This window comes from Saccopteryx bilineata, chromosome 6, assembly GCF_036850765.1.
Source record: "Saccopteryx bilineata isolate mSacBil1 chromosome 6, mSacBil1_pri_phased_curated, whole genome shotgun sequence".
Lineage (NCBI taxonomy): Eukaryota > Metazoa > Chordata > Mammalia > Chiroptera > Emballonuridae > Saccopteryx > Saccopteryx bilineata.
Window position 1 is genome coordinate 8,392,108 of NC_089495.1, and position 72,089 is coordinate 8,464,196.

Consider the following 72,089-nt stretch of genomic DNA (forward strand, 5'->3'; position numbering starts at 1 on the left):
ATATATTGTAAAAGTATTTATTTAAAATTGCATAGATGGAGGTACTAATATTAAATGTCATCCAGGAACTACTGCTTCTCGGAAGCAATGAGAAGCATTGATACATGCTAATGTATGCATTCCCACGTGAATGCGTTACTCTAGTCCTGTGTGCCCCCTGCGAAGGGTGTGATACAGAGAATGAGAGGCTCCCCTATTGTTGGAAGCCCATTACCTCCAACAATGGCGCCCAGAGGCACTGCCTCCAAGCATCCCAGCCTGCAGCTCCAGTGCAGACAGCCTTCCCAAGTTCTCACCAAGACCCCCAATTCTCAGTGCGGCTCCCTCCTGCTCCCTCAGTTTGCAAGAGAAAGGGGAGGGTCTCAAGGGGTCCCCTGCTGACTGTTTCCTCACCTCACACCCAACCATCAGCTGGCAATGGTGTCGGGAGAAGGACAGTCCCACCCGCTCTCCCCCTCCTCCCCTCCAGATCTCAAATGTGCCTCTTAGAATCTAGAACTGGAGTCATCCGCTTCTCCTCACAAAGGTGGAAGCAACTTGAGAAAGAACTCTGAATGTTTAAAAACATTACTCATTCCTCAGAACATTCCCATGAGTAAGAAACCGATGACCTGCAATTTCAGATGAGGAAACTTCAGCATGAAGCCCTTTTCAATAAGGTAGCTTGGCTCCAAAGTCTATGGCCTTAACTACCTTCCAATAAATAGGCATATTGTGTGTGTGTGTGTGTGTGTGTGTGTGTATCTGTCAGCATTTCAGCCAAAACATACCTGACAGGTATCAACTCCTTTTCAAGGCAGGAATTCATGATATTTAACAGGGTAAGTCTATCCATTTAACAAGTGAAATTAAAGTTTGTGTTATGAAAACCTCTCCCTCAGGTTTCTGACTGACTATATAGTATATCTACGTTGAAATGATTTTATGCCGTTGTGTGGCAGCTCAGATAAGCTCATTGTCGCTGAAAGTAAATGTTAATGTTGTTCAATCGATAGAATTTGTTCATAAATATTCTAATATGTGCATTGCATAAACCTTTCAGTATGAAGCTCATTGATCCATGGATAGTCATGTAAAGACAGCATTTTGACACCGAGGCATATTCTGAGTGCAATTAGAAAAACAAATGTCCATGTCTACAGGACTGCAATGATGAAGGAGGTGACATCTGAACTGGCCAGTGAAGAGAGCAAGGTTTTATGGCAAATGCCTTCACAGTTTTCCAAATGAAAGAAAATTATTGCATTCTTCTAGAGATATTGGTATCAAAACAAAAACATAATTTATATAATTAGGACATTTGAGCAATTGGGTAACATTTCATTTATTTTAACATTTCATATTCTATACAGAGATTTTTTTTTTTCTGAAGCTGGAAACGGGGAGAGAAAGTCAGTCAGACTCCCGCATGTGCCCCACAGGGATCCACCTGGCACGCCCACCAGGGGTCGATGCTCTGCCCACCAGGGGGCGATGCTCTGCCCCTCCGGGGCGTCGCTCTGTCGCGACTAGAGCCACTCTAGCACCTGGGGCAGAGGCCAAGGAGCCATCCTCAGCGCCCGGGCCATCTTTGCTCCAATGGAGTCTTGCTGCAGGAGGGGAAGAGAGAGACAGAGAGGAAGGAGAGGGGAAGGGTGGAGAAGCAGATGGGCGCTTCTCCTGTGTGCCCTGGCTGGGAATCGAACCCGGGACTCCTGCACGCCATGCCGATGCTCTACCACTGAGCCAACCGGCCAGGGCTTATACAGAGATTTAAATAACACAACAAATTGTATTCACCTACAAGCAATCTGTTGCCAAAATGCCTTTCCAAACGCATCAAGTTTGACCAGTCAGCTTATAAGAACAATTTGGAAATCATGCCTCTAATTAACTAGCTTCCAGGAAATTTCAAAATATGTTAAGAGTCAGCTGACTTGTCAGGTCCATATGGTTACTTTCTGAATGAGATCATCGGGTTATTTTCTGGCAAGGAGCAGATCTGTAAGGAGCTCACAGTTGTGTTTGAATGTTGGAACTGAATCAATTACTTCTCTTTATTATACTTCTAGTTTACAGTGATAAAATTATTTTTTCAGTCATTGGGTTTGGGATATCTAAGAAGCACCCTCCTCTTTTCTCTCTCATCTAATCATGTGCAGAGAGCCTGTGACAAGATGGCAGAAATACAAAGAAAATGTCTGGGAATAATAGTTCTATAATAAAGTGACCCTGGCTATCTTCCAAGGGACATTAGTGTATAGAGGGAAATAATTATTTCTTGCGAGTAAAGCTCAGGGCTCAAACAGTTTTGAATATATTTCCATATGATTCACACTTGGAAATTTATCATTTATATTTGCCTAACATGATAAGAAATCTTGCTCCAGAAGAATTGTTTAAGGTATGTTTAATCTTCATACCCAGACTGGATTAGAGCAAGACCTCTACTTTATTGTACTGCTTATTTTATCCATACTTTATTTAATCCATAATAATTTCTTAAATAGTTTCAATACAACTTCTTTATTTTGCTTTCTTGGAGACATCATTCTTTGATTTTTTGTTATTGATTTTGTTTTGTTTAATTCCACTGTGTTGAATTAAATTATTAGTGACTTCATCTATGAAATTTTGAGGCTTATTTGTGATCCAATACACAAATAATTTACAAAATATTTTATGTATACTTAAAAGTGATATTAATTCTTTGCTGAAAGCTGGAAAGGGATATTCCCTAAACCCTCATACCCATAAGGGATATTTTACAAGACCCCTGTGGATGCCTGAAACTGAACTCTATATATACTATGTTTTTCTTATGCATACATACCTATGATAAAGTTTAATTTATAATTTAAGTACAGGAAGAGATTAATGGTGCTAAGTAATAACAAAATAAAATTATTATATGATAATGTAATAAAATTTATATAAATGTGGTCTCTCTCTCTCTCTCCAGTATCCTGTTATACTGTACTCACTCTCCTCTTCTTGTGTTGACATGAGACTAGACAATGCTTATATAATGAATGAGTGAGGTGAATGTCGCAGGCATTGTAACAAACATTAGGCTACATTTAGGGTGCTTTGAACAGAGCAGTGTGATACTACAAGAGTCAATCTGATCATCAAGACGGTTGCTCAGTGACTACCAGGTGGGGGAAATCTACAGTGTGGCAATACCAGACAAATGGATGATCCAACTCCTGAGTGGGATGGCATCAGATTTCTTCACGCTACAAAGAATGCAGCAATTTAAAATGATGAATTGTTCTGGAATTTTCCACTTAATATTTTTGGACTGTGGTTGATCACTGGTAAGTAAAACTGTCAAAAACAAAACCACAGATAAGGAGGAACTACTGTACATCTGTCAATTTCCTCTGTCTTTTTTGTGTGTTTTTTTGTGGGAGTGACACAAAGAGAGAGAGAGAGAGAGAGACAAGAAGGGAGAGAGATGAGAAGCATCAGTTTTTCATTGCAGCACCTTAGTTGTTCATTGATTGCTTTGTTATATGTGCCTTGACCAGGGGGCTCCAGCAGAGCAAGTGACCTCTTGCTCAAGCCAGCGACCTTGTGGTCAAGCCAGTGGCTTTTGAGCTCAAGTCAGCAATCATGGGGTCATGACCTCATGTGCAGGCTGGTGACCCCACACACAAGCAGATGAGCTTGGATTCAAGCCAGTGACCTGGGGTTTCAAACCTGGGTCTTCAGCATCCCAGGTCGAAGCTTTATCTACTGTGCCACTGCCCTGATTAGGTTCCTCTGCCTTTTTTAGTTGCTTTGATTTTGTTTGCTTTAGTTAGCTTGAGTTGAGTTTTTGTCACTCAGGTTATCAAAAGAGCTTTGAAAAGACAATAGGAAAATTTGTAGTAATTTTTACGCTAAACACAAGTTCTTTAACCCTGACTTTCCATTAGAGTACTCATTTCTGACAACATCTTTGATGCATACATAAATATATATATGTTTTATATTTCTTCCTAGAAGATTGTCTCAGTGTATGTTTTTCCAGGACTTACATGTCATAATTGTCATAACTGAAAGGAAACTGATAGATTCTGTGCCTTTTTAAAATGACATTATGTTTCTTCAACTAGTCAGTAATGAATACTTCATTATCTGTTTATATTTTATTTTGCAGTTAAATTTGAGGCCAGACTAACTTACCTACCTTGTATATAATGTATTTTTAGCAGTAAGTCTTTAGAAATATTTTTTATCATTCTGCTTCAAAATTTCCCAAGTTTACTTTATTAGATAGATAATTTCTATACATATTGCCTTATCCTTAAATTTAACTTTTAAGTTATGCAAATAATAAGAAACAGGAAAAGTATGGAAGAGTTACAGGAGAAAGATTCACATTAAATCTCACTTAAATACTTACTTCAATTTGATGATGTTAAGTAATTAGTCATAGTGGGGTTTTTTTTAAGATTTTATTTATTCGTTTTAGAGAAGGGGGGAGAGAGAGAGAGAGAGAGAGAAGGAGGGAGGAACAGGAAGCATCAATTCCCATATGTGCCTTGACTGGGCAAGCCCAAGGTTTCGAACCGGTGACCTCAGCATTCCAGGTCGATGCTTTATCCACTGCGCCACCACAGGTCAGGCCATAGTGGGTTTTGATCAGATGTAAGGACAGTCCTGTTGTGACTTATCCATTAAATAAAATTAACTTTGTCTTATTAATAAGTGTTTGACAGGTTTTTTTAATACTTAATTTCTTTTCTTTAATTAAACATGTACCTCTGAGCATATGACTTTAAATAAATCAATACTGCCAATTTAATATTTCTAATTATAAAACATTTTGCAAAAAGTCAATACTCATCATGGCATCTGTATCTTCTAAAATACTATGAAACTAGTAGATTCATAGATTTTTCTGGTCACCATTATTCATGATTTGCCTCGGGACATGATTATACATATTTTTCTCTGCATGTAGAGGAATTCTACACGGTAGATTAGAGAATGAATCACCAATTATAGAGATGTATTAATTTAATTAAAACTAGTTAAACCTACTGAATACCACAGTGAGGTTTTTACATATAAAATAAAAACATAGTTCCCACTCTTGTGGATCTTACAATTTGGTGAAAATTAAAAATTTTTCCAAAGCAAATAAACTTAAAATTACATTGAGCATAAATCCTACACTTGTAATCATATTAGGCACAAAATTTATTTGCTTTTTAAAAGTTCCTCAATACGCTTCTCTCTCTCTCTAGTGCCACCCTGTTTCTCATTTTTCTTCTTCTCTTATGGATTACCCTACAGTCCTCATATCATCACTCCACTTCTGTACGTAGAAGGAGGCTGCATCAGGAGAGTTTCCGAGCACGATGACAAAGCCTGAAGGCAGAGAGGTGCAAAGAGTCCCTTTGACTCATGGGAAAAAATATAAAAGATTTACAGAAGTCACCCATCCTTTTTTCTTTCCCCAGAACTATCCCAGGTTTAGTTTTCAACCAGAAATCTTCCTGAAGAAGACTCAGTTTCTGAGAAAGTATGTTTCCTGAGAGTCCAGCTGTGTCTCTTCCTGGTTCTCTCTGAAATATGGGCCAACTCTGGAACTTGTTGTCCTTAATTTCTTTGCATTTTCCCGTGGAGATAAATCAGCAAATATATCGCTGCGAGAGATGTCGGAGAGCTTACTGCCTATGTTTTCTTCTAAGATGCTTACGGTTTCACGACTTACATTTAAGTCTTTTATCCATTTTGAGTTTATTTTTGGGAATGGTGTAAGTTGGTGGTCTAGTTTCATTTTTTTTTTGCAGGTAGCTGTCCAATTTTCCCAACACCATTTGTTAAAGAGACAGTCAGAAGCTGTGGTACATATACACAATGGAATATTATGGGGCCATGAAAAAGAAGGAAATCTTACTTTTTGTAACAACATGGATGGACCTGGAAACTATTATGTTAAGTGAAATAAGCCAGGCAGAGAAATAGAAATATATTTCATATGACCTCACTCATCTGAGGAATCTGATGAACAATGTGAACTGAGGAACGGAATAGAGGCAGAGGCGGGATCAAAGGGACCGGAAGGAAAGCAGACAGAGAGAAAGGGGATGAGAGAATGGGATCAGAGAAGGGAAAGAGATTGGTGAAATTATATACACAGAACACAGCATTATAGAGAGCACAAAAGCAAATCCTGGAGGGAAGGGGGAGGATGTTGGGGAGAGGGGCCAAGGGGGATGTTGAGGGAATCACGGGGGGGGGGGGGAAGGTGTATGCGGTTGGACACTTGAACCTATGTAAATACAATAAATTAAAATCAATAAAAATTTTTCTTTGCATTTTCCCTTTCTGTTCATTTCTGTGTATTGTTCAGTCTCACAACACCGGCAGGGAAACTCACAAATAAAATTTTAATTCTTGCCTGAGAATCTGTGGTTTGTGGACACGGGCTCAGTCACATATTCCACAGCTGTTTGCTAGAAATCTTCTGGCCTGACAACCCCACGCTGTCCCCTGACCCTCTGCCCTTGGAAACTAGGTTGTGGACACAGTTCACTTCTCTATGCTAGGACACCTGAGGTTCTCCCTTGCCTCAGGCGCAGAGCAAACGTCACTCCTTGCCCGCGGATGCTCTTTTTTCCTCCACCTGCGCGCCTGGCTTCTTGTCCTCCTGTCTTTCCAGGAAAGCTTTGACACACATATAAATTAGATCTTCCACTCCACTCGTCTTTGTAATGGGGGGTGGCAATACTGAGGGACTCTTAGAAGGCATGCATAATTTGTATCTAATAATATGGTTAAAAATGTGGGGTTTTGCTCAATGCAATGGTAATATACTGAATAATATTGAAAGTGTTATTTTTCTAGGCTTAGATGTCCAAATGTGACTCTGGATAACAAGGCTGAGATGCAGAAGTGCAGGAAAACATCTAGTAGAAAAAGGTCTGAAATAGCGCCCTTGCACAATAACGGTAGGAGACTCGAGATTTGGCCGTGGGTGAGGAAAAGTGGATCACTCGGAAAGGTATTTTGAAGGCAGTATCAGTGAAACATGCTCATGCTTGTGGGATGTAGGATGAAGAAAATTGAAGACTGATTCTCAGGATTCTAGCATGAAAACTAGGAAATTTAGATGTCATCTCTTGAAGTGAAGAAGAAGAGTTGGGTGTGGGATTTGAAAAGAGATTATTCATATGACTTCCTCATATTTATTTCCCCTTTTTTGTTCTTAAAAAAAAAAAAAAAAAGGTCTTTTGGGAGATGACGTCAGAGTAATGGCGGAGTAGGAAGCGATACCGATAAATCTCCCCCAAAACTCAACAAGATCTTCAACCAGAAACAGAAAAACCTATACTTGGAGCCTCCAGATGCTTCACAATACACCCGAAGGTATGGTCGAGTGAAAAATTGGCTAAATATATAACCAAATCCTGAAGGAAATAGGGAGTAAGAAATGCTCCGCCTTCCTCACTAACCTAAACAGGGCGGCTTTCTCTGGTAACTGTGAATATAGAAACTGAGGCGGGCAAAGGGGGTGAATACATCCAGGCCGCGCACAAAAGGCCGAACCAGGCTGTGGCACAGAGATCCTAGCGGAGGAAAATCTGTTCCTGTGGCAAGCCGGGCAATACAAGCTAACACTCGCGCCAAACCCAAACAAAGAAAGACAAGCGGGGCAGCCATTTTACCCGTTCTCCTGGTTGGTGCGCAGTTAGTGGGCGAGAGATCTCTTCCTAAGCCCCAGAAGTGGGTGTCCGTGTTGCCCCACAGAGAGGCAGGGTCAGAGGCCTTTCTGTGGGCCGAAAGCAGAATCTCTGGGCAGCCCCAGCGCCCTGGGAAAGTCGCGCACGGGAGGGAGCGAGAACTAATTCCAACGGTGGAAATTTTCCGTGCTGGTGAGGGTTTCACTCAGGGAAACGCGGCCGGCCTCATATCCTGGTGTGCGCGCGCAGATACGTAGTGAGCGATTCCTCCGAGTGCCTCGGCAGTGCGCGCCCGTGTTATCGCACAGAGGGGCAGAGTCAGGGGCCTTTGTGTGGGCAAAAGCGGAATCTCGGGCCGCCCCAGCGCCTTGCAAAAGCCGCGCACGGGGACGGAGCGAGAGCGAATTCCAGCGCTGCAAATTTCCATGCGGTTGGGGGTTTCACTCAGAGCGTGAGACTGCTGGCCGGATATCCTGGTCTGCACGCGCAGATAGTGAATGAGAGTTTCCTCCAAGCACCCCGGAAGTGGGTGCCCGCCTGTGTTACCGGACAGAGTGGCAGAGCCAGAGGTCTTTGAGTGGGCAGAAAGCCCGCCTGATTATGCTAGCAGCTCTGACTGACTGAGCCTTACCCAGAGCCCTGTGCTGAGTGGGAATAGAGTGGGGAGTTGCCAGCTCTTTGAACCTCTTACTATCCAGGCAGAGGCAGCAACAACCCCATAGCTGGATTATCAGGCTACTAATTGAGGAAGGAAAGGCTAGGAGAAAGGCTCCAGGAACACGGACTCTCTCACTGTCGGAGCCTATGAATGCTAATGAGCCTTGACTCCCAACGAGACTAAAGCACAATACATGACATTGCCATAGAGACTTATCAACTGCAAACCTCTACCTGAGCATGCCAAAGGGTCAGAACCTGGGGTACAGAGTCACCGACCAGGAAGAGGGAGAGAAAAGAAAAAACAAGAAGATAACCTCTCAAAATCAAGAATAATCTGCAGACTTTATAACCTATCCCATTTTATTATATTTGTTCGTTTGTTTCTCTTATCTTCATTCTTGAGACTTTTTTTCCTCCTCCAATTTGGCCGATTAACTCTCTGCCGGTCTTACTCTCTCCTCTCCTTGAACTACACTACCCATAAGTGTTACATCTCCCATTATCTTTTTTCTCCTCTTCCTTTCTCTCTATGAGGGTTGCACTCCAAAACCCTTAACTCTCTCTCTCTCCTTTCTTTTTTCTTCTTTTACTGGTTCCCTCTTTTTTTCTCTCTCTCTCTTTCTTTTCTCCCTCTATATTAGTTTCTTCCTTTCTCCTTTACATCTCCTCTCATTCAAACATCAATAACAAACAAATTATCTTATCTGGGACTCAAACTTATGTTTGTGGCATTTTGGGGGTTTTTACTTCACCTTTTTAACTCACTAGCAGTGCTCCCATCCCTGGCTCTCCATTTTACCTAGTTCTTGTTCCACTAAATACAATAGTATTTTTTTAATTTGTCCCCCCATTTTTCTGTTCTCCTCTTATTCCTCTCATCATAACTCTTAGACAACCAACACCTAAAAGCAAATCATTTTATTCTTGACCCAAATTTTTTCCTTATTTGCTTTTTGTGGGTCCATACCGCCCCCCTTTTTCTTTTTTTTTTTTTTTTCTTTTTTTTTTTTTGCCCCTTTATTACTTTTCCCCAATTCAGGACCTCCATCACAGGCATTATTTGTTATAATTCACAGTTCACCACAAGATTTTCTCAAGAAAAAGGGGAGAGGAGAGGAAAAAAGGAGGGGGGGAATAATTTCCTTTTTTTAAAAATTATTATTTTATTTTTCTTTATTTCATTATTAATTTTTTTAAAAAAAACAACTCTTTTTGATTTTTTATTTTTTTTAACTTTTTATTCTTTATTAAATCTCATTAATACTATCAACAAAACCACCCTCAGATGCCATTAAGGAAGAGAAAATCGAATATCATGGATACAAAAGAAAGAGAGGTAACACAGCTAGATGAGGAAAAATCTATGGAGAAAAAATTTAATATATTGGAAACCTTGGAGCTAAATGACAGAGAATTCAAGATAGAAATCCTAAAAATCCTCCAAGATATACAAGAAAACACAGAAAGGCAATGTAGGGAGCTCAGAAAACAACTCAATGAACACAAAGAATATATGTCCAAGGAAATTGAAACTATAAAAACAAATCAAACAGAGATGAAAAACTCAATTCACGAGCTGAAAAACGAAGTAACAAGCTTAGCTAATAGAACAGGTCAGATAGAAGAGAGGATTAGTGAAATAGAAGACAAGCAACTTGAGGCACAACAGAGAAAAGAAGAAAGAGACTCAAAAATTAAAAAAAATGAGATAGCCCTACAAGAATTATCTGACTCCATCAAAAAGAATAACATAAGAATAATAGGTATATCAGAGGGAGAAGAGAGAGAAAATGGAATGGAGAACATACTCAAACAAATAATAGATGAGAACTTCCCAAGCCTGTGGAAAGAACTAAAGCCTCAAATTCAAGAAGCAAACAGAACACCGGGTTTTCTTAACCCCAACAAACCTACTCCAAGGCATATCATAATGAAATTGACACAAACCAACAGCAAAGAAAAAATTCTCAAGGCAGCCAGGGAAAAGAAGAATACAACATATAAAGGAAGGCCCATTAGATTATCATCAGATTTCTCAGCAGAAACTCTACAAGCTAGAAGAGAGTGGACCCCAATATTTAAAGTCCTGAAAGAGAGAAACTTTCAGCCACGAATACTATACCCATCAAAGCTATCCTTCAAATATGAAGGAGAAATAAAAACATTCACAGATACAGAAAAGATGAGGGAATTTATCATCAAAAAAACCCCACTCCAGAAATTACTAAAGGGGGTTCTCCAAGCAGATACAAAGAACAAAAAAAAAAACAGAGCCACAAGTAAAAGCTCCAAGAAGAACACAATAAAACCAAATTTAAACTGTGACAACAACAAAAAGAAAGAGGGGGAGAAGATGGAGATTAACAGTAGCAAAGGACGATGGAGTGCAAAAGTACTAACAAAATAGTTTGCTACAATGAACAGGGTAGGGACCCTTTTCATTACTCAAAGGTAACCACCATTGAAAAAACCACCACAGAAGCACATGAGATAAAGGAGATAGCAACAGAGGAAAGATGTATGGAATACAACCAAATAAAAACAAAATATAGAAAAATGAAAGAGAAGGATCAAACAAGACACAAAACTAACAGAAAGCAAGATATAAAATGGCAATAGGGAACTCACAAGTATCAATAATTACACTAAATGTAAATGGATTAAACTCACCAATAAAAAGGCACAGAGTAGCAGAATGGATTAAAAAAGAAAATCCAACTGTATGCTGCCTACAGGAAACTCATCTAAGTAACAAGGATAAAAACAAATTCAAAGTGAAAGGCTGGAAAACAATACTCCAAGCAAATAACATCCAAAAAAAAGCAGGTGTAGCAATACTCATATCGGATAATGCTGACTACAAGACAGGAAAAGTACTCAGAGATAAAAATGGCCATTTCATAATGTCTAAGGGGACACTGAATCAAGAAGACATAACAATTCTTAATATATATGCACCAAACCAAGGAGCACCAAAATATATAAGACAGCTACTTATTGACCTTAAAACAAAAACTGACAAAAATACAATCATACTTGGAGACCTCAATACACCGCTGACGGCTCTAGATCGGTCATCCAAACAGAGAATCAACAAAGACATAGTGGCCTTAAACAAAACACTAGAGCACCTGGATATGATAGACATCTACAGGACATTTCATCCCAAAGTGACTGAGTATACATTTTTCTCCAGTATACATGGATCATTCTCAAGAATTGACCATATGTTGGGCCACAAAAACAACATCAGCAAATTCAGAAAAATTGAAGTTGTACCAAGCATATTTTCTGATCATAAAGCCTTGAAACTAGAATTCAACTGCAAAAAAGAGGAAAAAAATCCCACAAAAATGTGGAAACTAAACAACATACTTTTAAAAAATGAATGGGTCAAAGAAGAAATAAGTGCAGAGATCAAAAGATTTATAAAGACTAATGAAAATGACAATACGACATATCAGAATCTATGGGATGCAGCAAAAGCAGTGATAAGAGGGAAGTTCATATCACTTCAGGCATATATGAACAAACAAGAGAGAGCCCAAGTGAACCACTTAACTTCCCACCTTAAGGAACAAGAAAAAGAAGAACAAAGACAACCCAAAAGCAGCCGAAGAAAGGAGATAATAAAAATCAGAGCAGAAATAAATGAATTAGAGAACAGAAAAACTATAGAAAAAATTAATAGAACAAGGAGCTGGTTCTTTGAAAAGATCAATAAAATTGACAAACCCTTGGCAAGACTTACCAAGGAAAAAAGAGAAAGAACTCATATAAACAAAATCCAAAATGAAAGAGGAGAAATCACCACGGACACCGTAGATATACAAAGAATTATTGTAGAATACTATGAAAAACTTTATGCCACTAAATTCAACAACCTAGAAGAAATGGATAAATTCCTAGAAAAATACAACCTTCCTAGACTGAGTCAAGAAGAAGCAGAAAGCCTAAACAGACCTATCAGTAGAGAAGAAATAGAAAAAACCATTAAAAACCTTCCAAAAATAAAAGTCCAGGCCCTGACGGCTATACCAGCGAATTTTATCAAACGTTCAAAGAAGACTTGGTTCCTATTCTACTCAAAGTCTTCCAAAAAACTGAAGAAGAAGCAATACTTCCAAACACATTTTATGAGGCCAACATAACCCTCATACCAAAACCAGGCAAGGATGGCACAAAAAAAGAAAACTACAGACCAATATCTCTAATGAATACAGATGCTAAAATACTAAACAAAATACTAGCAAATCGAATACAACAACATATTAAAAAAATAATACATCATGATCAAGTGGGATTCATCCCAGAATCTCAAGGATGGTTCAACATACGTAAAACGGTTAACGTAATACACCATATCAACAAAACAAAGAACAAAAACCACATGATCTTATCAATAGATGCAGAAAAGGCTTTTGATAAAATACAACACAATTTTATGTTTAAGACTCTCAACAAAATGGGTATAGAAGGAAAATATCTCAACATGATAAAGGCCATATATGATAAACCATCAGCTAACATCATGTTAAATGGCACTAAACTGAAGGCTTTCCCCCTTAAATCAGGAACAAGACAGGGTTGTCCACTCTCTCCACTCTTATTTAATGTGGTACTAGAAGTTCTCGCCACAGCAATCAGACAAGACAAAGAAATAAAAGGCATCCATATCGGAAAAGAAGAAGTAAAGGTATCACTTTTTGCAGATGATATGATCCTATACATCGAAAACCCCAAAGAATCCACAGAAAGACTACTAGAAACAATAAGCCAATACAGTAAGGTCGCAGGATACAAAATTAACATTCAGAAGTCAATAGCCTTTCTATATGCCAACAATGAAACAACTGAGAAGGAACTCAAAAGAATAATCCCTTTCATGATTGCAACAAAAAAAATAAAATACTTAGGAATAAACATAACAAAGAATGTAAAGGACTTATATAATGAAAACTATAAACCATTGTTAAGGGAAATTGAAAAAGATATAATGAGATGGAAGAATATACCTTGTTCTTGGCTAGGAAGAATAAATATAATCAAGATGGCTATATTACCCAAAGCAATATACAAATTCAATGCAATTCCCATCAAACTTCCAATGACGTTTTTTAAAGAAATAGAGCAAAAAATCATCAGATTTATACGGAACTATAAAAAACCCCGAATAGCCAAAACAATCCTAAAGAAAAAGAATGAAGCTGGGGGCATTACAATACCTGACTTCAAACTCTATTATAGGGCCACGACAATCAAAACAGCATGGTATTGGCAGAAAAATAGACACTCAGACCAATGGAACAGAATAGAAAGTCCAGAAATAAAACCACATATATATAGTCAAATAATTTTTGATAAAGAGGCCAAGAACACACAATGGAGAAAAGAAAGCCTCTTCAATAAATGGTGCTGGGAAAACTGGAAAGCCACATGCAAAAGAATGAAACTGGACTACAGTCTCTCCCCCTGTACAAAAATTAACTCAAAATGGATCAAAGATCTAAACATAAGACCTGAAACAATTAAGTACATAGAAGAAGACATAGGTACTCAACTCATGGACCTGGGTTTTAAAGAGCATTTTATGAATTTGACTCCAATGGCAAGAGTAGTGAAGGCAAAAATTAATGAATGGGACTACATCAGACTAAGAAGTTTTTGCTCAGTAAGAGAAACTGATAACAAAATAAACAGAAAGCCAACTAAATGGGAAATGATATTTTCAAACAACAGCTCAGATAAGGGCCTAATATCCAAAATATACAAAGAACTCATAAAACTCAACAACAAACAAACAAACAATTCCATAAAAAAATGGGAAGAGGATATGAACAGACACTTCTCCCAAGAAGAAATACAAATGGCCAACAGATATATGAAAAGATGCTCATCTTCTTTAGCTATTAGAGAAATGCAAATCAAAACAGCAATAAGATACCACCTCACACCTGTTCGATTAGCTATTATTAGCAAGACAGGTAATAGCAAATGTTGGAGAGGCTGTGGAGAAAAAGGAACCCTCATACACTGTTGGTGGGAATGTAAAGTAGTACAACCATTATGGAAGAAAGTATGGTGGTTCCTCAAAAGACTGAAAATAGAACTACCTTATGACCCAGCAATCCCTCTACTGGGTATATACCCCCAAAACTCAGAAACATTGATACGTAAAGACACATGCAGCCCCATGTTTATTGCAGCATTGTTCACAGTGGCCAGGACATGGAAACAACCAAAAAGCCCGTCAATAGATGACTGGATAAAGAAGATGTGGCACATATACACTATGGAATACTACTCAGCCATAAGAAATGATGACATCGGAACATTTACAGCAAAATGGTGGGATCTTGATAACATGATACGAAGTGAAATAAGTAAATCAGAAAAAACCAGGAACTGCATTATTCCATACGTAGGTGGGACATAAAAGTGAAACTAAGAGACATTGATAAGAGTGTGGTGGTTACGGGGGGAGGGGGGAATGGGGGAGGGAAAGGGGGAGGGGGAGGGGCACAAAGAAAACAAGATAGAAGGTGACAGAGGACAATCTGACTTTGGGTGACGGGTATGCATCATAATTGAATGACAAGATACCCTGGACTTGTTATCTTTGAATATATGTATCCTGATTTATTGATGTCACCCCATTAAAAAAATAAAATTATTTAAAAAAAAAAAAAAAAAAAAAGATAGAGAGAGAATTGGCTTGAAATGGCCTGAAACCTCAAATCTGATTTCTAATTTCCAGGAATATTGCATAATTTCTAAAACCATGGAATGATCAGAATGCTGCTGTTTCAGTGGTAACAATGCAGACATTAACTCTGTACGGTTTTAATGAGGGGACTTGAAAAGTTCACATGTATTTAAGCTTAATTTAACTGTGGCCGGCTGTGTGCTGAGCAGTCTACCCATATTATCTTGTTTAATCTTAACAATAACTTGAGATATGTATTATTATTATCCACATTTTATAGTTAGTCACACACAAGATGAAGTAAACTTCCTAAAATACCTTTAGTTATACGGTGATGCTAGGATTTACAACACATTCTGAACCCAGAACTAGAAAACATTAGCAGTATGTTGTGTAGTTTTACATGTCATCCCAGAGTTACACCGTGTTTACCAGACTTGGATGACAATTTTGTCCCGCCACACAACAGATGGCACATCTCAAATGAGTGACTCAGTTGAGTCATACGGTTCTTTAATGTTCTCATCTCAAAAAGGAAATCATTACACCTACTTCATACTCTGCTTTGAGATTTAAATGAGAAAGTAGCTAATGAAAGTAATTGTTAATCATTGAAATTCTTTTCTCTTTTTCCAGTGTCCGGTCTGAATATCTCAATGATATTCTTTTTCAATTTGTTAAAGACATTTTGTTTGTGATGAACTCAACAGTCTGGCTAGATTAGTTAAAGCAAATCTCGGTCCCTAGAAAAATAATTTTACACATAGAATATTAAGTTCTGTGTTTTGGAAAGCAAAACAAAACAAAACAAAAAAAACATTTGGCATATTTACAGTTTAGATAAGGAGTGAGTTTCAGCATAAAATGCATTATGCAGCCTAGGTAATTTTATTCTGATCAACATAACTTAGTGAGAAGAGTGTTTGATGCATCATACCTGTCTCCCTAAGTAAGACAAAATGTGTTAAGCAAAGTAATTTTAATACTCAAGCCTAGGATCCGGTTGAAGGGGAAAACAATCAATTAGAGAAAAGCCTCATGTGATGTAACAAGCTGAGGACAAAACAAATAAACAAACCAATTACAGAACTGCCTTCATTCTGACAGAGAAGTGATGGGGACCTAGGTGAGTGGGACAAAGGGAAGTCCTGGAAAGGTCTTAACTCCTGCCCTGAACTGTATGAACGTCACACACATTCATGGGTGCGAGAGAAACACAGCTGACAGTTGCCACCATGACCTTCCCGCCCCACCTGGAGATAGGAGCTTCCACTTCCCTGTGTCTGAACCTCTGCTCTAAAGACTGGTTTCCTTGATACAGGAGGCAAGCTGATCTAGAAAGGTCATCAAGGGTGAAAAATTCCAAATGTAAAACTCCAATTCATTTTCCTTTTCTCTGTCCTGATTTATGGAGGTATAATTAACAAATAAAAATTGTATGTATTTATGGCATGCGGTATGATGTGTTGATATATGTATATGTGGTGAAATAAGTACCACAAGGAATCTAATTAACATAACTATTGCTTCACATAGGTATCACTTTTTATTGTGCGGTGAGAATATTTAAGAGGGCTACTCTTAGCAAGTTCATTTTTCTGCATGTGGAAATCCAGCCTTCCTAAAAACAGTTACTGAAGAGACTGCTTGTTCTCCACTGTATGTTCATGGCACCTTTGTTGAATGCCAAATGACAGTAAATGCATGAATTTATTTCTGGCGTCTCTGTTTTGCCCTATTGGTCTGTATGTCTGCTTTTGTGCCAGGACCTTGCTGTTCTGATTACCATAGTTTTGTGGTATATTTTGCCATTAGTAGTGTTTAGCCCTTACTTTCATTTCTTTTCATTCAAGATTGCTTTGGTTTTTGGAGTCTTCTGTAGTTTCATAGGAATTTTAGAATTTTTTTTTCTATTTTTGAAAACTCTGATTCAAATTTTGATAGAGATTGCCTTGAATTTGTACTTTGCTTTGGTCAGTATGGACATTTTAACATTAATTCTGTCTAATTCTGTTGCTCCTTGAACATAAAGATATTTCTACTTATTTTGTGTCTCCTTCAATATTTTCCTCAATATTTTATAGTTCTCAGTGTAGAGATCTTTCACTTCCTTGGTTACATTTATTCCTAAGATTTTATTTTTGATACAATTATAAATGTTTACTTCTTTAATATCTTTTTTAGATAGTTCATTGTTAATATATAGACACAGTACTGATTTTTGTATGTTAATTCTGGATCCTGCCACTTTATGGTATTATTTTTTAGTTTTATCAGCTTTTGTTTGTTTGTTTTTGTAGAGTCTTTCTGTTTCCTATTTAATATTACTGTCTGAAAACAAAACATTTCATTTCTTCTTTTCTGATCTTATTTTTTTGTGTATTGCTCTGGCCAGGACTTCCAGTGCTCTGTTGAACAGGAGTGCTGGGCGGACAACAATGCCAAGCTTCTTACATTACAGATAAGCCTTTACCTTTTCACCATCGAGCATGATGTTACCTGTTGGCTCGTCATATATGGCTTTATAATGCTGAGCTCTAGTCTTTTTACACCTAACTTGCTAGACTTTTCTTATGAAAGAATGGTGAGTGTTGTCAAATGCTTTTTCTGCATCTGTTGAGATGTAGAACAGTCTACTTTAAGGAGATATTATTACTTGGACTTTATACAGAAACTACACTTTTATTTGTACTCCCATATTTTCTGTTATTGCTGTCATAATTTATATTTTACATATTTTCTTTTAAAAATTATTGCAGCTAAAACTATATTTAATAGTTTTGTCTCTTATACTAGAATTAAAAGTTATTTTCTCATAAATATTACAGCATTAAAATATTGTGAACTTGACTCCACTCTTACCATACCATGAGTTTTATAGTTTCAAATGTTTTCATATTGTTAGTAGCAACTTCTTGTGTCAACATGAAAAAATTCCCTTGGTATATTTTTGTAAAGCATGCCTAACGATGATATTCTATAAATTTTGTTTGGGAAATCATTCTCTCTCCATTATTTCTGAAGGACAGCCCGCCTGAACATAATATTGTTAGTTGGTTTTCTTTTATCATTTCACAACTATTGTTTAGTGTCTGGGAAGCTTCAGGTTGATGATAGGAAACATCTCTTCCTATAGTTAAGAAGCATGTGAATTATACTTGCAGTAATTATATTATAGCATTAGCTAAATAAATCATTGCGCTGATCTCCACTAAGGGCACAAAGGTGCACTGTGGTCACAGGCGGATTTAACAGCGGGCACACAGGGCGCGCGCCCTGGGCCCCGACTTCTGAAGCGCCCCAGCAAACCCCAACTTTGCACTTTTTTCTAACGTAAGGGGCCCAATATTTTCTTCTGCGCCCAGGGCCTCCGCCGACCTTAATCCGCCTCTGCCTGGCGTTTAATGAAAGCAGCCCAGGTTTTAGACTCAGATAAGTCAGCTCTGCTCTTCATTCGCAGGATATCCCTGAAAAGTGGGCAGAAATAGTGTCTTCTTCCTGATTTGCAAATCTAACAGGGGTTTTTGACTCCAAAATTAGACATGTGGAGAGGGTGGCCGCCACATGGAAAAACGAAGCAAAGTAGAAAAACAGCTTCCGGGGACCTACTCTGTGCCAGGTCCTAGGAGAGGTCAAGTACACTTCCCGGTTCATTCCCGCCCCCTGGGTGCTGGGGCGGGGGGGCTGGAGCCACTTCCTCCCCCCAAAGTCAAGGCTGCGGTCCGGAGAGGTCAGCCAGCGCCTCCTTATGTACCCAGCTGTCAAAAAAAACAAAACAAAACAAAAAAAAAACCCAAAACAGGCCCTAGTTTTGTACAATGGTATGTAAATAAAAAGCATTTTTATCGTGACACTCTGGAGATTTTAAAGCCAATTTGAAACATGGTTACTAGAACATGCTGCACAAAGTCTCCCAAAGATGTACATGCCTTGTCCTTAACACCCATGAATATCTTATAGTATCATATATAGCAAAAGGGACATTGCAGATCATGTTAAGGACACCAACCTTAAAATAAAGAGATTTTTATAGTTTATCTGAGTGGGCCCATTCTAATCTCTTGGGCCCTGAAATAATCCATAGAACTTTCTCCATCCAGCCACGGTGAGAGACAGGAAGCAGAAGTCATACAGGTTCAAAGACAAGACGAACTTAACTATATAGCTGTTGGCTTACCGGCCTGGGGCCCCCATGCAGACCTGGGGAGAGATCTCTAGGAGCTAACGGAAAGCCTGAGAAGGAAACCAGTAGCCTAGAACCTAAGATTCGTCACCGCTGACAGCCAGCTAGGAAACGGGGACCTCTGTGCTGCATGGCAAGGAACGGAATTGGGCCGACAACTTCAACAAGTTTCCCTAGAACCTCCTTAAAGACAGCAGTCTTGCCAGCAATGTGATTTTAACCCAGTGGGACTAGGGCCACGCTTTGGATCTGCATTATTTTAAGCAGTTAAGTTTTAGCAATTTGTTACAGGAGTAACAGAAAACCAGTACAACTCTTGTTGGGACTTTATTTTGGCAACCCACCTGTCTCAGTCTGTTGAGCAGCTGTAACAAACATACCCTAGGCTGTGTGGCATTTCCTTAGTTGTGGACACTAGCAAATCAAAGACAAGGGTGTTGGCAGATACAGTGTCTGGTGAGAGCCCACCTCTTGGTTTGTGGACAGCTGCATCCTCACCTGATGTGACAGAAAGGATGACAGAGGTCTCAGGGGTCACTGGTACCAGAGCACTCATCCCGTTTGTGAGGGCTCCTCTCATAGGACTCATCGCCTATGAGGCCCCCCCATATCATCCTATTGGGGGGTAGGACTTAACATATGAATCTGGAGGGGACACAAGCATTCTGTCTTCTTTATTAAAAATTCCCAAAGTGGCAGAATAGATATATTTGCTTGGAATATCTATGTTAGTGGTTCACAACCCTGGAATTCCCTCTGAACAGAAAACCTCATAAAACAGAAAATGTTAACATCATAGGCCAATCAATATTTACATTTATACTTTGTCAGAAGACACAGTGGCCAAATCATATTTCTGAGCTACCACAAATAGAGAAGCGAGTGAAGCTGTCCTTACTGACAACTGTGTGACCCTGTCTGACAGAGTCCCTGAGATTCCTGTCCACTCTACGTTTATCACAAAAGACAATTCTTTCGACTACCTGAGCAAATGAAAATGAGAGGCTGAAGGTGTCCAGAAATACATGTTATCGAGTATTATGCTGGACACTTCTATAGCATTTCATCTTTAACCTTCAGAATAAACATAGGAAGTACATATTTTTATCCACACTTAACTGCTTAACAACCTCTTGCTAACATCAGTCACATAACATGGCCAGGTTAATAGCTATGTTGCCTCAAAACTCCAAACCTTATGCCTTTTGTATTCTCTTGTTTACCTCCACAGGATATCTATAATTTTATATGTAGAATTGTATCAGATGCAGACCTCATCTGAAGTTGACTTAAATGTTTTTAACAACAGAAGATCAAATACAGTTCAATTGCTGAGTTGTTCTCTAAATATAATACTCTACACATAAGTAATGCCATCTGCACTATGAGACAACAAAACATGCCATCAAAAAGTAAAATTTAAATAATAATAATAAATGAAGAAATTCAACTGGGTAATTTCCTTAATATAACACGCAAGTAAGGGGTTTAGTAACTGACTATTCTTGCATATTGTTCTTGGGCAGATGTCAGTTACCTAACCACTGCTTGACTCACTGCTGTACCCTGGATGCCTTCTAAGGGCATCTGTACATTTGTCATTCTCTGGCGTTAAGGGACATATTGGTATGGTCTGGATGAGAAAACTCTTTCGCTTTGTGTTTCAATGATAGAAGAAACTTACACACTAAATGTTTAACAGAAGAACACTCCTTAAGCCTAACATCAAAACTATAAGTGGTGAGGGAAGTGGGAGGCCGGAGCTCTTATTCACAGATTCGTCTTCACGCCAGAAAAGGGGAAAATGCCAACCTGACAAGCCTGCATGGATTTTCCAGGGATACAGAGCAATTAAAACTCAGGAGGAGGGAAACGGAAGTCCAGAGCAATGTATTAATTTGTATACAGCTGTTTGAATGTGTAATAGGAAGGAGTAGTTCAGGGAATAGCTGCAGATTGGGGATATATTGATTTTGATGATATTGCTCAAAGACAAAGATAGGGTTTTGATGTATCAAGTGCTACAGTGTGACTTGTTTAGTCTATTGATTCATGTGCTTTGATGGAGTTGTAGATGCCCGCTGTTTTGGGACTCACAGAAAATCAGATGCCGTTTCAATGTGGGAAATGAAGAGTGTATTTAAATGTGAAAAGCTTCTGCTTCCTTCTATAATTTTACTGGAGTTTATTGTGCCTTTGGCCAAAATTTTTGCATCAGCCACATTATTTCTACTTCTGAAAGGGAGTCAAAAACAATGCATCAAAAACAATGACTTGAGTCTGCTCAACTATAATGAAAGAAACAATGTTTCTAGGCTTCATAAAAAAGTAAGATTTTTATTTTGTAGATGATGATGATAAAAATCCTGAGTGAAGAAACTGCTTAGTGATCACAGAGGAAAAACAATTGAGATATTATTGAGAGAAAATTCAGTGTTAGACCTTTATACTTTATTTCTGACAATATAAAAGAAGATTTAAAAAATTACTTTTCATTGAGTTGAAATTACCTTTATTCTATGTCTTAAAGATTAGAAATTGCTTACTTTCTTTTAAAATAATTTTAAGACTTTATTCATGTTGCAGAGATGAGAAAGGGGGAGAGAAAGAAGGAGGAGGAGCAGGAAGCATCAACTCCCATATGTGCCTTGACCAGACAACACCGTGGTTTCCATCTGGCAACCTCAGCATTTCTGGTGGACACTTTATCCACTGTACCACCGTAGGTCAGGCCAGAAATTACTTCCTTTTGGTTTCACAACTCATAAGAGATGAGCCTATCTAAAAATAGGCATGTGTATTTTTTTGGACAATTTTTAAAGAATAAATTTTGATATACATAGCCTTAAAATATACTTCAAATAAATAGTTTATACTTGATGCTTCATAACCAAATTACAAAGAGACAAGTTCCCTTATATATTATAAAGTCATTTCCCAGAATTGCTAACTGAAAGTCTGAAAACTTAATAATTGTCCATGTCTAAAACTTCCTGGCAAATTCAAGTATCCTGTGTTTTGGATGACATTGTCACTAACATGAATGACCCTTCTTTTCACTGCAACATACTGGAAACTGTAATAGGTGACCCTTTCTTTGTTATACAGAATGTAGTTAGAGATTCTCTGATTTATAATGTATAATATACAGATTGAATTATTAATTATGATGTTTAAAGCTATGACAGTTGTCCACCTTTAAGCTTATCTAGTTGCTTTTTTATCAAAGAGACCATGCTTCCTTTATTTCATGTTTTATTTATTTTTCAAGTTTTGAAGACTCTGGTGTTGACTCCTATGGAGAATTATTAAAATAAGAATAGCAAGGTTGGGAGACAAGTATTCCATAGACTGAGGATGTTTTGCATAATAAGTGCCTCCTGAGCCAAAGAATGTTTGACCAGCAGGTAGGCGTGGAAGCTAGAGTTAGTACATCCTGCTAGAGAGACTGAGCAATGTAGTCTCCAGGGCATTCCATTGGGTTAATGATCAGGTCCTGTCTTTCTGCTTTTCAGAGACATACATATATACTTAGTGCTGTAACAGTGTACTTGCTAGCTAGCAACAGGAAATTATTCACAGGGTCTGACTTAATAATAAACCTTAAATTTATACTTATTGAGTTCACAAAAATAATATTGAAAAAAGAAGCCTAAAGATTCAGGTTGTCACAACATGCGATATGGGGTAGATTGATTAATGGTCCTCCTCGTTCTCATAAGAAAAAAAAAAAGTTTTCTATGCCCTAATTTTTAAAACTTGTAAATACGTTACATTGCTGAGAAGAGGGACTTGACAGGTGTGAATAAAGTAGATGTCTTAATATGGGGAGACTTACCTGGTTTATCTCGTGAGTTCTTAAATGATAGAATCTTTCCTGGCTGGAGTTAGGGACAGAAGAAAATGCAGGGGGGGGGGGTGTAAAGAGAGAGAGGGATACAACTCCATGGTTGGCTTGGAAGGTGGGGACATAAGCCAAGGTATGAGGACAGATTCTATGAATTGTTTTTGCTTTTTGTTTTTTAATTCATTTTTTTAGAGAGGAGAGAGAGAGACAGAGACAGAGAGAGAAAAGGGGGAGGAGCTGGAAGCATCAACTCCTTTATGTGCCTTGACCAGGTAAGCCCAGGGTTTCAAACCGGCGACCTCAGCATTTCCAGGTCGATGCTTTATCCGCTGTGCCACCACAGATCAGGCAAGGACAGATTCTAGAAGTTAGCCATGGCCCTTAGCTTAAAGCTAGCAAGGCACATATGGGAAAGCAATCAATGTACTAAGGTGCCGCAACAAAGAATCGATGCTTCTCATATCTCTCCCTACCTGTCTGTCCCTTTCTGTCCCTCTCTTAGTCTCTCTCTCTCCCTCTGTCAAAAAAAAAAAAAGTTGTCTTTGTCCACATTCATTCCTCCTTTCCTCCAAGAATAGCCTTCTTATTTTCATTTGAGACATCACAGCCCTTCCCGCCATTCTAATCTGCATGGTTGGGGTAAATTGACAAATATCCCTAGCTCTCACTTGCCATCCAATACATTTCATTCTTTTAGCAAGGTCATTTGGTTCAGGTATAAGCACTTTCCCCAAAATGAACCAAGGAAATGCTGTACATATTTGCTAAAGTTGCTGCTAAGTCACTGTTTTCTCTCTCTCATGGATTTGGTGGGGTGAGATTACAGTTTCCAAGGCTGCCCTCATCTTATGACCATGAGTGCAGGATCTGAAGCTGTGGGAGACCACAGACAGCAGAGATGACATAGGGCCTGAGATCATCTTATTCTTCCCTTAAGCCTAAAAATTGCTCTTTTTGTTGTTCATGTGACTTTGAACTTGTTTTCTCTCCCTTGCAATGAAAGGAGTCTAACATATATAATAACTACATGTTATTCTACCTGAATTTTGCATTTAAATTTCTGAACTTGCAGATAAAAATTGAATTAAAAATTCTAACAGTATGTGGAACAATTAAAGGAGAGACTTACTTAAGGTACTTGTTTAAAATAAAGGAAGAACCACTGCATTCTTTGTAAGAATGGGAATAAAAACTAAAAAGCTTCATATTTATAAATGTCTGAAGTTATCGCCGGACCTATGGTGGCTCAGTGGATAAAGCATCAACTAGAATGCTGAGGTCAGCAGTTTGACATCCTAGGCTTGTTCAGTGAAGGCACAAATGTTGAAATCATCAATATATCACTTGTTCTTCCCCTACTTTTTTTTTTATTCAGTGAAAGGAGGGGAAGCAGAGACAGGCTCCTGCATGTACCATGAACAGGATCCACACAGCAAGCCCACTAGGGGGCGATGTTCTGCCCATCTTGTGCATTGCTCCATTGCTCAGTAACCAAGCTCTTCTTAGCACCTGAGGCAGAAGCCATGGAGCCATCCTCAGTGCCTGGGGCCAATTCGCTCTAATTGAGCTATAGTTGCAGGTGAGGAAGAGAGAGAGAAGCTGAAGAGGAAGAAATGGAGAAGCAGATGGGCGCTTCTCCTGTGTTTCCCTGACTGGGAATTAAACCTGAGAAATCCAGACGCTGGGCTGACACTGTACCACTGAGCCAAATGTCCAAGGTCAACATTTTATGATTAACAATATGTTGGAAGATATTTGTTCTTATATAGAGTTACATAAACATTATATATCTGATATTAAGTATGGAAGACAACTGTTTCTTTGTTCTTCAGTCTGTAGTCACACTATCACACTTCTTTTGATAAGGTGGTACCTCCATTTTCTTCTAGAAGAAGCAACTCTCCGGCTCTTGACTTATTATGCTTGGAGAAAATTATCCCATCTGTGGTAACAAGGCTTTGATTTTCTCACGTGAATCCGGGTATTTTGTCCTGTTGGCCTCAGGATGGGCCTGACAACTTAGCAGAGAAGGCATGAGAAGATGTTGTTACAGCTGGTGGGGAAATGCTATTAAATGCTCTACTTTCTTGCTTGCAAGGTTAGGAAGCAGCAGCTCTGGTTTCCTTCACACTATAGGACTACTAGTGCAGTGCCCAGAGAAGTCAATTTTGATCAGCCAAGGGGAAGGCATTAATTATAACTCGAAATATCAAAAGCAGAGCAGACATATAGAAAAGAAAAAACAAAAAGAACTGTGACCTTGGTGACACGATCTGAGACATTGTATTTAGTCTGGACTAAAGCTAGCAATGTCCTTGGACTTTTTCATTACTTGAATCAATAAAGTCAGTTTTTGTTGAAGCCAGCTTGAGTTGGATTTTATGTTACTTATTACACTTGATCTAGCTCTCAGTAATTCATGAATGCTGTTTGGTCTTCTATAATATTTTTATCACTATTTGTTCACCAAAAATTATTTTCATATATGTCCTGATAGCCATGATGTTAATGAGATCGAAAATAATTATCAATGAAAAGTTTCTTAATATATTTATATAATTTATAGACTGCAAGGATAGTAGTTTTTAAAGTGTGACCTCCAGACCAGCATCTTCAACATCTGGGTGCATTTTAGAAGCTATTTTAAAAACTAATGACTTAAGAGAACAGAAATATTACTATTATCTCACTAACTCATCAGTAGTTTCTATTCAGTACCTCACAACATAAAATAAGTTTAAAAATTATGTAGCATTCTACATGGGTGAGCCCTTAGGGGAAATACTAACTTATTGTTTACAGTAACATAATTCAGAAAGGAAGAAATGGGTATTGATTTTTTACGATGGCTTATTGATAAAATGGAGAGATAGTTACCTCAATACTTACAATATTTTCTTAATCATTGCAAGGTGAACTATGGTAGTGTATTTTTTGCTCTGCATATAAATTTTCCCAACTCCTTTATTTTAGTAACAGAAAACACAGGCTATTTGTATGTCATACCTTCTTTCTTGAGGGATGAAAGCATGACCAAGTAGTAGCAAAATAAATAAATAAATAAATAAACATAATAATATATACACTGAGAGAAAGAATATTATTTCTTTCTACTGATGTTGTAAAACTATACTTTGAACCACATTGATGGCGGACTTGTTGACAAAATGAAGCCAAAAAGGAGACATAGATAGTCAACTTCCACCCCAATAAAACCCTAACGGATTAAACAAGTCATTTCTTTAATCTTGTCAACTATGTGGGAACTCAGTAATTCAGTTAAAATTTATTTGTTTTGCTATAGCTAGTTGAATTGGGTTTATGTCATTTGGCAATAAAGATCTTTAATAATATGCACATTACAGTGGCCACTAAATCTGCATATATTTAATATGGTGGAACATAGACCACCAAATTAGCATTCACCATTTGCCTAATGCATTTTATTAATGTTATACATTTCCCCCATAAACAATAACTTCATTAGAGTTTGCCAATTTTTGACCTGATTACCAAGTCTCAAAATGAGGGTGTGGATTCTTTCTAAAAGCCCATTTTTTGTTAGCCATTAAGAAATTGTAATATTTAATTGAATTTGAATATTTTGAATTAATTCATTTAAAAACAATGATAAACAGAATATTTATTTATGTTAATTCATCTTAAATTATGGCCTATGGCTTTAATAGTAAGCCATAGAGCTTCCATTTTACCAATTTTAGTGTATTTATGGTACCTTTATGCATAATACCTCTAACATTTGATTTAGTTAAATCACTAGTTGTCAAAACTAGCTTACTTAGGAGTCATTTTAAAAACTTAAATATTAAAACAAAAGGCATAAAAGCAAAATTTCTATATCCATTACTAATCCCCAGAAATTCTGATTTAATAAGTTTGGCTATTATCTGGTTTGTTTGTTTTTTTTTTTTTTTTCATGTGTAATCTTTTTTTTTTTTTTATAAATTTTTATTAATGTTGATGGGATGACATTAATAATTCAGGGTACATATATTCAAAGAAAACATGTCTAGGTTATCTTGTCATTAAATTATGTTGCATACCCCTCACCCAGAGTTAGATTGTCCTCCGTCACCCTCTGTCTAGTTTTCTCTGTGCCCCTCCCCCTCCCCCTAACTCTCTCCCTCCCTCCCTCCTGTGTCCTCCCTCCCCCCACCCCTGGTAACCACCACTCTCTTGTCCATGTCTCTTAGTCTCGTTTTTATGTTCCACCAATGTATGGAATCATGTAGTTCTTGTTTTTTTCTGATTTACTTATTTCCCTGTTAGATTAGCTATTATCAACAAGACGGGTAATAGCAAATGTTGGAGAGGCTGTGGAGAAAAAGGAACCCTCATACACTGTTGGTGGGAATGTAAAGTAGTACAACCATTATGAAGGAAAGTATGGTGGTTCCTCAAAAAACTGCAAATAGAACTACCTTATGACCCAGCAATCCCTCTACTGGGTATATACCCCAAAACCTCAGAATCATTGATACGTAAAGACACATGTAGCCCCATGTTCATTGCAGCACTGTTCACAGTGGCCAAGACATGGAAACAACCAAAAAGCCCCTCAATAGAAGACTGGATAAAGAAGATGTGGCACATATACACTATGGAATACTACTCAGCCATAAGAAATGATGACATCAGATCATTTACAGCAAAATGGTGGGATCTTGATAACATTATACGGAGTGAAATATTATCTGGTTTTGAAAGTGCCGCAAACACTGTTTTAGTACTGACTTAAATCATCATCTCACATTTAAGCAGCATTAGAGGATTTCTAGTTAATTCTTCGATTTACTTTATAGATCCTTGAAACTATGTAATGTGCCTAAATAAATTTAAATATATTTACTTTTTTGGAAATAAACATATAATACCCATATATGCATTTCCTTAAAATTTTTCTAAACATCTGAACAGTCTTCCTCCTCCTACAAAACATTTTCTAATATTCTTAACTCAGCTTTATTTATATCATTCATATGACTTTACTCTATTAATCAAATAGTGTTTTTCAGCTGATGTTGGTCACAGGAAAAAAAATTTTCTGAAATCTGCTCTTAGCTGACTTTTCCCCTTGGAATAAAATTTAAAGTCTTGAATATGGCTGACTTTGGGCTCTTCCCTCCAGCTCAGGGTTATCCCAATAGACTTGCCTACTGAATTGTGTGTGCATGTTTTACTCAATCTGATCTTTAGTCTTTAATGTTACCTTTTATTTAAATGTACCAATATTCAGAAAATTATGCATAGCCAATGGACTTATAGAGACCCGAACAACCTCATTCTTTGTCAATTTAATATATCTCTTTTTCCAAAAGCTAAATTCAAATATATGTATGATATTTCTGTATTAAAATTTATTGTGTTTTGTTTTCTTCTTGTAGAAACTTTCAATATTGGTGCTTCCGACCCAAAGGTTACTACTGGCTATTCTTGATAGCTGATAATGATTGAGTGTCGCAGGTGAGGCAGTGCCCTCAATGCTCTGTAAGTATCTTTATCACATATTGTTTGTGTGGTTAATTTGAAGAAGAATATTTTAGAGATAAAGTTAAAATTTTCTGGAAATGTAGAATAATTTGGCTACCCTAATCTGACTCTACAGTGGCCATTCCATTTTTTAGCAGCTTTCTTGAGATATAATAAACACATACAGTTATACTAGCCCACACTCAGTCTCCAGGAATTCACCAACAATACCATATGAGTGTTCCTTTATTTTGATGACATACTCTGATCAGAGTTTGGCATTGCACTGGGAAACAAAATAAGTTTTCTGTTTTTTTAAAAAATAACATTTTTAAGTTTTATATTACATTAGGAATAAATGGATAACAGAAGACTTACATTCTTTATATATATTTTTAACTGTGATGAGACCTAATTTATATTTTCATCTGAGTTCTCTCTCTAGTGTAACAAAATACTATTGCTATATTGTTATAGTCAACTTGAACATTATGGGTCAACAAACTAAATACAGTCCAAATTTATTTTATAAACTCCACCAAAATTATTGCTACTTTCATGTTTCAATCTCAATCTTGGGAATATATAATATTTGAAAATAAATTTAGAAGTAACATATGACATCATGCTCTTCAAATTCTTTAATATCTTCTCATCAAGGCCTGGCCAGTTGGCTCTGCAATGGAGTGCCGGCCCGGTGTATGAAATTCCCAGGTTTGATTCCTGGTCAGACACACAGGAAAAATGACTATCTGCTTTTCCACCTGATCCCTTCCTACAGCCATGGCTCATTTGGTCAAGTTGGCCGTGGGCACTGAGGATGGCACCATGTCCTGCCTCAGGCACTAAAATAGCTCTGTTGCCAGGCAATGGAGCAGCAGCCCCAGATGGGCAGAGCATTCCCCCCTAGTTGGCTTTCAGGGTGGATCCTGGTTAAAGCACATGCAAGAGTCTGTCTCTCTAACTCCTCACCTCTCATTTAATACAAAAATAATAATATGACTTCATCAATAAATGATTTTTATTGCACTGAAAGTCCTCATGATGTAATCACTCAAGTTGTGGGAACATTAACATAGATTCTATGAAGGAAGTTTGATGTTAGTGTAAGAAATAGACATTCACAGCAAGTCTAATATGTTCTTATGTGCAGAGTTCCAATCTTAAAAAAAAATACTCCCAGGCAAATTTTTATGTGCAAGTGTGGCATGTCTGATACAACGCAACCATAGTATGATAGCCACAATTCACTGCTCTGTGGGTTGATGTCTGAGCCAAAAGCAAGAACCTGTAAGCTGGGCATTAATAATCCGCATGTGTAGCTGTGGTTTGAGACCTCTCATTGTGGATGCTTCATTAAATGTTCATGAGATACTACCAATGGGTTTACTACAGTGGGTTCATCTCCTGAGAAATTTGATATTGATAGATGCAGGGGAAAAGCAAAAGAGAGAAATCTTAAGGAATCTAAATAAATGAAAGGTTAACAAGTAACCTGGGCTACTATTTCTCTTACAGGTCCTAGCTGAGGATGAACCATCCATATACTTTTCAGTGAGTTCTGTTATATGCTGCAGTTTGGGAAATCTGAATATTAGAGGAAACTAGTTTGAAAGACAATCTAAAGTACCAAAAATTTACAGCAGGAAAAGTTGTATTACTGTTCAAGGACTAAATGAAGTACAAGATTGGGTAGGAAGATGTGGATCATAAGGAGAGAGACAGTAAAGTTTTACAGTTTTTATTCATAATTTCTGAATGCCTTGAAGTCCTTCAAAATGGTTAAAACTGAAACATTATACAATAAAAAAATACCTCCTTTCTGCCCATCACAGAACAAATGACCAGTCATGCCCACACAGGAGCTCCATTAATGCTGTCTGCTTTCAGAGTTTTTTTATATCATATAAGTAAAAATATGAGTATATATTTTCATTTTTATTACCTCATAACACAAAATGAAGAAACAAACCTACATTTTAACTTTCTCTTTTAATTTAATACAAGATTTTAGACATTATTATTGTTGCCTTTATTATATTGAGGTACAGTTTTTATATATTTAAATTAAACCCTTTCTCCTGATGAAAATCAAAGTCTTTGTAATTTTTTATTATTATAGCAATGCTAAAATGAATAAAAACTAACATTACAAAGCACTACTAATGCTCCACATTGTCAACAAAACTGGAAAGTTAAAGTTTAAAATATTAGAATATGCTGGTGTTTAATTACTTCTATGTATAAATTGGTAATTTTAAATTGTTCAATTTATTATTAGCCAGTTTTTTAATGGACAAGAAAATTTCTCGAGTTTGCAGATGGCAGCATGCTTGTGAAATTTTAATTAGTTAACTCGACGGAAAATACCCAGAATTTGAACCCAGTCTGAGGAACTTGAAAAGCTGGTTGGATTTCCCACATAGGGAGAAATCAACTCTTCAGGTCCAATCTCAGCACCCTAAACTGAATATTCATCAAGTCAATTTTTATTATCAATAAATATTGACGTAGAAACTTGGTACTCATAATTCCTTTTCTGTTCATTTTATTTTATTTATTATTTTTTCTTCCATCACCATTTATTCCACCTGTTTCCTTCTATCTCCCCCACCCCCCTCCCTCTTGTAATCACCATACCGTTGTCCGTGGTTGAGTTTTGTTTTTGCTTAATCCTTTCAACTTTTTCACCCATCTCCCTACCCCCTTCTGCACTGACAGCTGTCAGTCTATTCTCTGTCTCTATGAGTCTGTCCCTACTTTGTTTGTTCATTTATTCTGTTTATTAGATTCCACATATGAGTGAAGTCATATATACTCGTCTTCCTCTGATTGGCTTATTTCACTTGGCAGCTCTGACTATGCTGTCTCAAAGGGTAACATTGCTTCCTTCGTACTTTCTCTTAAAAGATGGAGGTATATATGGTGAATGACTTGAGTCAAAGTTTCTGAGGTCAGACCAGAAGGAAAACTATAAATTAATTAGATTGATTTAATTTAATTAGAGGTTGGTCCCTAAAGAAAAGCTTCAGGAATACTATAAAATAATGGGATTTCTTTAATAAGAAATTAAAAACTTTTTATTATTTGAACAAAATTTGAAAGCGGATCAAGACACAATCATATAATAGCAGCTGAAAAACTGAAAGGTCATTATTCTTGACTCTTTGTTATACTTGAACAATTTTTAAGAAGGTAACTTACCTTGAAGATCTGAATGAGCAAAAACAACTGTTTTGTCACCAAAGCTAGACAATGGATTATGAAGCTGTACCTGAAATTATGCATAGCTTTTCAAAGAGAACTGTTTGAATAAGTCTTTGTTTTTTTTAAAAAATTTACTACTGTGTAACTTTATTTCATAAATATATCACTTATGAGGTATTATGAGTAAAATTACTAGAGGTCAAAAGATTAGTCAGCCTTTGCTACCTGGTTAATATTGAAAGTATCTAGTGTAATAGCAATAAAAATTCAACTTAGAACAGGCATAGTCTAGTTAAGAATTAGGTGGCATGTAAAATTTTAGAATAGGGGTGCTAATTTCACTTACTGCTTAGTTGCTAACTTCTTACACTATTTTTTTTTGGTGTGTGTGTGACATAGACTGAAAGTGACAGAGAGAGGGACAGATAGGGACAGACAGATAAGAAAGGAGAGAGATGAGAAGCATCTATTCTTCATTGTGGCACGTTAGTTGTTCATTGATTGCTTTCTTATATGTGCCTTGACTGGGGGGCTACAGCAGACCGAGTAACCCCTTGCTCAAGTCAGCAAACTTGGGCTCAATCTGTTGAGCTTTGCTTAACAAGATGAGCCCACTGTCAGGCTGGCAACCTTGGGGTTTCAAACCAGGGTTTTCTGCATCCTAGACTGATGTTCTACCTACTGCACCATGACTTGGTCAGGCAATTCTTACATTATTTGAATCTTGCAAATAACTTCAAATATTTTGTTTTTTAAAAGATGAGTCTATTTTCATTTTCAGGAAGGTGCAGAGTTATTTAATATAAATTTTAATTTTCTCTTTTGAATCAGTAAACTAGAAAATCATATTAAGTATGTTTTATTAGTGTTTCTAAGTGGTCTAGTCATTTTTGAAGTATAATTAAGGGTGCAGAGCCATTAGAGAGTCAGAAGTTAGCTATTTTTATACAGATAATGAGTTATTGTTTTACAATAAAATTAAATACTATTAAAAATTAAAAAAATTAAATAATGATTAAATATCTAAAAATAATACATTAGCAGACAAGTAAAGGTATAAATACTTGAATGGACTAAAGGAAATTTAAGTTCAGTGATTTATATTTACATAAAACCTGACATCCTTTAAAAAATTTTTTTTTTTCCATTTTTTTTTTTTTTTTTTTATAAATAAATAAATTTTTTTTTAATGGGGTGACATCAATAAATCAGGGTACATACATTCAAAGAAAACATTTCCAGGTTATCTTGTCATTTAGTTATGTTGCATACCCATCACCCAAAGAGAGATCGTCCTCTGCCACCCTCCATCCAGTTCTCTCTGTACCCCTCCCCCTCCCCTCCCCCTCTCCCTCCTTCCCTCCCCCCACCCCCCTTAGCCACCACACATGCCTCTCAGTCTCGCTTTTATGTCCCACTAATGTATGGAATCCTGCAGTTCCTGTTTTTTTCTGATTCGCTTATTTCACTCCGCACAATGCTACCAAGACTCCACCATTCCGCTATAAGTGATCCAATGTCACCATTTCTCCTAGCTGAATAATATACCATGGTGTATATGTGCCCCGTCTTCTTCATCTAGTCCTCTATTTTTTTTACAGTGATTAAAAGCCTTTAAACAAACTCTTGGCCAATACAGCAAGAATCCATAAATGAGTAGTGTCCTTAACATGTTCCCCAAGTCCAAGTTGGCCCCCTCACCATGCCAAATCCCTGAAAAATGCAACCCAACCACAGTTCAGTCTGTTAGGAGCTGTCACAGGGAGCAGGAGTCCAGGAAAGTTCCCCACAGGAAAAGTCCGTATGGCACTGGAATTGTTGTCACCATTCTATACTTTGCAGCTCATGTCCAAGTCCCAATGACCGCTGCTTCTAGCTGGTAATGATTCAGGTAGACTGGAAAAAGCCATTTGCAGCATGCGTGGATATGGAGCTTCTGTTCTCCTCTGCCTGGAGAGTTGAGACCAGGTTGCTTTTCCCTGGAGCTCTGTGACTGTGGCCTGGTAAAGAGAACCTTGGGATACACTAAGCTGGGTGGCAAAGGTAAATTCATAATACAAGTTGGCAAAAGGAGGAAAGAGAGCTCTAAATTAAGAGTAGGTCCCAGCCTGAAATATGAGTGGGGTATTGAGGTAGGAGGAATAAAGGAATCACTATATATTAAGCAAAGCAGCAGAAAATAGGACTATCAACACCCACAACAGAGATCTTTGAGGGAAGAATAAAGAACCTGACTATTCAGGCAAAACATAGTTAAGTGGCCCTTGTGCAAATGAGATCAGTTTACCTGCTTCTTGGAAGAAATACCCTAGGCTCGTCTACAGTGTCGTAGATGGGGTCGACGGCCCTGGGCACCTTCAGCCTTCAGTGGCAAACCCCAGCGTTCTGGGCAAGGTTAGGTCATAGGTGGCTGGAGCAGGCCTGGAAGAGACTGAACCCTCCATTAGAGGAGCGAGGGGGAAGCCCACTTTCCAGTGTCCCTGTTTCCTCACAGCAGAGGTGTGTAAGCCTGGCAGGCTTTAGCTCAATGACCTTCCTTTCCACTATTGAAGCAGGACCCAGATGGCATCCTATGAGACCCCTTTGGGGTGCTGGAGCCTTTAAGGGTGTATCCTAAAAGCTGGTAGTTCCCCCTGATCTCTATTGGGCTTTTTCTGCCTCTAGGTATCTTAAAAGCCATTCTCAGAAGATCTCGCTGAGGGGTTTGAGGATCCCCATCCGCCTATATAAATCTTTTCCATATATCTGGAGCTATTTGGAAAAAAGACAGAACAGTGTTATTAGCTAGATCTAAAAAGAAGGTAGATTTGGTGTCTCCTGTTCATCAGCTTTCAAAAGAAATGTAAATTTTTTTTTTTTTTAAGTTAAAAGCATGATATGGTAGACCCGTCGGAGTCATTGGCCTGGTGTGCAGGATTCCCGGGTTCGATTCCCGGCCAGAGCACACAGGAGAAGCGCCCATCTACCACTCCACCCCTCCCCCTCTCCCCCCTCCTGGTCCCTCTCCTCCCGCCCACAGCCAAGGCTCCACCGGAGCAAATCCACCCTGGGCACTAAGGATGGCCCCATGGCCTCCGCCCCAGTTGCTAGAATGACTCCGGTTGTAACAGAGCAACATCCCAGATGGGCAGAGCATTCCCCCCCGGTAGGCATGCCAGGTGGATCCCAGTCAGGCGCATGCAGGAGTCTGTCTGCCTGCCTCCCCATCCCCATCCTCAGAAATACACAAAAAATAAATAAATAAAAGAAAATACAAAAAAAAAAAAAAAAAAAGGGGGGGGGCATTCCCTTGTGCTAAAGCACCAGGGAGCATGGAGTGAGCTTGAGTATGTCCTATGAAACATGGAGCTCTATGTTTACATATAAGACTTTGAAGAAGGAGGAACTGCTGAAATAGTTTGTCAGCATTTGTCCCTAAGACAGCAGTCTTTATAGTGGGAACACCATACGTAAATATTTGCTGTCTGTCTATAGATTAAGGGGGGAATATGGCCAATGCTGAAAAGCCATGATCTTTGTGCCCCTCCCCTCCCCCAACCCCCTCCCTCTCCTCCCCCCACCCTGTAACCCCAACACTGTTGTTCATGTCTCTGAGTCTCATCTTTATGTCCCACCTATGTGTGGAAACATATAGTTCTTAGTTTTTTCTGATTTACTTCTTTCACTCAGTATAATGTTATCAAGGCCCATCCATGTTGTTGTAAAAGATCCTATGTCATCATTTCTTATGGCTGAGTAGTATTCCATAGTATATATGTACCAAAGCTTTTTAATCCACTCATCCTCTGATGGACACTTGGGCTGTTTCCAAATCTTTGCTATTGTGAACAATGCTGCTATAAACATGGGGGTGCATTTCTTCTTTTCAAACAGTGCTATGGTGTTCTTGGGGTATATTCCTAACAGTGGTATAGCTGGGTCAAAAGGCAGTTCGATTTTTAATTTCTTGAGGTATCTCCATACTGTTTTCCACAGTGGCTGCACCAGTCTGCATTCCCACCAGCAGTGCAGGAGGGTTCCCTTTTCTCCACATCCTCGCCAGCACTTATTCTGTGTTGTTTTATTGATGAGCGCCATTCTGACTGGTGTGAGGTGATATCTCATTGTGGTTTTAATTTGCATTTCTCTAATCATTAATGATGTTGAACATTTTTTCATATGCCTATTGGCCATCTGTGTGTCCTCTTTGGAGAAATGTCTATTCATTTCTTTTGCCCATTTTTGGATTGGATTGTTTGTCTTCCTGGTATTAAGTTTTACAAGTTCTTTATAAATTTTGGTTATTAACCCCTTATCAGACGCTATGTCAAATATATTCTCCCATTGTGTAGTTTGTCTTTTTATTCTGTACTTATTGTCTTTAGCTGTGCAGAAGCTTTTTAGTTTGATAAAGTCCCATTTGTTTATCCTGTCTTTTATTTCACTTGCCTGTGGAGACAAATCAGCAAATATATTGCTGCGAGAGATGTCAGAGAGCTTACTGCCTATGTTTTCTTCTAAAATGCTTATGGTTTCATGGCTTACATTCAAGTCTTTTATCCATTTTGAGTTTATTTTTGTGAGTGGTGTAAGTTGGTGGTCTAGTTTCATTTTTTTGCAGGTAGCTGTCCAGTTTTCCCAACACCATTTGTTGAAGAGGCTGTCTTTACTCCATTGTATTGTCTTACCTCCTTTGTCAAATATCAGTTGTCCATAGAGCTGTGGGTTTATTTCTGAGTTCTCTGTTCTGTTCCATTGATCTATGTGCCTGTTCTTATGCCAGTACCATGCTGTTTTGAGTACAATGGCCTTATAATATAACTTGATATCTGGAAGTGTGATACCTCCCGCTTTTTTCTTCCTTTTCAGGATTGCTGAGGCTATTCGTGTTCTTTTTTGGTTCCATATAAATTTTTGGAATATGTGTTCTATGTCTTTGAAGTAAGTCATTGGTATTTTCATTGGTATTGCATTGAATTTATAAATTGCTTTGGGTAATATAGACATTTTAATGATGTTTATTCTTCCTAACCATGAGCACGGTATATGCCTCCACTTATTCGTATCTTCCCTGATTTCTTTTATCAATGTTTTATAATTTTCTGAGTACAAGTCTTTAATCTCCTTGGTTAGATTTATTCCTAGGTACTTTATTTTTTTGGTTGCAATGGTAAAGGGGATTGATTCCCTGATTTCTCTTTCTGACAGTTCATTATTAGTGTATAAAAATGCCTCTGATTTCTGAGTATTGATTTTATATCCTGCCACCTTGCCAAATTCTTTTATCAGGTCTAGTAGTTTTTTGACTGAAACTTTAGGGTTTACTATATACAATATCATGTCATCTGCAAATAATGATAGTTTTACTTCTTCTTTTCCAATTTGGATGCCTTTTATTTCTTTTTCTTGTCTGATTGCTGTGGCGAGGACTTCCAGAACTATGTTGAATAAGAGTGGTGAAAGGGGGCAACCCTGCCTTGTTCCTGATCTTAAGGGGATAGCTTTTAATTTTTGCCCATTGAGTATTATGTTGGCTGTGGGTTTGTCATAGATGGCCTTTATCATGTTGAGGTATGTTCCCTGTATTCCCACTTTGCTGAGAGTTTTGATCATGAATGGGTGCTGGACTTTATCAAATGCTTTTTCTGCATCTATTGAAATTATCATGTGGTTTTTCTCCTTTCTTTTGTTTATGTGATGAATCACATTGATTGATTTGCGAATATTGTACCAGCCTTGCCTCCCAAGAATAAATCCTACTTGATCATGGTGTATGATTTTTTCCATATATTGCTGGATCCGGTTTGCTAATATTTTATTGAGGATTTTTGCATCTAAGTTCATCAGGGATATTGGCCTATAATTTTCTTTTTTTGTGTTGTCTTTGCCTGGTTTTGGAATCAGAATTATGCTCGCCTCATAAAAGGAGTTTGGAAGTCTTCCTTCCTCTTGAATTTTTTGAAATAGCTTGAGAAGGATAGGAGTTAGTTCTTCTTTGAATATTTGGTAGAATTCACTTGTGAAGCCATCAGGCCCAGGACTTTTCTTTTTGGGGAGTTTTTTGATAGCTGTTTCAATCTCATTTGTTGTAATTGGTCTGTTTAGGTTTTCTGATTCTTCCAAATTGATTTTTGGAAGATTATATGATTCAAGGAATTTGTCCATTTCATCTAGGTTGTCTAGTTTTTTGGCGTACAGTTCTTCATAGTATTTTCTTACAATATTTTGTATTTCTGTTGTGTCAGTTGTTATTTCTCCACTCTCGTTTCTAATTTTATTTATTTGAGTCCTCTCTCTTTTTTTCTTGGTGAGTCTTGTTAAGGGTTCATCGATCTTGTTTACCTTTTCAAAGAACCAGCTCCTGGTTTCATTGATCCTCTGTATTGTTTCTTTAGCCTCTATGTCACTTATTTCTGCTCTGATCTTTATTATTTCCTTCCTTCTACTAGCTCTGGGCTTTACTTGCTGTTCTTTTTCTAGTTCTTTTAGATGCAGGGTTAAGTTGTTAATTTGAGCTTTTTCTAGCTTCTTGAGGTATGCCTGTAATGCTATAAACTTCCCTCTCAGGACTGCTTTTGCTGTGTCCCATAAATTTTGAGTTGATGTATGCTCATTATCGTTTGTTTCTAGGAATTTTTTAATTTCTTCTTTGATCTCAATGTTAACCCATTCATTGTTTAATAACGTGCTATTTAGTTTCCAAGTGTTTGAGTGTTTTTCAATTTTTCTATTGTGGTTGATTTCTAGTTTAATGCCATTGTGATCAGAGAAAGTGTTCGATATGATTTCAATCTTCTTAAATTTGTTGAGCCTGCTTTTGTGCCCTAACATGTGGTCTATTCTAGAGAATGTCCCATGAGCGCTTGAAAAGAATGTATATTCTGTTCTTTTAGGGTGAAAGGTTCTGAAGATATCTATTAAATCGAGTTCATCTAATATGTCCTTTAAGTCTGCTGTTTCTTTGTTAATTTTCTTTCTTGAGGACCTATCTAATGATGTTAATGGGGTATTGAAATCTCCTACTATTATAGTATTGCTGTTGATCTCGCCCTTTAAGTCTATCAAAGTCTGCTTTATATATTTAGGTGCTCCTATATTAGGTGCGTAGATATTTATAATGGTTATATCTTCCTTTTGTATTGCTCCCTTTATCATTATGTAGTGACCTTCTTTATCTCTAACTATGGTCTTTGTTCTAAAGTCCATTTTGTCTGATATAAGTATTGCTACCCCAGCTTTTTTTTCATTTCCATTTGCGTGAAATATTTTTTTCCATCCTTTCATCTTCAGTCTGTGTGCATCTTTTGATTTAAGGTGTGTCTCTTGTAGACAGCATATGTATGGGTCCTGTTTTCTTATCCACGCAGCTACCCTATGTCTCTTGATCGGATCATTTAATCCATTAACATTTAAGGTTATTACTGATATGTAATTGTTTATTGCCATTTTTTTTCTTTAAAACTGTTTTTCTCTTTTGCTATATTCTTTTTTTCCTTTGATCTGTTTACCACAGGTCCCTTAGCATTTCTTGCAGCCTTGGTTTGGTTGTAGTGAAATCCTTTAGTTTTTTTTTTGTCTGTAAAGCTTTTTATTTCTCCTTCAATTTTAAATGATAGCCTTGCTGGATAAAGTAGTCTTGGTTGTAGGTTCTTGTTCTGCATTACTTTGAATATTTCTTGCCATTCCCTTCTGGCCTCAAGTGTTTCTGTTGAGAAGTCAGAAGTCATCCTTATGGGGGCTCCTTTGTAGGTGATTGTCTTTTTTTCTCTAGCAGCTTTTAATATTTTCTCTTTATCACTTAGCTTTGGTAATTTAATTATGATGTGTCTTGGTGTTGGTTTCTTTGGATTTCTCCTTAATGGAGTTCTCTGTGCTTCCTGAACATGTGAAATATTTTCCTGCCTTAATTGGGGGAAGTTTTCCGCTATAATATGTTTGAACAAAGTCTCTATCCCTTGTTCTTTCTCTTCTTCTTCAGGAACCCCTATGATGCGGATGTTATTTCTCTTCATGTTGTCACAGAGCTCTCTTAGAGTTTCCTCAGACTTTTTGAGTCTCTTTTCTTTTTTCTGCTCTGCTTCCATGCCTTTATTTATTGTGTCCTCTAACTCACTGATTCGATTCTCTGCTTCATCCATCCTGCTTTTAATTCCTTCCATTGTATTCTTTATTTCAGATATTGTATTTGTCATTTCTGTCTGATTCTTTTTTATTATTTCAATGTCCTTTTTTATATTTGTTATCTCTTTATTTAGGTTTTCGTAGTGGCCATCTATGGTGGTTCTAATATCTTTGAGCATCCTAACAATCGTTATTTTAAACTCTGCATCTGGTAATTTGGTTATATCTGATTCACTTAGGTCCTTTTCTGGGGATTTCTCTTGGTTTATTTGTGTTGTATTTCTCTGCCTCCGCATTTTCTCTTCACGAGAGTGGCTGTGATCACGTGCTCGGGTGCACAAGGGTTGGTGGCCTTGGCCTTTGCCCCGCCCCCGTGTGTGATGTTATGCTCGGTCCTGAGGGCACTGGCGAGCACCTTTGCTCAGCTGCGGGTCTCCGCCTGTTTCCGAGCTTTCGCCCTGCCTTTGCAGGATGATCCCACTCAAGGAACAGCTGCTAGCCTTGGCTCTACCCCCAGGAAAGGCTGCGTGCCCAAGCTCAGCTTCGTAGCGGAACTCCGCCTCTTCTGGGCTTTTGGCTCCACCCCCGCGGGAGGAGCCTGCTACCAAGTCAGACCGCAAGCCTGGGTTGCACAGGCGGGGCAGGGATGTGCCCCTCTGCCCTTGCTCCGGGGCTGGTTTCTACCCTTTCTGGGTTTCCCGCCCTTCTCCCGGAGGCTGGATTACAGGCTGCCGGCAGCTGAGCTTAGCCGCTTTTGCACGCCCCCTTCTCCCTAGCCAGGCAAGATTGAGCTCACACCTGAGCCCACTGGTGGCCAGCCGGCTTCCGCCCCTGCCAGCAGAACTGCGCTTTTGTCTCCCGCTGCCGCCCGCTCTCCGGTGCGCCCTCAGCCGTGTGGGTGGGGGCGTTGCAGCTCGGACCCTAAGACTCACTACCGTAGACCCGAAAGCTCCCTCCTTCTATGCGACTCTGCTCTGAATGCCGCGGGGGAGCTTGTTTGGCTGCTCTCCTGCTTCCCTTTGCTGGTATTGCTGTTTCCGGGGGAAATATTCACTTCAGCTTTGGGGAGTGACTCGTCCCAGGGGTTAGAGTGGCTATCTCCCAAAATGTTTCTCCCTATGCCTCCTAGGTTGCACTCTCTTCCTGTTACTGTGGTTTTCTCCCCTCTCCCTCCATCTCCAGGAGCCGCGGGTGAGTGTTTGTGAGAGAGATGTTCTGCGTGGTCCCTTTAAGAAGGATCCTGGGTCTGAGAAATCAGACTCTCTCACAAATAGTATCCTGACTTGTTTCCAGCTAAATACTGTCCTTATGCTTCTTCTGGGCTCTGGGGCTGCAGGCTGGGGCTTTGTTCCTGGGGCTCAGGGCCCTTTCCCCTCTGCTAAACTCACTTCCCGCCACGCGAGTCTCTCCCTGCTGCCGTTCGCTCCGAGAAGCTGGGCAGCCCTCTCCGCGTTTCCGCTTTTCCTACCAGTCTCTGGGTGGCTTCTTCAGTGTTCCTGGGTTGAAGAGTCCTTTTAGTTTAGTCCAAAGTTGGTTTTTCCAGTTGATAGTTCATAAAATTAGTTTGTAATCCACATTGGTTCTGGGAGGTAGATGCTGGTACGTTCGCCTACTCCAGCGCCATCTTGTCTCCCCCTTTAAAAAATTTTATGCACATCCATTATATAGGTATACCAATATATCTATATTGTTCTAATTTTAAATAAAATATATTAAAGAAAACTTTGAAGAGAATGATTAGTATTTAAAACAAAGTGTTTTACATTATTCATTTTCTGAAAGACATATTTGAAATATGCAAAATTATGAATTATCTATTTGGATTTTATGAAACTAATTGAAAAGTAAAATAAAAAGAATAATGGCGATGATACAATTATAAAATTAAATATTTACTCGTTCTTGATATAGAGTGCACTTCTTTTAGATTTTTATTTAACTTGTTTTATATTATTTTTAAGGTATGTTATTAAATTGTCATGCAACAAACAAACCACCAGCACAGATTACCTAAAAATGATACATTCATTTGCAATTACCCAAGACCTTGCCACCCAAATTGTAGCCCTTTGACTGGTATGCTAGAAATAGAATGTTTCAGGTGCTATGGCATACCCAATGAATCAGAATTTGCACTTAACAACATCTCCACTTTAAAGTTTGAGATGCTCTGGCTCCAGATGTACTCTTCCACTCAAAATGTACCTGATATATCAAGAGCCTAAAAATATACAAATTACAACCTCTTCCTTTTTCACTAATCATGAAAAAGTATCTTGAAAACAGTGCTCACATACATAGAACTGGCTGGTTGGCTCAGTGGTAGAGTGTCAGCTTGGCGTGTGGATGTTTCAGGTTTGATTTCCCACCAGGGCACACAGGAGAGGTGCCCATCTGATTCTCCATCCTTCCCCCCTCCTTCCTCTGTCTCTGTCTTCCCCTCCCACAGCCAACGCTCTATTAGAGCAAAGTTGGCCTGGATGCTGAGGATGTCTCCATGGCCTCCACTTAAGGTGCTAGAATGGCTCCGATTGCAATGGAGCAATGGCCCAGATGGGCAGAGCATCACCCCCCCTAGTGGGCATGCCGAGTGGATCCTGGTTGGGCGCATGTGGGAGTCTGTCTCTTGCCTCCCTGCTTCTCACTTCAAAAAAATACAAAAAAAAACACCCCAAAATTATCAGTGCTCACACACATATTCTCAATAATCTGTAATGCCTTCACTGAAGGGATTGTTTTTTAAATGAATCAATGAATTAATGTTCTGATACAAATATTTGTTGGATTAAAGCTGAGAAAAATCTTTAATACAAAGCAAAATGATTGTTAAATGTCAAAATTAAACTCAGATAAAGGAAAGAGTTCAAAACACTCAAAAAACACTATAGATATAAATGTACATATATACTTATATATCTAGATATTTTTACATCTCTATAATACTGTATATCTAAATGCATGATAGATGTATATAATCTAGTTATCTATTTGTTCATCTATTTATATTTACCTACCTATAGAGCAGCCAATAAAAATGAAACATGTGATAATACTATAGATGTATGTGTATATATATCTGTATATATGAATATAACTGTATATCTCTATATCTATCTATATATCTCTATATCTATCTATCTATTTATTTATCTATACCAGAGGACCCACTAAAATTTTATAAAAAGAGACATTCAAAACAGTATAGATAAATACAAATGAAATTCTAAAAAATGTTCATGTAACCCCTAGTAAAGAAGGAAGAAAAAAACCAGAAGAAAAAAAATACAGATAATAGAATGACAAAACCTCCCAGATGTCAGATTTAAATTTGAACAAATAAATAGTAACACAAAATATAAAAGGTCGACCTACAACAATTCAAAGAAAATGACTAATAGGGGAAGGTTGAAGATGGTATAGGGCATATAAAGGAGACTTGACTTGGGTTGGTGCATACACAATACAATATACAGATGATGTATTATAAAATTGTACACTTGAAATCTGTATAACTTGGCCCTGGCCAGTTGGCTCAGTGGTATAGCATCACCGGGCATGTGAATGTCCTAGATTCAATTCCCACACAGAAGTGCCCATCTGCTTCTCTACCCTCTCTTCCTTCTCTCTCTCTCTCTCTCTCACTTTTCCTCCCCTCCTGCAGTCATGACTCAATTGGAGCAAGTTGGCCCCAGACGCTGAGGATAGTTTCATGGCCTCCACCTCAGGTGCTAAAAAATGGCTCTAGTCGCAACCAAGTAAGGCCCCCAGAGGAGTAGAGCATCGCCCCCTAGTGGGCTTACCGGGCGGATTCTAGTTGGGGCACCTGCGGGAGTCTGTCTCTGCCTCCCTCCTCTTACTAAATAAGAAAGAAAGAGAAAAAAGAAACCTGTATATCTTTATTAACAAATGTCACTTGAAAAATCCAATTAAAAAGAAAGGAAAAGATAGGTTAAGAAAGTACATTTAACTTTTTAAAAACATCCAAAGTATTTCAGAGTTTTCTTACTGAGTTTTGTATATGTTGGATACAATGCCTTCATCACAAAAACAACTGGCAATTATTTTTTTTTAGACGTTGTGACTTGTAATTTCATTATCTCAACAATTTATTTTGAGGAGAAAAATATTTAAAATTATTGACATGATAATAGCAAATTTATATATTTTAAATATAGAATATAACTTTTGGTATTATATGTAAAAAATCTGTGCTTAAACCCTGGGTCACAAAATATTTTCTCATATATTTGATTTAGTATTGTATTTGCAATACATTTAGAACTGAGTTTTGCATATAGTATAAAAAGAGTGAAAATATTATTTTAGAAATGATTGTCCAATTGTCTAAGCACCAATTGTTGAAAACTGTTCTTTCTCCCTGGAATTGTCTTTGTGAATTTTTTTAAAAGCAGTTATGTATCCAGTGGGAAAATAGGATGAGAGAAAGAAAATTGAAAAATTATAGGCCAACAGTGTCAGTAATATAATATTAATACAGTATAATTTTTTATTTCTAATACAGTATAAATTTTAAAATAAAATATTAGCAATAGAATTCAGAAATATTTTCAAAGAATTATATATCATGATCAATTTTATACGAGACTGGTTCAATATTAGAAAATCAGTCAATGCAATCAATTATAATAATAGCTAAATGAGAAAAAATTATATGATAATATTCACTTATGCAGCAATATGCATCCTACAAAATTTAATACCTATTCATAATTAAACTTCTAGAAATGAGAAAGAGAATACTTTAGTTAATTTAGAAATAAAGTTTACAAAAAACTACAGTAACGATTATACTTGATGAAACACTGAATGTTCTGCATATAGAATCATAAACAATGCGGTTTGTCCATGCTCACACTGGCTTTTCAACATAATACTTGTATTCTAGCCAGTTCTATATGACTGAAAGGAAAAAGGGAGGGGACATAAAAGGGATGCATATTAAAAATAAAGTAAACTGTTTAAACAGATAACATTTTCTGTGTAGAAAAACTCCAGGGATCTATAAGAGACATTCGGAAGTAATAACTGAGTTCAGCAAGTTCACAGGCTAAGAGCTCAACCTACAGAACATAGCTATATTTCTAAATACTAACAATGAACGTGTGGAAATGGAAATTAGTATGTCACAATTGCTAAAACTAGAAATATTTAGGTGCAAATTTCACAAAACATGCATAAGATATGCTCAGAATTCAACAAAAATGCTGCTGAAAGATCTAAATAAATGGAGAATCATACTCTATTAATTGGAAGCTTCAACATAGTAAAACGGCCAAATGTCCCCAAATTGATATGGATTTATATCTCTTCTTCCTCCATTCCTCTCCCTCTTTTCTCCCCCTCTCCCTCTCTCCCCCTCTCCCTCCATCCTTCTCCTCTCCCTCTCCTCCCCCTCTTCTTCTCCCTCTCCTCCCCCTCCCCCTCTCCCTCCCCCACTCCCACCCCTTCCCCTTTAGTTAATTTTCTATTAAGAACGCAGCCAGACATTTTGTATATATAGACTGCATTACTTAAAACTGTACAAGAATCAGCAAAGGTACCAGAACGGCTAAAACAGTTTTGAACAGAAAAACAGAGTGGGAGGACGCACTCTACATTCATGAATTTTCTATTGCAGAGTAAGTAAAGCTGTGTGGTATTCGATGAGGGACAGAATCACTCAGATCTGTGAAACCTGAGAACTCAGAAATAGCCCAGACCAGTATGTCCAGCAGACAGGTCTCAAGGTTTGAAAGCCTTTCTATGGAGACACAACAAATGTTGCTAGAGCCAGTAGCTATACAGAGCGAGTGAGAACAAAAGAGAGGAGAGAGGAAGGAAGGAAGGAAGGAAGGAAGGAAGGAAGGAAGGAAGGGAGGGAGGGAGGGAGGGAGGGAGGGAGGGAGGGAGGGAGGGAGGAAGGAAGGAAGAGAAAGGAGAAGGTAAAACACCTGACCTAAACCTCTTGAACAAAAATTAGCTCAAAATAGATCACTGGTTTCAATATAAAGTGTGAAACTATAAAACTTCCAGAGACAGCACAGGAGAAACCTGGGAAAGCAGGCTCAAGCAAAGAATCCTTAGACATGATGCCAAGTAGATGACCCATCAAATAAAAAAATCAGGAAGTTGGACCTAATCTAAAATTTCAAATATTTGTCCTGTAAAATACACTGCTACAGGGATAAAAAGACAAGCTACACACAAAACGTGTTTGCAAATTCTGTATCGGACCAAGGACTAGTATCTGGACTATGTAACGAACTCTCTGCATTCAACTATTAAAACATCCTAGTACCTGCATTGTGATTTCTGTAGTCATTGCCTGAATCTGCATATATGACCAGTGTAAAGCCAGTGGCCAAAACCACCATCACAGCAGCCTGGCCCATGCAGGTTTGCATTGGATTCGGACAGTCGGTAAAGAAACAAAGGAACAATGGAGCCAAAAACTGGTGGGCAATTATCTTTAATTCTAGCTTGCACCCAGTGGGCAAGTAAAAACACACACTGGGCTCCAAAACCCACTCACATTCTGTGCTCATAAAGCTACTGACTTATCCGAGTTTCCTAGAATCAAAGGTTTCTAGCTCACCAGACTTACTCATCTCTGTTCCCCATCTCCTTCCTTCTCCCTGCACAAACTCTGCACAAACTGGCCTCTCACTCAACACTCTGCCATCTTGGCTGCTTCTCCTGGCCTCCTCCATGTGGCCTTTCTCTGCTCTCTCTCTGCTCTCTCCTCTAATGATAATCTCAGGAACCAAGAGAGCAAGCTCTCATTTTGCCCTCATTTTATAGTGTAGAAATCCAAACCTTTAATCCAATATACAAAATAGGGAAGTCTCTAATACAAAGTCACTTATCTGGGGTATGATGGGATTGCACCACCCCACATCAAAAAGGGTGAGAAAGGCTTAATCCTAAAACCAAGCCCCAGGCTACAAGGATCCTGCCTGCCCAAAGCCCGCCCCCAACACACATTAATATCACCTGGGTGACGGCCTCCACGTGGGCAGTGCCATCCTTAACAAAGTGAGCATAATACATTTTATCTGCCCAACAACCAGCATGATCTGTAAGTATGCATGCACACTGACCAATGTCACACTTCTGCCTGGTTGCTGCATTATAATTATGTAAGATGTCATCACTGGGGGAAACTAACCGGAGGACAGTTGAGTGCTTTCTGCTCCAACTTTGCAACCTCCTGTGTATTTAACTTTTTCAAAAACTATTGATTATTTGAGAAAAGAAAATGCATAAAGAACACTTTAAACCAAAACAAGCTCTAAGCACATACAGGGAGCTCTATAATTTATCTAATATTTCTATTTCTTTGACTAAATAAAGCTTTTCTACAGGAGCGTGGTCCCTGGGCATGAGAGCGTCAGCAACGCCTGGGAGCTTGCGAGAAACGTGGAACCTGAGATCCCTCGATATATTCAGAATTATACTCCGCATTTTGACAAGACTGCACGTGTTTGTATGCACATCGAAGTTTGGATAGCACTAATCTAAAAGAAAACGGTGGTATGATTTTAGAGCTGATCGGCAAGGTCAGGGAGTCTGACACCCTTGTGTTAGGAGACTCAGTCAGTCTACTCCTGCTTTCCTAAGAACCTGGACCACCTTAGAGACCAACATGGGTGCATCACTGAGTTAGCCTGTACAGCCTTAATCAGCTTACCTATAAACCATACGTTCGTCCTAACTGTTCTTTCCTTTCCATGAGAGCAAAGGCTTTCTGGCCCCCATCGCTAATTCAGCTGCTTTTCATAGTGACTTCTATTAAGTGTGGAGGAGGGAGATAGAGCATAGCATATGAAGGAACTTTGGAATCTCTTGATGGGAATTACGTTTAGTTCTGATTTCACTCATTAAAATCAATCTCTTTCCGCTAATTTAGTCATTGAACAAAACAAAGCAAATATTTTTATTGTAACTTCTGTCTTAAGAATAATTCTTTAATAGATTACCTTTTATTAAAAAAAAAAAACTCCCACAAAATTTAAACCTAGAGAATGTGCCCAAACTTTAAATCAGATGGTTTTATGGGAGTTTGAGTTATAGCTCCTCTGTGTTAGTTGTAGTAACTATTTTTTAAATCCCTTCAAGAAAACGTTTCTAGTAAAGAAGAGTGTTTTTTCACAAAATGATTAAAATTTAATTTTCTTGACAGCTGAGAGATCACCTTTTAGGAAGGAAATTTGTTCCTTTGGCAAAGCGCTACATAAACTCTGTTAAAAGATTAGAGTCTGCATATAAGCGAGATTGCTTATTTATTTAATAAGTAAATTGTTTATTTAATAAATAAATAAATAAATAAGACGAGAAATGATGAAGCAGCCCATAATAGGAAACTTTGAGATAACTCAATGAACTGTAGTGCAAGAGAGAACATGCAAGGAGAAAAAGAACGATGTTTGGGGAGCAGAGAGAAGTGAGGTCATGAACTATGTGGTCGAAAGTTGAAATTGCTCCACAGTAAAGTGGCCATTTGATTTTATAAACATAACAAGACCAATTTTTCTTTTACTTCTCTCTCTCTCTTCTTTCTGCTTCTACAAATTGTCTTATTGGCGAAGGAACTTCATTATTGCCAGAATGCTTTGCAAAATTGTTCTAGCTGTCTACTCTTTCATCCGCGGTACTCAGATTTCTGAATCCTCAATTCCTTCCTGATTATTGGCATTATCAAGCTGTTCTTTGCTACAATAGCTGTAAAGTGAAAACACATTTTAAAACTAACATTTACTTGATTATGAATCATCATCTTTTTCTTTAAAACTTGAGTTAATTTGGATGAGTTCCTTGCTTATTCTAGAGATGAGTCCCTTACTAATCTGAGATGCTGTGGTTTCCTATTCACATTTTAAATAACATCCTCCATCTTTAATATAATCTTCTAAGTCAATGAGTATGTGCATAACCAGAACATGTGAGGAAATTAAAGAGGAAGCTGAATTATGAATCACATCGACAATATATAAAACAGAGGTAGGCCCTGGCTGGTTGGCTCAGCGGTAGAGCATCAGCCTAGCGTGTGGGGGACCCGGGTTTGATTCCCCGCCAGGGCACACAGGAGAAGCGCCCATTTGCTTCTCCACCCCCCTCCTTCCTCTCTGTCTCTCTCTTCCCCTCCCGCAGCCAAGGCTCCATTGGAGCAAAGATGGCCCGGGCGCTGGGGATGGCTCCTTGGCCTCTGCCCCAGGCGCTAGAGTGGCTCTGGTCGCGGCAGAGCAACGCCCCGGAGGGGCAGAGCGACGCCCCGGAGGGGAAGAGCATCGCCCCCTGGTGGGCAGAGCGTCGCCCCTGGTGGGCGTGCCGGGTGGATCCCGGTCGGGCGCATGCGGGAGTCTGTCTGACTGTCTCTCCCCATTTCCAGCTTCAGAAAAATACAAAAAACAAACAAACAAACAAACAAAAAACAGAGGTAATGTGCAAGAGAATAGAGCCAAAATGTTGAGTATGGATGTGGCCCTCTATTGGTATGAAAAGTGAAGCTTTGAGCGAGTCTACTTAAACATAAAGGAGAATGAATAAAACAAATCATTTATGGTTGGCACCACTTTAAAAAGGTAAATAATAGTTGTTCCCTTGTAAAAATCATTAGCAAGGAAGAGTTACTTTTTTGAAATACTTTAATAAGGGAGAATTTACTCCCTTATTAAAGAATAGGAATAGAATGCAAAGATTAAGGAGAAATTAGTGGAATTTTAACTTTTTACTATAATGGTTCTCCTTGTGGGTCCAAAACTAATCTTAGATGGGCTGCATGTTATCTGCAAATAATTACAGTTTTACTTCTTCTTTTCCAATTTAGATACTTTTTATTTCTTCTTCTTGTTTGATTGTTGTGGCTAAAACTTCCACTACTATGTTGAATCAGAACATGAAAGTGGACACCCCTGTCTTATTCCTGATCTTAAGGGAAACACTTTTAGTGTTTGCCTATTGGATATGATGCAAATTAGCTTTTTAATAGAGGTGTCTTTATCCAACTTATTTCCCTTTAGACTAGTCTCTGTGGTGTAAAGAAAGGAAACCTCACTCCCATAACATAAGCAATGTTAACTAAATAAGTTAAAAGACATATAACATGATTTCTGGTTAACCATTTAAAATACATATTAACAAAGCATAATAAAACTCTTATTATGGCTTTTATTATTCAATAAATTATGTCACTATATCCCTCATGGAAGATAAATGAGGATACAAAAATATCCTTTTTCTATTTTTTAATTCTTCAATATATAAAAACTTTGATATATAACCAATAGTATAGTATAAATCAATGTTTGGGAGAAAAGTTGTTACTACACATTAGTCCGCATTTTAACTTTATTTTGATGTCAGTATAGCAAAAGAATGCAGAAAAGAGTAGATAATGAGGAGGGCAGTAATAAAAATAAGTCTGAACTGAAAGTTTATGAAAGAATATAAACTGTGCCATAATATTTCTTTCAAAATATTTGTTTAGTAAGTGTCTTAAATAATGTAAAAAACTGACGAAAAACTTGGATCCTAGTTCTGCCACTGTCACACAAGCTTTATGCCATTCATAATTTGCCTTGGGATTACACTGACAATTTAGGACTTATAAGGAGAATTATTAAGACTTTGTTAATATTTAAAATTCTTTAGGCCCTGATTGGTTTGCTCAGTGGAAGAGAGTGGGCCTGGCGTGTGGAAGTCCTGGGTTTGATTTCCAGTCAGGGCACACAGAAGTGACCATCTGCTTCTCCACCCATTCCTCTTCTCTCTCTTTTTATTCTCTCTCTCTCTCTTTCTTTCCTTCTCGCAGCCAAAGCTCAGTTGGCTTGAGTGAGTTGGCCTCGGGTGCTGAGGATTGCTCCATGACTTCACCTCAGGAGCTAAAAAAAAACAAAAAAAACAATGGCTCCAGTTTCAATGGAGCAATGGCCTCAGATGTGCAGAACATCGCCCCTTGGTGGGCATGCTGGGTGGATCCAGGTCGGTGCGCATGCAGGAGTCTGTCTCTCTGCCTCCCCTCCTCTCACTAAAATAGAAAAAAAAAAATTTTAATTCTTTAACTGATCATAAAATTCTCCTTTGGACAACTTACTATCTTTTAAATGTAAAAATGTCTTAAGTAGTTAATTTTTTTTTCTTGACCAGTAGGATAATTTGCAAAACTTTTTAAAAAATGAAATGTTAACGGTCTCTAAGCATATACTGAGTAAGCCCATTTAAAATAAGTATCAGCTGAGCTTATTCATGATTCAGTTAATTGATGTATGTGGGCCTCACCAGCTAACTGGCGTTTGCTTCTATAGAAGAAAATCATTAATTTGTATGTATACTTTTACACAGGCACTTACTGAATTCATTTAGTGTGTGTCACTATTTCTCTTAAATTTATCATGATTATTTTAACTATTAAAATATTGTAATATATTTTAATATGTTCAAAATTGATGTATAGATGAACCAGAAATAAGTAAGTACTATTTCCCATCAGCCAACACAGTGTCTAACATTGAATGAATGCTCAACAATCATTTTGTATTGAATGGATAAGTTAAAGACCTAAGGGACAAATTGCCACTGCTACAGTAAAAAATTATGTATTTCTATTTAATTATTTCAATGACAATAGAGGAAGGATGATTTTTATTTTTTTTGTGCGTGGGAGAGACAAAGAGAGTCAGAGAGAGGGACAGATAAGGACAGACAGACAGGAAAAGAAAGAGATGAGAAACATCAATTCTTCGTTGTGGCACCTTAGTTGTTCATTGATTGCTTTCTCATATGTGCCTTGACTGTGGGCCTTTAGCAGACTGAGTGACCCCCTTGCTCAAGCCAGCCACCTTGCTCAAACCAGATGAGCTCACGCTCAAGCTGGCGACCGTGGGGTCTTGAACCTCGGTCCTCCACATCCCAATATGACGCTCAATCTACTGTGCCACTGCCTGCTCAGGCGAGGAAGAATGATTCTTTCAAATATTCTTTGCTTAAACAAAGAGAATGTAAACTTCACATTTCTAAGGGCAAATGTGAAGGTTGATATTCATTACATCCCTTTCTTCATTAAACAAATCTTTCTTGAGAGTTTATTATGTGCTACAACCTATTCTAAATGCTACAGAAAACAAAACCATCCTGTCCTAAAAATTATCTTAATGTAGGGCCTCCCTTGCTAGCAGGATTATTTATCTCTCTTCTTTCTAAAGATTCTTCAACATACCCTGAAAAATAACGTTGCAAGAGCAAAGCAACATTATTCAAGCCTACCCCTCACTCCCCCTCATTTCTCCCGATTGAGCCGGATTCGATCATGCTCTGAGGATCAATTACAAAGTCAAACCCGGGAGCAGAAGGTTTACGTGTATGGACTGTAAAACTGTACTAAAATTTGTTATTTAGGACACAATCAGAAGTGTATCTGTGAGTGGTTTCTAAAAGCTGCACAAAATTAGGGTTGAACATAATTGGAGTTTGGCTTGAATTTGTGAATATGAGTGCATTCGCCAGAGATTCTGAACCCAGTGCGCTAGGTCAAGCAGATGGGAGTGTTTACAATCACTCTTCTTGATTAGTTGACACATTTGTATTCAGTAGTGGGTCATGAAAAGTAAATTAGAGATGCCAACAATTTCTACATGATAATGTAGCAAATAGGTTGAACAGACATGTAGAAACAAAAATTTTGAGTAGATTTATCAGGTGAAAGCTACTCTCTTACTCTAAACGGTGCCCTCCGAGCGGACAGAGAGGTCAACTCATTCCCAAAGGCATGATGGCATCCACTGAAGAGAGACCACGACGCTCTCAAGAAGCGGTTGTAGATGAAATGTTCCCTGGAGAGAGGCACTTCAGTTTAATGGGCTTTCTGATTTCATTTGGAATCTCCGGATTCCCAGGATAGCAAAGTCTGAGAAAGTATTTCATAAAATACAGGAATGTTCCATAAATCTTGTTCCTAGAACTCGTCAAATGTAATTTCTGTTCTTTTTTTTTTTCTAGAGTAAATAGTGCCAAAAAATCCAAAATATCTAGATGTTAACATCACACACAATATTTGAAACTGGCTCTGAGCTCATCATAATATCGGGGCAGATGGGCCCAGAGGAGCATACTTTGTCAAGGAATGCATATTTTTCTTCCGGAGTCTTTTAATCTCATCTAAAGTTATCATTCTTGTTTTTAAGAATATGTTCGTCATAGCGCTTGGCAAGACTCTCATATCAGCTCTAATCTTTATGTGATCGTTTGAGCATGAGGGGCTAAATGGAAACATCTTTCTCCCAAAATAATTAACCCAAAGCAATCCTACTTCACATGGGAGGATCACTGAGAGGAGTGTCGCCAACAAAGACATCAAATATGATTGCACATATGTCTTCCAAATAAGTCAGATGGTTTTCAGAGGAGGACCACGGTTTAACAAATTTTATTAAGTGGCAACTTCAAATTCAGAGAATTAAGCTAACGTATAATCTTTCTTCACATGGACAAATCAATGCAGCCTTAGAATTTGATTAACACTAATTAAAGTGTCAAGTGTTGGTTTACTCCCCTTACTCCACTAGTTAGAGAATACCAGAAGCAGAAGGCAGAGATAACGAAGTACTGTCATGGCATCACATTGGGTTCTAGTCACCCTTTACCTCTATGACACAAATTAGAATGAAAAGGCCTTAATAATCTAACATCCCATTAGGCATTACAGCATAAACGCCTTGTACCTCGCTGTTAAGACGAGAGCACACAGGATAACAGTTTTAATAAGTGTTCTTTAAAATTATTTGGGGCATGAAGGAGGAGATTAATTCCATTAAAAATAGGTGTCCGTCGCTGCAGCAAAAATTTCTGTTGGTTTAGCACTCTAAAGCATGTAAAAGAACCATTTATAAAATAAGTAAAGACACATGATTCTTTTATAGTAACCTTTAAAGCAGTTGTAGTCAACCTGGTCCCTACCGCCCACCAGGGGGCGTTCCAGCTTTCATGGTGGGCGGTAGCAGAACAACCAAGGTATAAATAAAAAGATAGACTTAACTACAGAACGTTGTTTTATAAATATTTATTCGGCCAAACAGCAAAAATCCGACATAAAGTACTTGGTAGGTAATTATTATTATATGCTTTAACTTACTGTAACTCTGCTTTAAAATTTTTATAAAGTAAAGTTACTTCCCTACTTTATAAATCACCATGACTGTGGAACCGGTGGGTGGTTAGAAAATTTTACTACCAACAGAGATACAAAAGTGGGCGGTAGGTATAAAAAGGTTGACTACCCCTGCTTTAAAGCAACAAAAATCACATTTGATAGGCTAATTTGAACCTTCTTTGAACATTTTCCACAGAATGAAAATAAAGCAAGAAGCAGTTCTGGATGTCCACACCACCATGCCCTCTCAGGCAAAACAGATGTATCAAAGCAGGTCGATAACATTTGGGGTAGTCAAAATATCAGCTGATTTGGCAACATAGATATTTTAGGATGTGGATATTTTTCCTCTTATTTACTTTCAGTCCAAGTGTACTTGCTTAATGTCTTATACAACATCATAAGAAACCCTAATTAAAGCAATGATTTTCTGCAAATAATGCACTGTATAAAGATATATTTAATTTGGTGGGTTGAATTTATGAACATGAGTGCATATCTGGGACTGTCCTTGATTAGAGCAATTTTTATGGTACCCTTATTAATATTTTAAATTTTTTACTTAGTTTTACAGAAAGGGGGGGGAGAGAGAGAGAGAGACAGAGGAACATCAGTTTGTTCTACTTATTTATGCCTTCGTTGGTTGATTCTAATATGTGCCCTGGCCAGGGGTTAGAACCTACAACCTTGGCATATCAGGACAACACTCTAACTGAGCTACCTAGCCAGGGCAGTATACTTATTAATATCATTTTCAGACCTCTCTCAGAATCTTCAGAGGTGCTTCTGTTCGCATGATGATGCCTTTTGAAAATAACCACCTCCTTCACTAAGCTTATTGAGACTGCCTATCACATTGACACAATATAACATTAGTCCTTATAATATGGAATGACAGATTGAAAATTTAGCAAGGAAGCCAGCCAGGTGATCATATATTTAAAGATTAGTTGGGGAACTGTAGCGAGGCCCATGGTGTTTCCTCTACCTAAGTCAGAAGAAGAGTTATAATAAAATACTCAGAAAGAAAAACAAAGTAAGAGAGAAAAGTAGAAAAAGAGATGGAACTGGGAATGACACATTTCAGTGTCACGTCCAATGAGTCCCACCGCTGTCGGTGTCCATGAGGATTTTAGTTGTTGTTGTTCTTTTTTGCCCTAAGTCTTCACCTCCCTGTCCCAGCCGCCCCCACCGCACCCCACAGCTGTCAGCCTGCTCTCTGTGCATGTGTCTGTCTCCATTTTCCTTGTTAGCTCATTTCGTTCATTAGATTCCACAGAGCAGAGAAATTATTTGGTACTTGTCTTTCTCTGACTGGTCTATTTCACTTAAAACTCTCCTGGGCCATCCACTCTTTCACAAAAGGTAAGGTTTCCTTCTTTTTTATGGATGCATAGTATTCCATTGTATATATATATATATACCACAGCTTTGTTATTCACTCATCTTCTGATGGGCACTTGGGCTGTTTTGCAATCATGGCTATTGTAAACAGCTGCAGTGAGCACAGAGGTACATACATGCTTTCGAATTATTGTTTCAGGCTTCTTCTTCTTTCAATATATATTGTTTCAGGCTTCTTCTTCTTAGGATATATTCTCAGGAGTGGAGTCACTGAATCATAAGGCAGTTCCTGTTTTAATTTTTTTAAGGTGACTCCATACTGCTTTCCACAGTGGCTGCACTAATCTGCATTCCCACAAACAATGCATGAGGGTTCCCTTTCCTCCACACGCTCACCAACACTTATTGTTCATTGACTTATTGAGGAGCGCCATTCTGACAGGTGTGAGGTAATATCTCATTGTGGTTTTTAATTGCATTTCTCTGATGATTAGTGACATTGAGCATCTTTTCATGTATCTATTGGAGTTCTGTGTGTCTTCTTTAGAAGAGTATGTATTCAGGTCCTTTGCCCATTTTTAAATTCGGTTGTCTGTTAAATAATTTATTTTTTTAAGTGTTGAGTTATATAAGTTCTTTATAAATTTTGGATATTAATCCCTTAACAGATGTATCGGCAAATATGGGTTTTGGTACTGGGTAATATGCTACTGCATTACTTTGAATATATTTCACAGTACTTTTTTAATCCCAGAAGCAAAGTAGATGTTTCTAATTCATTCTCACTAATCAAGTTACTCTTCTGATAATGATGGTGAGGGTAATGATGATGATAGATAATATTTATGTATTTCTTAATATGTCTCAGACATTAGTCTAAGTACATTGCATACATAACTAATTTAATCCTACTTTCTAAGGTAAATATTATTGTTAATATGATATATGTTCATTAGAATATGTAAATGTAAAAGGTAATTTTTATACCCTCCCTAAAGCGTGTCTATTTCTTCTAGGTGATAGAAAATAACCACCAGTAGGGAAGCTAAGTACAGTTACATTTAAGGACCAAGCCAACCACAGAGAACTCTTCAGTACAGAGGGTGCCCTGGCTCTCACGCTTTTCTCCTTATTTGCCAGTAGCTTGTCATTTCTACAATTTAAAGATAGGGTCCAAGAAGCTATTGATTGCCAAGGAAATATAATTTTTAACTTTACATACAAAGTTAGGTAAAAATTTAGTTGATTAAGCTTAAGAAGTCCAGAATAATTTAATCAATTTTTTAAAACCGAAAATAACTACAAACTTATTTGCTAGTGATTCAGAGGTGCAAGAGAAAAATATCAACTTTTTGAAAATGTGACACTGCTTTCTCATGATCTATGGGTATCTATGAACACTGAGTTTTATATGGGTCGGGACTCCTCTGGGTGATGGCTGGGAAGAGAGGGCAGGCTTCCTATCAGCAAACACTAAACTTCCAGCAGATGTTGTAAGAGTCTTCACTGATTTATCCTACAATCAACTAGCATTGTGATTGTTTCATTTCAATCTCTTGAAATCGAATGGATCCACTTTCGTCTGACTGGCAGACATGGGTTTTTCCTCCGGTAAATTTTTATGTGCCATTCTGAATGCAGCCTGATGGCCACGCTTCATAAAAGATGGAAAGTAAGTTGTTATTTCCAAAAGTTGAAAACAAAGGCTAGGGAACACTTATGCAAGATTCAAGGAGTTTGCATTCTTACCTAAATGAAGAAAATATATATTCTTCAAAGCAGCTTGCATTATTTTATTTTACAAAGATGGTCCACATAACCATAATATTCAGTAAAATTCAAGAGAAAAAATGTGATTTTTTGAAAAAGTCTAATATCTTTAATTTAAAGAATGTGATATTTATATAAACAAATAATATACTGCATTAAAAAGCTATACTAGGAACTTTGAAATTTGTAACTTATTAAAAATTATGTTTTTCTTTCTTTTTGTTAAAATTACTAGACTACATATTAGAGCTATTTTACATTTACAGAAAAAGCAAGCAAAAATATAGAGGTATAATTTCTTCCCCCATTCCCAAATTATTAACATATTGCAATTATGTGGTACCTTTGTTATAATTGATGAACCAATCAAGGTGATACACTATTATTAACTAATATCCACACTTTATTTAGGGTTCACTTTTTATGTTGTACAGTATATGGATTTTGATAAATGTATAAATAATGTCATGTATTCACCATGATAGTGGCATATAGAGTAATTTCACTGCCATAAAAATTCCCTAGAAGAGGTAACTTTTTTAATTTATTGGAGTGACATTTGTTAATAAAGTTATACTGGATTCAAGTGTACAGCTCTATAATACATCATCTGCATATTGGACTGTGTGTGCACCACCCACAGTTAAGTCTCCTTTATCCACCTTTACTATCCTCGACCTTCCCCTACCAACCATTTTCGTTGAATTGGTGGAGATAGACCTTTCACATTTCATGCTATTATTTATGTGTTCAAATTCAATTCTGATGTTTGGGAAGTTTTTGTTTGTCTATTAGGTCTATATTGTGTTTCTTCTGTTTAATCTTTTTTCTTTCCTGGGGGTTACTTGAACATTTCTTGAATTCAATTTGTATTAATTTATAATTAGTATAAAATTAGTGTTTTTAAATGTGTATAAAAATTAGTGTTTTTAAATGTATTTTTCTATAAATTTTCATTGGGTCCTCCAGGTATAGATAGATAGATGATAGATAGATAGATAGATGATAGATAGGTAAATAGACAGATAGACAGATAGACAGATTTTTTTCTTGGGGTCAAGATTCTATATGATCTTTTCCTTGTTGATGAGACTGCTCCCACCACGGTGGCGCGTGCTCCTTCTCAAGATGTCTACACTCAGGTGCTCTCTCCGTAATGTCCTCTGCTGAGATAATCACATGGTTCACTCCATCCGTCACTCTGCCCCAAACTCATGTCTTTGGAGAGGTTAGCACATCTAAGATAGCACCACCTTTCTCTCACCTTGTTCATTGTCATTGTAATATCTATCACTGAATTTGATTTGACAGTTGGTACACTTGTTAATAGTTTGTATCTCTCAGTAAAACACAATCTTCTTAAAAGCAGGAGCTTAGTTCTTTTGTTTACCGCCCTTTTGTAGATTTGTTGATTGATAAGAACCACTTGATTTAATGAATCAGTCAATCACAGTCAATCGATGTAGCATAACACCACCCATCTCCGAGAGAAGACGGCTACATATCCTGGCTTATAGAGCCAGCTGACACATACAGATCTCCATCCACCATGAACCAGAGAGGGACAACATTCAGACTCCCAAATCCTCCATGCTCATTCACCTGCACCCATTAAAAACTTGTCGTGGGGACCAATAAATTTGATCAATCATATAAGAATTAAGGTAAAAGAATCATTTGACTAATCTGGATATTTATTTGACCATCAGACCAAGTATGTTTACTTAAAACAGCTTATATGTTAGTGCCATATTTACTTTCCGCATTGTACTTACAGAGAAATAAATCATATTCTTTGTTTGTTATTACTGGCTAATATTACTCCACTCCCTTGCAGCAACCCTTTAAAATGTTTCACTTTTCATGATGTCTTTGTAGATGATAAATGTACATTAGTATATTTTGGTTTCATAGAAAGCATGCCTTACTCCATATTCAATGTCTTAATAATTGGGTTACGTAGGCCTTAGTTATATTTGCATCTAAAAGTTAAAAACTAGCAAAGCAGACCTGCTTGAACATAACATGAACACTTCAATGTGAACATGCTCATGCAGCACCTTAAGAACTTATAAATAAAATAATGAACAGAATTTTCCCTACAATTAACTTTGTACCCATATCTAGTTTTAACAGAGAATTTTAGGTGGTGATTCTATTATTCCAGTAAATGGCCTTAATTTGATCTGTGAAATGACATGATTAAACCGTATGATTACTATGATACCTTTCGGCTATCAATTTACATCTAACCGTTAGAATGTTTTAAAGAAAAATGTACAATAATGTAATGTTTTAGTACTGTATTGTGACTACATTTTATAATTTAAGTTTTATATAGACTTAACATACATATATGTGTTCCCCTAGCACTATTAGAAGAAGGCTGTCCAAAGCCATGGCAGCCAGTTGACCAACACTCTGGACCCAGTTCATTTGGAGGCTGCTCCCCCCGCCCTTGCACGTGGAATCCACATTTCACCAACTATCCCCAGAGCAGCAGCTATTTCAAGGACACAACCTGTAAAAAGCAATGTGTTGTTGAGACCATCTGCACTGGATATGTGACTGCATCCTGTTAATTCTTCTATACAAACTTTTAAGATTCCAGGCTCTGGGTGTGAAAATCTACTCATCTGCCGTCACCCGTGAAAACCTGCTTGTCGACGGCCTTGTTTATTGAATCTTCACCTGCCGATCCGGAGTGTTACCTCTTTCTTCGCTCTCTCCCTGCCCGCCAGGTATGGGGGCCAGTTCTGAATCTCACCTGGGGAACTCCTGAGTTTGCACACCAACAAATATGTACCTGGAATATAGTTGACATAAAAAATCAATTAATAATAATAAGTTTTGGAACTAGAAAAAAATGTTTTGATACAAAATACAATGGTCTTTTTAATAGCAACTTATAATTCTTTTGGGTTAATTATACCTCATTAATTTTATTTAATTATTGTAATCATCAAGAATGTCAGTATCTTAAAGACAAAGACTATAATAAGAAACAAATATTTTATTACATAATGATAAAAGGGTCAATAAAACAATAGGATATTACATTTGTAAATATGAATGGAGATATGTGTGTGTGTGTGTTTGTGAATTTGCTCATAAAAAAGAAAGAAAAGAGAAGACTTATTTAGCTTAGACTAATACCTTCAAGTTTCATCCATTGGCAACAACATGGATGAAACTTGAAGGTATTAGTCTAAGCTAAATAAGTGAGACAGCAAAGGACAAGTAGTGTTTGATCTCACTTAGATGTGGAATCTTAGAAAACAGAAACAACCCCCTCAAACTCGCAGTTACAGAGAATGGACCGGTGGCTGCCCGAGGCAGGTGGGGAGGGGGAAAGGGTATGGAATGAGTGCAGGTGGTCAAAATGTACAGATTTCCAGTTATAAGAAGAATAAGATCTGAGGATATCATGTACAGCGTGCTGACTGTAGTTAACAAAACTGTATTGTATACTTGAAAGTTATTAAGAGAATAGATCTTGAAAATTTCTCATCATAAAATACTGTACATATAGGGGGGATGGTTGTTAAGTATATTGACTGTGTTAACAATCTTGTAGTATATATAAACAAAACAAATCATTGTGTTGTACATCGAAAAGTCATATAATAATATATGTCAGTTATGTCTCAATTTAAGGAAAAACTGTCATTATCTTATTTAGCACATATTAAGGAAAATACTAATTATCACATACATTTTAAATATACTTTCTCATAATATATCACTATAACTACAAGTATATATCATAAAGCCAAAATAAAAAATATATTAGTCACTGTTCTCAATAATAAATTAATAACTCTCATCAGTGATATTCACTAATATGAATTTCCTTGTTTTATATAGATTAAAACAAGTCTTTGTGATATTTCTATATTGTTATCTCTGTATCATCTTTATCTTTATATCATTGTATAACACAATAAAAATAATTTTTAAATATTACACATACAAATAAAAATTTTATGTTGTTTACATAAAACTAATAAATAATAAACTTTGTCCTATAGCATTATAGATTTAGGTTTATTTTTAAAACTGACACAATTTTTTTAAAGTATAAGCAGTATCCATGAATTTTCAGTCTATGCTATAGTTTCTCTCTTTTGGTAAATCAAGCATCATCTTGTGACAGTAAATATTTCACAAACCTAAGGCACATTATATATCAAGAAACTTTTTGAAAAGGTAACAATATACCACAAACTCTCTCTACTCCCCAAAAGATCTAGAATCAGAAATTTTATCATGAGCCTGACCAGGCGGTGGCACAGTGGATAGCCTGTCGGACTGCGATGCGGAGGACTCAGGTTCAAGAGCCTGAGGTCACCAGCTTGAGCACAGGTTCATCTGGTTTAAGGAAAAAAAAAAAAAAAAAGCTCACCAGCTTGGACTCAAGGTCACTGGCTTGAGCAAGGGGTTACTCGGTCTGCTGTAGTCCCCCGGTCAAGGCACATATGAGAAAGTAATTAACAACTAAGGTGCCACAACAAAAGTCTGATGATTGATGCTTCTCATCTCTCTCTGTTCCTGTCTGTCTGTCCCTACCTAACCCTCTGACTCTCTCTGTCTCTGTAAAAAAAAAAAAAAAAAAGAAAGAAATTTTATCATAAATATTTCTCCATGTTATTTGGATTTATTAGATTTTTACATATTCAACATCAAAGATGATGAATGAACATCACACCAAATTTAATTATTTTTATAGAAACTGTATGAAGTTCAATATTTCTGTGCAATTTTATTTATTTATTTTTTTACAGAGACAGAGAGAGATTCAGAGAGAGGGACAGACAGACAGGAACGGAGTAATGGGGTGAGAAGCATCAATCATTAGTTTTTTGTTGCGACACTTTAGTTGTTTATTGATTGCTTTCTCATATGTGCCTTGACCGTGGGACTACAGCAGACCGAGTAACCCCTTGCTCAAGCCAGCAACCTTGGGTCCAAGCTGGTGAGCTTTGCTTAAACCAGATGAGCCCGCGCTCAAGCTGGCAACCTCAGGGTCTAGAACCTGGGTCCTCTGCATCCCAGTTTGACACTCTATCCACTGTGCCACTGCCTGGTCAGGCTCTATGCAATTTTAAAAAGAATGTGTTGTAAGTATCACATGGCACTTTCTTTTAAATTTACTTAAAAAAATTCTGTGCACAAGCACGTAAGTTTGTAGGAAATTTAATGCTTTTGTAACGATATACCAAAATAAGAATTTCTCAGTAAAATTTCAAAATACGATATTCTTTGTGACACATAAAACTTATGTGACTGTTACACAAGAGCTCTGTGACTGAAATAAATTGAGGGAAAAGCGCCCTGGCCGGTTGGCTCAGTGGTAGAGCGTCGGCCTGGCATGCAAGAGTCCCGGGTTCGATTCCCAGCCAAGCACACAGGGGAAGCGCCCATCTGCTTCTCCAGCCCTCCCCCTCTCCTTCCTCTCTGTCTTTCTCTTCCCCTCCCACAGCCAAGGCTCATTGGAGCAAAGTTGGCCCGGGCGCTGAGGATGGCTCTGTGGCCTCTGCCTCAGATGCTAGAATGGCTCTGGTTGCAACAGAACAACGCCCCAGATGAGCAGAGCATCGCCCCCTGGTGGGCGTGCTAGGTGGATCCCGGTCGGGCGCATGTGGGAGTCTGTCTGACTGCCTCCCCGTTTCCAACTCCAGAAAAATACAAAAAATAAATAAATAAATTGAGGGAAAAGCCAAGTTTTAAGACCAGAAGCCACTGTATTCAGTTGTGGAAGTGTAAGCTGTGAAGTGAGGAGGACTAAGTCAGTATCCAGAAGGGAGACTGGCCTTGACCAGAGCCCTAACACTTCATTTAAATACACTCTGATTAAAAAGATTTTTAATATAATGAGGAGTATCCACATTGAAATTGTATTATTTTTTAATTTCTGCATAAAAAATGACCACAAATCTAATTATATCTGCAAAATCTTTTACAGAACACAGAATAAACTTGTTAAAGTTTGACTGAATAACAGCTGGGAGGTGCGTGCCTATACACCAACAGACAGGGCCTCTTAGAATCCACTTAGCATAAATCTCTCTTTTTCCATCTCTCTCTCCCCCCACTACTTGTTCCTCCTCTCCCTCTTCTCTTTCTCAGTCTGGCTCTTTCCAATTAGAAACGATGGCCATTACTGTTTCTTTTCCTTTTCTTTTTGGCATAGTCTACCCATTTTCTCCAGTGAACATGTTTCAGAATTAAAATACAGTAACTACTTTCAATCAATATCAAAGACACATGTGTGCATCTCCAAGTCAGAACATTTACTAAAAAATGCAAGGGATCGAAACACATTTATTCATAAATATCGTGTGTGTGTACTGCCTGAGCATAGTAAGGGTGTGTGAGGATTCACAAAGAAGGCCGGGGTGGGAACAGGGGGACTCCAATGAGCCATTCTTCACCATGGAAAGGGGGTGGGAAAACTGTCCATATTACTGATATGTTAACACGGAAAAGAACAACTAAGCTAACAGAACATGTTTACAAATACTTCCAATATCTCTATATGCTTTCTTTTGGAGAACAAAAGCATTTTCATTTAATTTGGGGAATCAGCAAATTAAAGAACATAAAAAGAAGAGAATTATGTTTTTCACTTCTTAATAGCACTCATTTCACCTCACTTGGAATGAAGTCCTGTGTGAAATTTGTGTTGAAGTCCCCGTGAATGGAATGCTTCACCTAACTCTCACATGCAGCTCTAGGTAGAGTTTGCATTTACACTGACACTGGTCACATCGGCAGACTCCTCTGACCTTGTATAGAAAAAAAAAAAAAAAAGCATGTTTTATTTTTGGGATTTTTTGGTCATTTAGTTACTCCAAAAATCAATGTAGTAATACTATCATCCCCATTCTAAAAAAAAAAAAAGTCCTTACCCCTGTCCACAAAGAACACACACACACATTATCTTGTCCAAGACCTCTCAGACAGTCGGTAGCAGAGCAAATCCACTCTCCAGATCCCTGATCCTCAGGACAGGGCTGACTGCCTCGCTTGTCCATAAGAATGATCCAGTAATGATCTGAGACTAGGGACAAGTCTGTGTTTTGGGAAAGGTCATTTACTCAGTGGAAGACTATGTAGCAATAGCAATAAAGTCCATGTAGCTTTTTAATGCCATGAAATGAATGACTCTTATAAATACAATGCTGAGTGAAGGGAGGCAGTAGGCACAGGGCAGTTGCCATATGATTCCAAGGTCAGTCCAAGGTGTCAAAGTGAGAATCGGGGACCCCCAGGAATGAGGAACTGGACGTGACCATGAGGGAGACGTTGAGTGCTTTATCCGAGCTGCGTACACACGGGTATGCGTTGGACTAAAAATCAAGGAAGAGTTGTGCACGTCTCTGTATGTATACATATATTATACTGAAGGAAAATGAAGCCTATTTAATAAAAAAGTGACACATTTTCCTCAGTCTGATCGTGGAAAACATGAATGTTGTTTACTTGTTTAAACTGCCTTCAAGGAAATTAATGCTTCTATTAAAAGGAAGCCTTAGTCAACACAAGTGTATTTCCTTCTTATTTAGTTCCACCTCATTCCACCCAATCTCTTCTCTTTCTTCCGCCTGTTTATACAGATAAGATTTGAACAAGCAAAACGTATTGCAAGGAGCAGAAGGCAGATACCATATATAAATACTGCCTGGTTAGGAGTGTTCAGAGACACCTTATTTGATGGATGTGTGCTTTTTTAAAATTTCAATTATGCTGACAGATACCCATGTATCCTAGGATCAGAGTGTAATCAGAAATACCACAATTACCTTTTATATATTTTTCATTTAACAACTCACTTATCAATCCCCACGTTAGGAACTTGGATAAAAATCCCTGCTGTAGGCCTGTCTTTTATACTTTAGCCTTAAAACTCTCAAGTGCTTGCTAGGCCTCTTATTCCTATTTCTCACTGTCACTTGGCAGTGAGTCCCAAGGACTGGGTTCTCTATTATGATACTATAATGCCATCTCTACGATATTAGGATGCCTTGCAGGATCATCAAACTGTATAGTCTCTGGCAATTAGCTGATGTTGAATATATGCTTGCTGAGTATCTTGGTACCCTGCTCTCTCTCAAATGTAAAATATCTTTACATTCCTGAAGTCCTTTGGTAAAACTCCTGGGCCCGTATTCTTCAAGAAGTCTGAAATGGCCTCTTAGTACAGTAACGTAATATCATGACAACAGCACTTTACAAATGAAAAAGTGGGTGGACGGATGACTTTTCTGGTAAGACCATGTTATTTACTGTTCGTGATTTTAAGTCACCTTTTTTTTTTTTTTAAGATTGTGTCTTGGTAGCATCTGTAATATTAACTAATTGTCTTCTGGAAAAATCCTTCAACATACTCAGTGTAATGGTATATTTCAAAATAACAAAAGAGGACCCTAAACAATGACTTAAGTCTCTAAATTCCTCATCTCCCCAACAAGAAAAGGAGTTAAGTGAGCTAGCTGCTAGTTTATTCTGCTCTCTCATTAACTAAATTAGCAGATGATAGACTGTTATCTAGTGCTCAGTCTGACAGAGAAATGGCGATGACCACCTGCTTTTAACACAGAACGTTCTGGCCTGAGCCGGGGTGACGCCCGGGTACACGTGAATCTGGAGCACCAATGTCACCAGTCGGAAACCTGGGACTTGCCAGGTCAGGGGCACAAACGAGAGCAACTGTGAGCTGCTGCTTCCTGCTCCTCCCCTCCAGCCCTGCCGTTCTCTCTCTCTCTCCTCTCTCTAAAATGGATAAATAAAATCTTTAAGGAAAAAAGCCAGAAAACAGAGCATTCTAGTAGGGTGCTGTATGGCCTGCGGCTGCCTCCATCCTGGCCACGCACATGCAGGTTCTCACTGGATTCAGGCAGATGGTAAAGAAACAGATGGGGCTCTGGCCGGTTGGCTCAGTGGGAGAACGTCGGACTGCCATGTGGAAGTTCCAGGTTTGATTCTCAGCCAAAGCACAAAGGAGAAGGGCCCATCTGCTTCTCCATCCTTTCCCCTCTCCTTCCTCTCTGTCTCTCTCTTCCCCTCCCGCAGCCAAGGCTCCATTGGAGCAAAGTTGGCCCAGGCGCTGAGGATGGCTCCATGGCCTCTGCCGCAGGCGCTAGAATGGCTCCCATTGCAGCAGAGCGCCAACCCCAGAGTGCCATGCATGGTGGATTCCGGTTGGACACATGAGGGAGTCTGACTGTCTGCCTCCCTGCTTTTATCTTTGGAAAAATAAAAATAAAAAAAAGAAAGGAAGGAAGGAAGGAAGGAAGGAAGGAAGGAAGGAAGGAAGGAAGGAAGGAAGGAAGAAAGAAAGAAAGAAAGAAAGAAAGAAAGAAAGAAAGAAAGAAAGAAAGAAAGAAAGAAAGAAAGAAGCCAGAAAATGGTGGGCCATTCCATTACTAAAGTCTTGCGCTGGCGGACAAGCAAACAGAAAGGGAAGACAACTTCCCTCTCATTTAGAGCTTCCAAAGCCCTGACACATTCTCCGGTTCCACAACCAGGAGAATCTTCTCCGGTTCCTCCTAGAATCCAAGGCCCCACCAGTCTCAGAGGAGCTTGCAAAGCCCCTCAGCTCTGGTTCCCCATCTGCACCCCTTCTCTCTCTCTGCAAAACATGGCTTCTCCTTCAGCACTCTGCATTCTCTCCGCTCTCCCTGCAAAACTGGCTGGGCCCACAAAGACCCCTCCTCCAGCAAACGTTAGCAAAACAATGGCCCCTCCCCATCAGGAATGCAATCTGCAATTTGTAACCAACTGCCCTGCTCTGAGGGCAAGCACACACATGGCAGCGCAGTGCCATTTTTTTTTTTTGGAAATCTTTTTTTTAACTTATTTATTAAATTTAATGCAGTGACATTGATAAATCAGGGTACATATGTTGAAAGAAAACATCTCTAGATTATTTTGACATTTGATTGTGCTGTGTACTCCTCCTCCAAAGTTAAATTGTCTTCTGTCACCTTCTATCTGGTTTTCTTGTGCCCCTCCCCTCCCCCAACCCCTCTCTCCTTCTTCGCCCCATCCCCCCTCCCTTCACTCCCCACTTTAACAGTAAAAGTGAGCAAACTCAAAAAATACAAATTTTACAAACTTATTTGCTCAAAAGGCTACAACTAGATTAAGAAATATCTGGATCTGTCAAAAATTACAGAGCAGCCAGTATTTTATATTACAAATCTCAGTGGTTTGGAAACCAGAGGTGGACATTATCTCAGGGTGTCCATAGAAAATGTGTAATTTCACTTGAATACTTTTTAAACATTTTGTGGCTGATATGGACTGCACTATGGCACAAAACTTCTGGCTGTTTTATTTTCTATGGATACACATAAAGGAAAGATGCAGTTACATTGTTTTCATTGGTCAAAATGAGCAGTTTCTGCCCTGTCTGGATAACTTCGTTGGTTGGAGCATCGTCCGGAAGCAAAGAGGTTGCTGGTTTGATCCCCGGTCAGGGCACATACAGAAACAGATCGATGTTCCTGTCTCTCTCTCTCTCCTTCTTTTTCTCCCCTCCTCTCTTGCTAAAATCAATAAGTAATTTTTTTTAAAAAAAAAAAAAGAATAGTTTCTGTTGGATGGACAAGATCTAACATTCTAGGAAAAGGAAGACTTAAACATTTCATTCTGAACTGTATTCTATTTATTGCATTATTTCAACACTTTGAAGGGAAATTTGAAGTTTTTATATTCTTAAGCAGTTTCTGTTTTCCAGGCAGTCTCTCCCAGTACAAAATTAGTCTTTTACGATTTTATTTTAAAACAGTGTGCTATGGACAAATTCACATTCCCTTTAGAATACTTACTAAAATGAACGTTAGCCAAATTTGTGTGAAATGCTTACTATTAACTTTTGCTTTTTCTGATGTAACAATGTTAATGATTATACCTAATTGAAGTCATTGTTACAAGTATTCATTGAGTTAATATTTGTAAAAATGCTGAGCATTCTGCTCATAAATAGCAAAACTTAATGACTGATAAATATTATCATGACTGGCCCAAGAATAAATATTCTATTTTAGTAAAATAATTTCTAAAACATGCAAACTATAGATAAGTTAAATTAATTCATTTTATTAATATAATTACTTATAAAGTATCCAAAAATCAAAAAGTTATATGAGTCCACATTTTGCTAGATACATCTGATTGAATAGTAAGCAATAATTAAAACTAATGAGATAAAAAATCCATACCAAATAAAGTCAAATGTATACTCTTAATTATTGATTGAGAGAAACAGATTCCAATATTACAGTCTATGTTTTACATATCTAACAAGCACACACAGGCAAACTTCAAAAAGGCTATTGTCACTTGGCTTTGGAATTCAAGTGATTTTTATTAGTCATGTCAGCTTTCCCAAATTCTGTAATGCCTTTCACTAATTTATAAAAAGTATTGATATACTTAGAAAACTTAAATGTCCATACTTTAAAATGAAATAGCCTTGACAAACTAAACAGAATATATATATAACAGAATGTATACACACACACACACACACACACACACACACACATTTAGTTTTGACAATACAGCTAAATGTAGGGTATAACCAGAAGCATGAGGGTCTAGCTCCTGGCTGGAAATCTGTGTGTGACCTCTTAGGCCAAGCCACAGGGGTGAGCAAAGGCCTAGGACAGCGAAATGCTACCCCACCCCGCCCCACCAGACTCAGTGCATTGCTGTCTCTAGAGGACGTTCTCAATAACTGGGGCTTCTCCGGCGGGCCAGGGTCTTACCCAGAGCTGCATTCCTAGGCCAGGTATCTTGTTCCAAGGCTTCTCTCTCTCTCTGAACCCTTAGGCTGCCGCCTTCCTCCCACACATCTGTGTATGGGGGAGGGGGCGGGCTTGAAGACACGTCTCCACTCTGAGGCGGTGCCCAGGAGTCACGTGGCACTCACCTTGGATCCTGGAGTAAAATGGAGCCAGGTAGGGTTAGGGGGTCGGTGCCCTCAACAGACAGCAGCACAGCAGTTCCTCCAAAAACATCCATTGGTTCAATGTGGTTTCCTTAAAATGTTGATGAGATGCCTTAGGAAATTAACACTTGTTTATATCAAGCAGCCTATATAAAAATGAGTTTCCAGATACCTCCTTTGACTTAAAGTCACAGTCTATCTGACATTTAGTCTGGACTTCCTGTATAGGTGGTTGGGTACTTGACTGGTCTTTTATTTTGGCTTAATTTAATAGACTACTGCCATACCTGGCGACTCTGCTCTCTCTCCAGCTCAGCTGAGCTCTTGACAAATACAATGACAAATTCATTTGATTTTCATTTAAATTCACTCTGTGGTCTTCTCTGCAAGGAAGGAGTTAAATAAGAAAAGGATCACTTGAAAAAAAATAGAAAATAATTTTTTAGTTTATAATAAAAATATAAGCAAGAACTAAAATTCTCACCATCTTTTCACACAACGATCACTTTCAATGTGAGAAGTACTTGCAGGCAGGTGGAGGTGGGGAAAATGAGAAGTCTTAGTTCCTAAAAACTCACTTTCTGGAGAAGAGGGAACCCCAATCCACTCATATATACAATACAATACAGTGTGATATGTAAATAAATCAGCAGAGTCTACGTGTAACTAGAACAGGCTGAGGGAGGTTTCCTTGTGACAAAGCCTGTGAGGAATTTCCTCTCAAAGGAAAGAATGTTAGACTTGAGGCATACAATCAATAACAGGGTAGAGAAGGTAAACAAAGGAATTTCTGGTTAAGGTTAGAATGGAAATGGTAAAAATACAATGAATACATACGTATGTCCAGCAGTCGAGGCCACCATTACAGCCATTCACATGCAGGTTCTCATTGGATTTGGGCAGACGGTAAAGAAACAACGGAGTCAAAAAATGGTGGGCCATTCCTTTATTCAAGTCTCCTACCTGCCGACTAGCAAGCACTCAGAGAAAACACTTCCCTCTTCATTCGCTCAGGGCTCCCAAAGCCCTGACACATTCTCTGGTTCTACAACCAGGAGAATCTTCTCCGGTTCCTCCTAGAATCAAAGGCCCCACCAGTCTCAGTGGAGCTCGCAAAGCCCCTCAGCTCTAGTTCCCCATCTGCACCCCTTCTCTCTCTGTTCTCATTCTGCAAACATGGCTTCTCTCTCTCTTCTCTCTCTCTCTCTCTGCAAACATTAGCAAGACAATGGCCCTTCCCAAGCAGAAAGGGAATTTGCAATCTCACAGATGACATGTACCTGGCGCTGCCCAGCCCTCAATGCAAACTGTAAGTGAGCAAACATAAAAATCACATTTACAAACTTATTTGACCAACATATGTATATACATATATGCATATGTAAAGACGGTACGCATATAATCTTTAAGTAGGCAATAGTTAAAAAGAGACTTGATTAAAGGAACAAATTAAAATAAAACTACATCTAAGGGATCATTTTTCCCGAACAAAGGGGTAGAAGAGCAATGGTTTTGAAGCAGGAATGTCATTTGTTTTATTTAAGCAAAGAAAGCGGTGTTGTTGGAGTACCAAGAAGGAGGGAGAGAGGTCAGAGAAGGTATTTAGAGCAAGCCAAAATGAGGTCTTGGATATATGGATAAGGACTTGGGGTAGGGTTTTATTTTGATTGAACTAGTAGGTTTTGAAGAAGTACATGGGAATGGACTCTTTGAGGGTCACAGACTGATAAAAGAAAGTATCTAATTTTCTCAATATTTTTTTTAATATTAATGCTTGTGTATTTTTATACCGATGTGAAATGAATATTTTTGATTTGGTAAATCAAGACTCTTTTCTCACTCGCAATGAGGTTTTTCTCTTTCCGTTTTGCATCATATATTTGATAATTACATACTATTGCTAAAATACTTGATTTACCTTTAACATAAGTCCTTAAAATGAAATGCAGCTGACTTTACAATAAACAAAGCTAAATAGATTTCAAGGCAGCAGAGTGTCAAATGTTAAAAAAAAAAGCTGATCTGTTATATTTCTTCTATGTTTTACATAGATTCCCTCCTTTTTTAAATTTTTTAAATTTATTTATTCATTTTTAGAGAGGACAGATAGAGGGAGAGAGAGAGACAGAGAAGGGGGGAGGAGCTGGAAGCATCAACTCCCATATGTGCCTTGACCAGGCAAGCCCAGGGTTTCGAACCGGCGACTTCAGCATTTCCAGGTTGACGTTTTATCCACTGCGCCACCACAGGTCAGGCCTAGATTCCCTCCTTTAACCTCGATGTTTACTCCATAAATAGTTACAGTTCCTATACACATTCTGCAGAGAAGGATCCCGGCAGTCTGGAGTAGCTATGGGATACTCTAGTTTAAAAAAGAAAATGAGTGACAAAGAATTGTTTTGAACCTGTCGTTTTTCATCTCAAGTGGATTAGCCTGATACGTGTTTTCGTAATACTGAGGATGGCTCTGCCCCGTCCTCTGTGATCAAGGCCCCAGTGTGTGTAAGCCCCAGGATAAGTAAGGACTCAATTATGTTTCATTATATTTACAAACAGTTGAAAATTCCCACAAAGGATCCAGCTAAGGAGAAGAAAAAAACAAACTGCATTTTTTCTTTTAAGAAATTCTCAACTTTGTTAAGTTCACTCTCCTTGAGAAATTATATGCTGCTTTAAGCACAACACGCTTTGATAGGGCATTAAGACAGGGCAATCTTATTACCTCCAATGCATATCGTTCATTCACTGAATTAAAATGTAAAGTGTGCTTGCTTTCTTTAATATAAGGAGACTATTGAATCAAAATTTTCATGGAAAATGCATGTATCTAATCCCAGGAAGTGAAGTCTTAGAACTGCCAATATGTCTAGGTTGTTTCTATAGAAAAATATTAGTACTTTTCTTCTTCAACAGGTTTACTTTTTGTTAATAATTTCTAAATATATATTTTGAAATCGTATACATTATAACATGATAAGATTATGGGTTTGTTCTCTCTTGAGGTCTTTTGTATGGCATA